The 65,900-nt window shown below is 53.4% G+C and overlaps 1 protein-coding gene across 1 annotated transcript; it reads right to left on the bottom strand.

Annotated features, from left to right (window-relative positions):
• Positions 1-11,733: 11,733 nt before the first annotated feature.
• Positions 11,734-63,688, bottom strand: LOC133351759 (prickle-like protein 2). The gene is made up of 8 exons (XM_061567245.1): positions 62,928-63,688; positions 47,431-47,596; positions 34,676-34,789; positions 31,932-32,069; positions 27,410-27,613; positions 18,641-18,827; positions 16,643-17,677; positions 11,734-14,616 (listed from the first exon to the last, which is right to left on the bottom strand). The coding sequence occupies exons 2-8, from the start codon at positions 47,548-47,550 to the stop codon at positions 13,487-13,489; spliced, it is 2,928 nt and encodes a 975-aa protein (XP_061423229.1). The 5' UTR covers positions 47,551-47,596; positions 62,928-63,688; the 3' UTR covers positions 11,734-13,486.
• Positions 63,689-65,900: the final 2,212 nt, after the last annotated feature.

The raw sequence follows: 65,900 nt of genomic DNA, 5'->3' as shown, positions 1-65,900 counted from the left end.
GAGAGAAGCAATGCTTGGAGTTGCATTGAGAGATAATGACACGTGGACTTGCAAATGTACACGGGTTGAAGGAAATTATTTTGACTCGAGGAATGAAGGTTGGCCTGAGCAAAATGGGCACGTTGCAAGGAGGGGGAAGGGGGGGGGTGGTTGGCTCGTGGTCAAGAATAATGATGGAGTTGCAGCCAAGGAGTGGAACGCATCCCAGCGAATGTTCGCCCAGGAGCGAGATCGGGCGATGGAATTGGATTGCGGGTAGATGCTCGGTGGATTACCACATGGCACGGCATGAGAGATGGTGGTGAATGGCTTTGGCGGCAGGCCTTCATCCAGCTGCGGACGGTGAGGAATATTTAATAACGTTGACCGGGGTTCTGGAATGGTTTCGGTGATTTTTGAGACTTGGCAATTGTGAGTTGTGTTGATGCAAAAAGCAACAAACTTTAATTTTGGAGCTTGCAGTGTTTGTTTTAAATGGTTGTTTGGGGTACATTTTCAATGTTGGCTACCTTTTTGGGTTTTTCTGGCCAGATGCTGGAGCTGTGTTATTTTGTTGTCGCTGCGTTTTTGGTGGAAAAACCCACCAAAAACTTTTTTTTTCATTAAGAAGAAAAAAAAAATCCTTGCATGGATTGCATCTGAATATTGTTGGATTAATTTCTGTTTATTCAATTTAAAAGTTGGGACACTCAATAGCATGGGAAATAAAAATGATGCATCCTTCCAGAAAAATATTGCACAAGCAAAAACATATTCGTGGATGTTGTGTGTTTATATATATTCCATTGCACATATATTATAGAACGTACATGAAAGAGAGTGGCTGTGAGCCACACACGGTGAATTCCATCTAATCACAAACGTCTCTAAACAGGAGGCTACTTTGAAAAATAATGCATTTGTTATCATCATCATCATCATCAGCCACTCATTACACACAAAATGCTCGCCACAAATGAACCACCGGTACCTTGCTGCTCTCGTCAAGTACCATAAAACCATCATCACGCAAACTCCGGTCTTCCTCGCAGCGTCTTTTGGCTATTCATCGAACAAAGAAGGTCACTGCGTCGCGTGCTTTCAGATGCCCTTCTGCGGCCGTCTGGAACGCTCTTCCCATATTAGGAATCCACTGGAGCTGTGCACTTTTAAATCATCGAGATTGAAAACTAATTGCTTTACAACTGGTTTTGTGTTTAATATGTTGTCCTTTCCCCGCACCTCTGATTAGCACGGTTGGCTACGTACGGTGCGAAAGAAGTTCAACATACATATAGCCGTGGTCAAACCATTGCTGTGTCACCTGCTGCGTCACCTGCTGTGTCACCTGCTGCGTCACCTGCCGCGTCACGTGCCGTGTCACCTGCTGTGTGACCTGCTGTGTCACGTGCCGTGTCACCTGCTGTGTCACCTGCTGTGTGACCTGCTGTGTCACCTGCTGTGTGACCTGCTGTGTCACCTGCTGTGTGACCTGCCGTGTCACCTGCTGTGTCACCTGCTGTGTCACGTGCTGTGTGACCTGCCGTGTCACCTGCCGTGACACCTGCTGTGTCACCTGCTGTGTCACCTACTGTGTCACGTGCTGTGTCACCTGCTGTGTCACTTGCCGCGTCACCTACCGCGTCACCTGCCGTGTCACCTGCCGTGTCACGTGCTGTGTCACCTGCTGCGGCACCTGCTGTGTCACCTGCCGTGTCACGTGCTGTGTCACCTGCTGTTAGCCTGCTGTGTGATTGCCAGTGGCCGGTTGCGTCAGGCTCAGTTCGCACTTCATCAAATTCACAACCAGGCTGCCAACCCCAATTCATCGTTTCAAACCGCGTGTGAAGGAAATAGCTGCACCTGCCCTGTGTCGTTCAAGTGTGGGTTCCACGCGTCGCACTGCCTCCTACGCAGGCTGTGAGCCAGGCGAGGTGATTCCTGCGTCGAGCCCCGGACGAGCCGCTCGTGCTGGACACGTCAGCCCGACCGAACCAACTAAAACCAAAGAATATTTTATGTTGTTAATTGTTTTTTTTACCCTTTTATCTGGCAACAAAACTGACACCTTTTTTTACAAGGAGTCATGTTTGCATTGACCACAATACCTGCAGTCGGAATGCAAACAAAAAACACAACTCTGATAATGTATGCACTGTCCTTGAAATTGATTGATCCACACCTGAGACAGCTCTCTTTAGAGCCTAGTCTCACATGGTGTTGGACCAGATGACGCCATGACTCCTCGTAAAAAAGGTGTCAGTTTTGTTGCCAGATAAAAGGGTAAAAAAACAATAGTTTTTTTACCCTTTTGGCAAATGAGGTTCCAATGAATGTTTTATGTTGCCAGGTATTGACCCACTGAGCTCCATAGCTCTTCTTGAGAAGCGAGCTGCCTGTCACAAATGGCCCCTCAACGAAGGGGCTTATCACGTGGAAATGCACAGCAGCCAGATACTCTAAACGCGTGACGTTGATTCTGAATGTGGGAGGGAAAAACCGGAGAACCCGAAAAAAAAATCCACAAGACCACGGGTAGAGAGAGAGAGACACGCAAACTACAAATATACAGCAGCAGGCGTCAGGGTCGAGGTCTAAGCCACGACCTCCTGCATACCAGGCGAGGTTGTTAACATCTCCTAGCCACCGTGATAATGATGAGAGAGAGAGACACGCAAACTCCAAATATACAGCAGCAGGCGTCAGGGTCGGGGTCGAATCCACGACCTCCTGCATACCAGGCGAGGTTGTTAACATCTCCCTGCCACCGTAATGATGATGAGAAAGAGACACGCAAACTCCAAATATACAGCAGCAGGCGTCAGGGTCGGGGTCGAATTCACGACCTCCTGCATACCAGGCGAGGTTGTTAACATCTCCCTGCGTTCCCTGACCTCCTTGGCAATCGGGAGCGTCTCACCGTTGACTCCGCAATCTCGCGAGACGTTTCCTTGTCAATCAATTTGGTTGTTGAATGCATTTGTCTGTCTGTCTGTCTTTTTACATTTATTGTGCGGAATTTACAGTGCACCAGTAGGCGTGCTTTATCCTGATTGTGGTCAACTCGTCCGGATCTAGTGGTTGTTGCCTAATAAAAAAAATGTTAAGTTAAAAAAAGATGTTCAGCTGGCTTTTAAGCGTTTAGTTCACACGAACGAACCACGCCGGTTCTTTTGTGCTTACGTTAACGCGTTGCGTGGCGATGGTGTTATGTCTACAGCCGTGTAGCATTTTCTATCGTGCTTTCTATTCCACAGAAGCCGGCCTTCTTAATTTGTGAGCAGGCATTTTCGCACGCGCCCGACCTCTTGTTAGATCCCAGAAGCTAAGCAGGTCCCGAACCTGGATAGTGCTTGGCTCTTTGACCAATATGCATCACAGGTGTGGACGATTTAAAAAATAACAGGAAGGGCGCACTGAGATGTTTGGCTCTTTTTGAGAAGCAACCTGGCCACAAATGTAGCTCAACAAAGTGGCTTGTCACGTGGAACATTAGCAGCTGTCAAATACTCGAAATTCCTACTGTTCATTCTAAATGTGGAGGGTAAAAAAAAATCCACGCGACCACAGGGAGAGCGAGACACGCAAACTCCAAATATACAACAGGCGTCATGGTTGAGGATCGAACCCGCGACCTCCTGTATTCAAGGCGAGGGAGTTCACATTTCGCCGCTGTGGTTTCGTCGGCTTCTCGGCTGTGGGGCTCCGTGGACAACGGAGCACAACGCAGCAACATCTAATGCCGTATTGAACGTCTACGCTTCCACATCGATGTATTTTCATTGACAGTTTGTCTAGCCACTGCTAGATACAGGCCATCCCCAACGCGATGTTAGCCATGTGGGTTGTTTGGCCAGACTTTATCTCACTGATCAGTGCGGGTGGGTGAATGGGGGCTAAGCAGCGGTTCAGATGTCAGTCCAGCTAATGTTAGTCCTGGCTGCTGGAGATGAATCTCAGGTCTGCGAGTTCATAGTGCCAGGGATCTCTGTGCAACTGGCTCCCCACGTGTTACTTGTGTACATATCCATAAAAAAGGACTGACGTTGCAGAAAGAATGTTACAGCTTTGCTCGTGATTAATTGCGATCATAAAACGCACCGGTTAAAACATATATTGGTCTCGGTTCAACACGCGCGTAATTTGGCTACATTCCAGCACTGAGAATTAAAAAAAGTATCGTATGATTCATATTCTTGGTTCTTTCGGTAAAGTCACGTAGAAGGGAAATAATAGAAAAAAAAAATAAAACACAATAAAATACATTTCTCACGACGTTTTATTATTATTTTTAATTATTATTTTCCCTTCTACGTGACTTTACCGCCTGGTACACAGGAGATCGTGGGTTCCATCCGGACCCTGACGCCTGCTGCTGTATATTTGGAGTTTGCGTGTCTCTCATCATCATCATCATCACGGTGGCTAGGAGATGTTAACTACCTCGCCTGGTATATACAGGAGGTCGTGGGTTCGCTCCCGACCCTGACGCCTGCTGCTGTATATTTGGAGTTTGCGTGTCTCTCTGCGCGTGGTCGCGTGGATTTTCCTCCGGGTTTTCCCCCCTCCACATTTAGAATCGACATCACGCGTTTCGAGTATTTTGGCTTCTATACCTGCCCACGTGACGATGGCAAGCCACTTTGGTTGAGCTATCACCATTCGTGGCAGCCCAATCCGCGGCTTCGTTCGTCGTCGGCGACTTCACGTTTAGTGCCAATCGTCCACCCCGGAATGGCTGCGAGAAAAAACAAAATCACCGGACCCATCGCTCTCGATCGCTCGCGAAACCGCGTCCGCCCGAGACTTCGTGCCGCAGCCGGCAAGCTCCCTCTGGACGCCAATCCTCAGAGCGCTCCGTCACCGGCAATGATGATGAAAAAATTGCCGGGTTCTGTAATAAGCGATAATCCCTTAAAGCGGTGAAACCGCCCCCCAATCAATCGCACAACAAAAACAAGGCATCTCACCCAGCCGCCCGCTACACAAATACGGTAACACTATCCTTTGATAACTTCCCTGCATAAGCACGCTAATGCCAAGCTCTATAACGCTTAGAAAAACAACGCTCGGAACATTCGGCCTTTCTATGGCAATGCCGAGTTAGTTGATTGTCATCCACTTAGCAACCCCACCCCCCCTCCCGACGAAATCATTTCAACATTATTCATTGCCTCTCAAATCACTAACGTCAACACGTGAAGGCAGTGGCGTGTTCTGCAGCGCGCTTTGCCATTGGCGCTGGTGGTGCAAGAAATTCGTGTGTTGCGGGGGTGACCCCCGGTACAATTTCACCTTATTCATAGCCCAGAGCCTTGGGGCTGCTCTGATTCACTGGGCCCAGGTTGCACGCTGGGTATCTAGCTAATGCTATTGCATCGTAAGATACCAAATATACAGGGCGCTTACATTTGTTTTAACACGTATATGGGACTATCGAGTTTTATTGGAAAAATAACGGATAATACACCGTAACATGATAACAAATCATCCTTATGGTTGTACCCCGGGGTACCGAATAATACAAAATGGGCCGAGGCAATTAAATATTTTATTTCTGGGACACTATTTTTTGTCCAGGGGTGTACTCAACTCCGCGACTGGGGTACCAATCAATCCGAAATCGGTGCCACACTCCGCGATGTCAAAACGCAGTGAGGACGATTGCGCCGAAACCTTGAACGCTCGCGGTATGCACCACTTGGTGCATCGTAGTGTACAGCTCGTCGAGATGAGTCGATTGCCGCATCGCCGACCATCGACAGACTAAAAATGATTGCATCACGGACATTATGCGAGAGCCAGGGTACTGTGGTTCCCTGGAGTACCGCCATAAGGTTCAAATGTAATGTTCATTACATTCAAAGAGTCTCCCACTCGTTCGCCATCGTTGTCAACACGTGGCCTGGAATCTTCTCCAGGTGGTCTCCAGAGCCCGGACGAGGCACATTTCTCGTGGGTTTTTGTTGCAAATTCTCAGAAGCGTTAAAAACTATTTTTGAAGCGCCCTGAATACAGAGGTATGGAATTTTCAAAGCTTTAGTGCGAGGTCCTTTCAATGGATTAAGTAACCTTGGCGTCCGAGAGACAACTTGGCCAAGCGTCTTACATGGTTCGACTCGAAACTCGCGTCTCGAGGACTCTCCAACCGGCAGAAGCTCGCAGCGTTGAAGGCGTCACCAGACCACCACGAGACGCGGCGAAAGCCTTCGCGGTCACGGATGCTGCTTGTCCACCGGCTCTCCGATGCCGTTTCTGGGTCGTACTGCGCTGGGAGCTCCTCCAGGAGCTGAATTCAGGAACGTGCAGTTCCCGATGAAGCTCTCCAGCACGTGGAGAATGTAACGTCGGATATCGTGAACCGGTTCTGGGCCTCCCCCAGGTAGACTCGGCCTTAAAATGAGTACCTGGTGCGGTGTGTAAACATCGCCACTTAGGGAGACAAAAGCGGTCGGGTGTGTTTCGATTTAAAGCTTTCGTGACTGCAGGGATTAATCTTCTTGGTTCTTTCGTTAAAGTCACGTAGAAGGGAAATAATAAAATAATAAAAATGATAATAAAGCATATTTTATTATGTTTTATTTGTATTATTTTATTATTTCCCTTCTACGTGACTTTACCGAAAGAACCAAGAAGACGGTCGGGTGTGATTCTGGCCACCCGTCCCCTGCTCTCGTGTGTCGTTCCGGCCTTCGAAAGTAAAAAAAAACACACACACACGCGCACAAGACGTGTACGTTTCGTGAAATCCACTGTTGATTGAAGGCCTCTCTCCACGCTGTTGGCCATGGAGGTTGTTTGACCAATCTTAATTTTGGAGCTTTCGTGACTGCAGGAATTATTCTTTGGTTCTTTCGGTAAAGTCACGTATAAAGATATCTTTATACGTGACTTTACTGAAAGAACCAAGGAATAATTGTTTGACCAATCTTCACGCCGGTCCGTGTGGGCTGGTGAAAACGGTTTGGGGTGGCAATGACCGTTTGAGCTTTCGCTCGTCACTGATGTTCGCTGCGGAGGGGAATGGAGCTGGGGGTCGGTGGGTCAAAAGCACAGCGCACAGACCACTGCGCCTCCGCTGTTGGTGGTGCTGCTGATGATGATCACGTAGATAAAAGTCGAATTTTTGGAGTTTGCTTTCGAAAACAAAGTGGGAGCCAGTGTGGGAGCAGCCAGAGCTGGGGACGTGAACACAATTAGCTCTGGCAGGCAACATTTTTGAACGACTTCGTAGCCAGCACCAAATCTTTGCAGAGATTCCAATAAAAAATTATTTTTTGCTTAAGATAGTGGTTCTTAACCTGGGGTGCACGCTCCCCCTGGGGGTGTGAGACATGGGCAGATTGTTTTTTTAGAAGGTGAATAATTGAAAACACAAATGTAGCACGGGTACGTCAGTACAACTTACTTTGTTTCATCAAACCCCTATGCATTTATTAACATTATAATTATTTTAACGATTGGCAATCAAATGGGTGCAAGGCTGCAGGAAAGGTTAAGAACCACCGGCTTAAGAGGTCCAGGGCCTGACATCTGCGACGTTGACTTGCGAGAGTATGAAACGTAACTCAATTTTTTGGTTGTGCGCTGTATGCTCCGCCGGTGGACGTTTAAGACCCTGCGAAAAAAAGTGTACCGGCAGATTTACTCAATTGGGAAAACACAGAGCACACACTCATTGCGCGCTATTGCAAAAAAAAAAACTTATCAGGGCCATCTGGAAAAAAAAATATTGTTAAGAGACTCGGTGAATATTTAGTTGGAATATTTAGTAGGAAACTAAATATTATAATAATAATAAATACGAATAATTAGAAAATGTGAGAAAGCCTGGTAACATTCCACACACTACCAAGAGGCAATGCTTCTGCAAAACACAAAACGCTGTATAACCAACCGAAGACTCTTGCCGTTGGTCTCACATCATCATGACTCGGCACGATCTATCCACGGTTGGATGAAGTCCATCGATGGTTCCGCGCGACCCATCGACGCATCTGGCTCATGCGCCAGGAGTCCGTGCCCCCCCCCCGCATCGCTCCCACCCACCCGAACGGTCCAACCGAGGCGGCGGTCCACACCCCCCCCCTGTTTGCCGCGGCGCTGCGTGTGTGCCCTCTTGTTTAAAAAATAAAATGCATCCTAAGTAATTGGCTGCTCCAAGAGGAGCGTGGGGGGGGAGGAGGTGGGGCTTTCATCTGCACCCTGTGTGCCGGGGATGAAGAGACAATGGTGGCTAAGTGGTTTCGCAACCCCTGCCCCCTCTCCACTCACCCGGGCCTCTGACGCCCCCATCTCATTGTGGGACCAGGGCCATCGCCAGCGACCGTGCGAACGAAAGACAAAGAAGGGGGCCTCCAGCAGGGCCTTTGTCTCGCGGCGCCGTGTGGCGAGATGACGCCATCGTTTCGAGGTGGCCAGGAGATGTTAACTACCTCGCCTGGTACACAGGAGGTCGTGGGTTCGATCCCGACCCTGACGCCTGCTGCTGTATATTTGGAGTTTGCGTGTCTCTCATCATCATCATCGTCACGGTGGCAAGGAGATGTTAACTACCTCGCCTGGTACACAGCAGGTCGTGGGTTCCATCCGGACCCTGACGCCTGCTGCTCTATATTTGGAGTTTGTGTGTCTCTCTCTCTCTCCCCGTGGCCACGTGGATTTTCCTCCGGGTCCTCCGGTATTTCCCCTCCACATTTAGAATCGACATCACGCGTTTAGAGTTATTTTGGCTGCTATACATTTACACGTGATGAAAAAGCCACTCCGTTGAGCTATCATTTGTGATAGCCAGATGGCTTATGAAAAAAAGAGCTCCATAAACTCGCCTGACCTGATCAAATAAAATTAGTTTAATTTCGACTGCCGGGGAAGACGACGAGACGACGATTCGTCGATGTGAATCGTCGATCCTCTTGAAGCCAAACCCCAACCAGACGAGCCAAGCAATTCTGAACGCGCTCATCCGTGTGCATTAGCTCAGAATCAGGAGGCACTCGCCCGGTTCGGGCACAGACCTGGGTTCGACTCCACGCCGCTGCTGTTGCGACTCGCCCGTGAGAGGCGGTGTTAGTGCCTTTCGCGCTGCGATACGAACCCGGCGTACCCGAGTTCGATTCCCGCTCACGGCCATCAACACGAGCGACGATTATATGAACCGGGTCTGGGCCTCCTCCCAGGTCGACTCAGCCTAAAAATGGGTACCAAGTGTAGAGTGCGAACATCGCCACGCAGGGAAACAAAAGCGGCCGGGCGTGGTGTTGGCCACTCACACCCTTTCGTGTGTCGTTCCGGCCTTTATTAGGTGCTCGTCGCGAACAGCACTTGCCCCCGACAGTCTGTCGAGGCTATACGGGGGATCTTTGTCTTTGCGCGTCTCTCACAGCGACCCTCGACAAACGAAGGGTCGGATCCCGGCTCCGTTCGACTGCGTTAAGTCTCTGCCTGGGACCAGGGATCGGCAGCCTGCCAACTACGGAGGTGCATGCGACCTTTTGAAGGACCGCTGCTTCGTGGCGTTATTCGCGTGGCATTGCGGCTCTTGAAATATCGAGGGGGAGTTTTTTTTCCTCCCGAAATGGGGGGGGGGGGGGGGGGTGGTGAAATGGCTCTTATTGTTACTTTGGTTGCAGACCCGTGGCCCTCGACCAAGAGAATTACTAAATACAAACTCCGCAAGTTGACTAAGACTATGCCCACATCAACTCAAACGTGGTGTTGGGGGTCACCGCATCTCAGAATATGAATCGGATTTTTTTTTATTGCATGGAGAAATCCGATGAGCCACGAAGCTCTTTAGGTTTTAACATAATGTCCAGTATTCGCAGACGATGTCCAGCACTGAACGGTGGAAATCTCGAGCACCGGCACTTCACCTCTGCCCATTCCACAGCAGTTGAAACAACGGAGCAAAAGTTGTGCACGTATGCACAGGATGCTGAACTTCTTTCACACCGTATGTAGCCAACCGCGCTGTCGCACTGTAAATGGGTTCACCGAGGTCTGATCGGGGCAGTTTGGTGCGAGTTTAAAGTTAATCGTGGGGTATTTCCACCTCTTGCGGAGGAGGAGGCCAAATGCCCTCTTCGTGAAGGTGGGCCCTCTCTTCGACTTGAAGAGTATGGGGGAGCCCCTGCAGGTGCCGTGTAGTCGTGGCGTGAGCAGGGCATTGCAGAGGCCTGCACCTTCACCCGCTGTTGTTGTCGTTGGTTGTCTCGTTGAGCAGCAACAGCAGAGCGCTGCTTGGGCTGAACGAGCAGAGACACCGAGACGAGAGACTGGGACCGAGACTAACCGCCCAGACAGAGAAATCGCTTCGAGATTTGAAGTTTTCGTGACTGCAAGGATCCATACTCTTTGGTTCTTTCGGTAAAGTCACGTAGGTGAAAAAAAATGAAGAGTAAAAAAAAAAGTAGAAATAACTAAATAGTGATTTAATTTAGTTATTTCTATTTTTTTATATTCTTATATTTTAATTTTTTCACCTACGTGACTTGACCGAAAGAACCAAAGAGTGGAGAGATCCCTCTCCAAGGCGTTCCGAGCCACGGACTTCGGCTCGGAGCTCGTCAACTTCTCAAAATCAAGAGGTGGCGGCGGTGTTTTTCCCGGTTAACTATTTCCAATACACCACTCTCCCGTTTATTATTTGTTTTTTTGCCTGCCTGCCTGCCTGGGCTGGCTTGGCTGGCGCATGTCGGAGTGTCGACATCGGCAAACTGCGAGCGGGCCACCCACCAAGGAATGTTGATTTTGTGTGACTTAACAAGTTTCTTTTTTTACACACACTCCGACCGACCGCCCTTCCTCCTCACCCTCCCGTACTTATCCATCTCCCCAGACCATTCCCCCTCCCACCCCCCACCCCGAGTCTTGCTATAACAGCTGAAACGAGAGGGGAGTCGGAGTCGAGGTAAGACGAATTGAAGGTTACATTCCCGTTAGCTTGAGTCTCTCTCGGCGACTGCAAAATAAAACACGGATGCAGCACTGCGACTTCACGGCACTGCTGGCGGAAAGGGCCTCCTCCTGTGAGAGCCACCCTGAGAGGGTGTTTGGCCTACTCTTCCACGCAGGTCAGATGTCGCGGGAGAGGTTGGAGCATCCACGCAGAGTTAGCCCCACCAAAAAATGGAATGTGAAAGGCAAGCCACAGTAGTAGTGCGATTGTGGACCTGCAACCCAAACTACGGAGCGGACGAGCGATAGGAAAACGACACGAACTCTCTCTCTCTCTCTCGGTCTGCTGAAGCCCTCTCGTCCTGGCCAGCAGACATTGGCATCGAAGCTCCTGAACAACGCATTGCTGCCATACTCTTAAGAGTTTAATAGAAACCTCCCCGCTGCATACGAGCTCTCGATTGCAAGTTGACTATTCCTGCTATTACACGTTTACACCGCAGCAGCAGCAGCAAAAGAAAGTCACCACCGCACGTGTGTGTGCGCGTGTGTGTGTATATATAAGAGTGAAAACAAAATAAATGAAATTGAGTTGGGCCAGGCACACCGAGCTCAGACATAGGAACAGCCTAAACAAGTGAACGGAGGAGGGAGGCGGAGGCCGATGGAGAGAGAGAGAGAGAGAGGAAAGTAGTGGGACGGAGCACGAGTCGGTGGGACAAAGATTTAGGAGATGTGTTGGGTGTGCAGCGAGTGACGGGCGGACATCTGAGTAACCGCGGGACGCGGACTTCAGCAAGGCAGGCAACTCGCCGAATCCCGCGTGCGAGAAAAAAACCGGCGGAGCGTTCGAGAGAAAGAAAAAAAAGATCATTTAATGTTTATTCAAAAAAATTGCATGTGCTCACCAGTTTACAAAGACATGTACATCATTTATTATTCTTGGTGTTGTTTACCTATCAATAATAACGGTAATAATTAATATTATTTCAAACAACAATGGCTTACAGAGTGAGTGCAGGTATGTGATATATATATAAAAAAACAATACTGATGAAATGCTCTTATAATAATAATTATTCTTTTTTGGTGAAACTGATGGCACGCGCTCCTCCTCCCTCTCCGGCCACCATCCCGACGCGCTTTCTTGTCGACACGGACGCCCGTGGACCGAAAGCGATCGAAGGCCGTCGAATTCTGATTTTTTTTGACCGTTGGAAACGGAACCCGCTAAACGAGCGATTCCCAGAAAAATTCCAGCACTTTCCGCGCAAACGGTGACAAACTCCCCACCCCACCCCCCTCCGTTACGACAAGAAGCGCGTTGAAGGCCGGTCAAACCTGAGGGGGGGGGGGGGGGGGAGGTCAAGTCGCAGAGGTGCTGCCGCTCGCGACGGGAAAGAAGGCGTCACAACTCTCGGAGGGGACGGCACCGCACCCCTAACGGCTCCTCTCGAGTTGGTGGTCTAGACAAGGCTGCCCGGAAGCATCGACCACTCGCGCTGCAACGCGGCAGGGGGGGGCTCGCGCGACGGGAGCGAGCGACGCACTGTCGCCGCACGGTCGTTTTACAAACCGCGGCGGCCTACTCCCCCGAAGCCCCCCCCCCGCTTTGAAGCCCTTTGGATTCGACAACTTTGCGCGCGACGTGAAGAACCGCGAGTGGACGTGCGGAGGCACCCCGGCACCGCACGCGCGCACACGCGCACGCGCTGCTGGTATTGTTATAAATACGTTACGCGACGAAATAGCGGCGACGCGTGACAAGCAAAAAAAAAAGGTTTTACATGTTGTAATACGCGAGTTAAGAAAGTCGAAGGAAGAATTAAAAAATAAAATACATATATAGGTGCACTTAAAACATTAAAGCTCTGTTACATTTACCGTTTGTACTTTTTTATAATCAGCTTTAGCGTTACTTACACGTTTTTTCTTTTTTACATTTGCCCTTGTTGTTTAGATGCAGAACGTGGAATTGTGTTTTGGTTCGAGGGTCAGGATACCTCCGAGGATCAACTCTTCCGCACGGCGCAAACCGAGAGCCTTGCGGCCTGCGGGCGCGCGCTTGCCGCGCTTTCGCGTGCAAAGTCGGCCAAATCACAGAATGATCGGTCTCAAAATGACGACGCGATGATAGATAGATACGATAATACAAAATCTACGCACGCCGACGATAGGTGCAACTTGAAAGGCGGATCGGCGAAACGCCATCGTCCCATCCGTTGCATGAATTTCGCCGTCAACGCACGCTCCAACCACCATCGCAGTCTCGTTCCCCCCCTTTCACTTAAATAACCGTTCTCGTCCTTGATATGCCGAGGCCGGCGCGATCGACGCTCAGAACCTTGGAAGCACGTCCTCTTAGCACCATGACATCTGAAAATGTGTGGACTTTACAAACGTAACAGACGGTTCGGTCCGTTCGCACGGTAAACGAAGTGGCGTTTCGTCTCATCATTTCCAATCCCGCCCTCTCCGTGTCTCTCTCCATCTTTCGCATGTGCGAGCGCTGCTGTCCCGATTTCGCGAAGCGATCATCGCCGTTGTCCGTCGGCTCGCTCCTTCGCGGCCGGACCCGGCGTTCCGGAGGTGGCCACCGATCCGGCGGCTACGAGATGATGCAGTTCTTATTCCTGCGCCGGCGCTGCTGCTTCCTCGACAGCGCTGGCATCGTGATGGAGTGTGGCGGCTGCCCGCCGTACCCCATCGTCCCCGCCATCGTCCCCGCCAGCGTCCCCGTCAGCGTCCCCGTCAGCGCCGCCGCGCCGCCACCGCCCTCGCGGTACTGACACCGCACCGGCACCACGGTGCGCGGGATCGGCTGCCCCAGGAAGAACCCGTCGTCGTCCGAGTCCGACGAGGAGGACGAGCAGGTGGAGCACCAGTCGTCCGAGCTGTCATCCCCCTCGTCGTCCAGGTCGAGCGCCAGGTCGGCCGGGTAGCGGTTGGGGAAGCGCTCCACCGTGATGTGGTTCTGCGGCGCGTAGATGGAGCGTGGCGCCTGCGGGTAGCCGCCGCGCGCCCCGCCGTCCCGCCCGGACTTGCGCTGCATCAGCTGCTCGTAGTCCTCGTGCGTGTGCACCTCCGGCTCGTCCTTGAAGCGGCACCGGCGCCGTTCCACCGCCGCCAGCTTGTGCAGCGCGTTCTCCGATCGCGAGCGCCGCGACTTGCGTGATCGGTGGTGCCCGTGGTGATGCCCGTGGTGGTGCTGCCCGCTGTGGTGCCGCTGCCGGCTGTGGTGGTGCTGCCCGCCGCCGCCGCTGCCGCTGGAGGCGCGCGAGCGTCCGTCGTCAAAGTCCATCGGTTTCCGGCGGGGGCGCTCGCTCAGGGGCGCTCGTGGGAACGGCATCGCCATCTGCGGCGCCGCCGCTGCCGCCGCCGCCGCCGCCGCCGCCGCCGCCACCGCCCCCCGCTCCGGTTCGAACTGGGCGAGGAAGCGCGGCTGCGACTGGGAGCGGCGCGCGCGGTCGGGCGGTCGGGGCACGGCGCCGCCGGCGCGGCCGCCGCCATCGCCGTGGAGGGGAGGCAGCTCGGAGGGGCGGCCCCGCTCGCGATCGGGGCGCTGGCTCGAGCAGAGGCCGGAGAGTGACTCGGCGCTGCGGCAGCGAGAGCTGGAGTTGAGGGTGCCCGCGGTGCTGAGCTTCTCCGCCGAGCCGAGGCCGCACTCGCTGCCGACGAACGGCAGCGAGAACTTGGACAGCTGGTCGGGCGACTTGCCGTCAATGTCCACCGAGAGGCCTGGTGATGTTTGAACAAAAGAAAAAGGGAAGGGGTTTAATTTTTTCGTGAAATCATTTACACGTATTAATCAAAGGAGAACTGGAAAACTGTCAGTTTCCTTGCATCGGCTGCGTACACTGCTGTGAATTTTCTGGACAATATTAATTTGAAATCGTCAGCGCCTTCTCTTCAGATGTTTGAGCACACTTCACCGCATCCTGTCAGTGCGGGTTGGTGAATGGGAGGCCCAGGACCGGTTCAGGTATCGCCTCGCCACCGGTGTTAACCGTGGCTGGGAATCAACGTCAGGTCACCAGGTAGGTACAAACAGCACGCTCGCCACTACGTTATTAACTCCACCAGCGGGCAGCGACAACAAAGTTATTTAAACAACACGTAAATACGAAAGGCATCTCAACGATGCCAGGCAGGACTACATAAACAATAACACAAGTTGGGCAGATTGGGCCACGTTGTGACACACCGCGTACGATGTTGCTACGTACTTAAATCACTAAACACATCAGCTGTCCTGACTTATGAGCATGTGTGTGTGTGTGTGTTTACATCGTGTCATCCATGCAAATCGCAGACAAAGTGGGAAAGGCAGCCAGAGCCGGAGTGGAATCATTGCCCAAGTTCTGTGGTTCTATATTGGGAGATATTTGGCCAACTCCATGTCATGAGCAGTCACCACAAACAAAACCAACATTTTTGTTCCATTGCTCATTAGTTGGACGATTCGGGATCGAGCGACGAGACGGCCGAAATGTTTACATTGGCAGCCTGGCTTCTCTTTTAATGTACTCACTGTCAAAATATATTTAAAAGTTAAGCTTTTAAAATCTTTTTTAAGGAGCCTAAAAGCTTACGTTGACCAGTTTCAAGCCGGAATGACCGTACACGCGGCAGCGCCCGTCTAGCCGCCCCCCCCCCCCCCACGCCCACCCCGTTCAACTTTAGGTTGCACAAACAAATAAAAACCGATCCGTCAGCGTCTCCCGTTCGAGACGCGTCGCTCCCGCCGAATGAGACGAATCGGCACGGCACGACGCGTCACTCACCTGATCCCGGGGACGCGGCGGCGACGGCGGCGTCTCTTGAAGCGCGAGAAAAATCGTCCAGAGCCAAAAAAAAAACGACGGCGTTCTGCTGCCGACAACCCATTTGCAATCGACCGAGCAGCCGACCGATCGATCGATCGATTATTCCAGGGCGCGGATAACGTGGGCGGCGAGAGACGTCTGAACCTTTCCCGGGGCACCCCCCCCTCCCTTCAACCAAGCCACGCTGAACAAACGCGGTGAAGTACGGTCAAACAACCTCCATGACCGGCACGTCGTGGAGACACCTTCGTTCGGTATTGGATCAATGAATGTATGTATGTATAAGAGGCTAAATGTCCAGCCCTTTTGTAAATCCACTGCTGGATGAAGGCCCCCCACCCCCCCTCCCCTGCCCCACCCCGCCTCGCCGTGCTGGTCATGGGGGCGACGTAAATCCGAATTGCAATGTAGCGTGTAACATGGATATTCATCTTTTCGCTGTCCCGAGCCGCTCTTGTGAAGCGTTCTTCTGTATCAAAACCACTCTCGTTCCTTGGCACGCGGTGATGCGTCGTACAAACGCACAAACGCACGCCCATCGAAAATCCACCCGCCCACCCAGACCCACCTTCCTACGCACACCTCCTGACCACGAAGCAATCGAACCCCCCTAGATATTCCTCTCCGCCCCGAGCCCAACCGCGTCGGGTTATTGCCGGTGACGATTGAGGCACGCGTGCGTTGTGTCACGTGTTGCGCTCGTCAAACGCGTCACGCGCTTTCTCTCGGCGGCTCTGTTGACCATCGCACGTTGCCCGCTGCTTATCTGACATCCGTGCCGACTTTGTACTCAACCCATCTCGACCCGAGTGTGACATGTGGCCCTATCTCACACGGCGGCCGTTACTTACAGCCGATAGGAAGAGGCAGTCTAGGCGGAGGAAGGGCGAAGAGAAAGAAAGAAAGAAAAAACAAAACCCCTCGTGAACGTCGCTCACCGGTGATGTTGGAGAGAGGCAGCGACTCGATGGAGTCATGCGGTGACGCCCGCCCCGATTCCATGTCCATCAACCCCCACACGGCCGCGCCGAGCCGCGAATGCTGCTGCAGCTCCCTGGCGCTGAAGGCCGCCGCCGCCCCCTCGCGATGTCCATCCTGGATCCACGGCCCCGGCGGCGGAGGCGGCAGGAAACTCATCTCGCCCGCTGCCTTGTAGGCGGCCTGCCGCACGCCGCCGCCACCCTGGGGGCCATCTTCCGTCCGCTGCCAGCTCTTCGACAGGCCGTACAGAGGGTTGTAGTCGACCAGCGGGTTGCCGTAGTCGCCCACGGCTTTCGGGTCCTGGAGTAACCGCTCTTTGGTGCCGCTCGCCTGGCTGCCGAGCGACTCGGCGGGGCTGCTGGCGCGCCGGCGGTATCCGGCTCCGCCGCCGGCGCCTCCCATCGCCGCCTCGGGGGAGCTTCTCCCGCCGCTCGACGCCACCGAGCGCTGCGTCAGGAAAGCCTGAGGCTTCTTCGGAGTCTGGTCCAGGCCGTACGCCGCCGCCGCCGCCGCGGCAGCCGCGCCGGCGGTGCCCTGCGGCGACTCGGCAAAGCCGCGGAATCCCGGCGCGCTCCCCAGCTTGTCGAGCGTGCTCTGCGCCGACGCCGCCTCCAGGCTGTAGCCGGACGACTTTGGCGCGAGCATCGGCTGAACGGCGAGGGCCGGTGCCGCCATCATCATCGCGGGCGGCGCCGTCATCCCCGACGCTTCGATGGCGAGCGGCTTTTGAGTGCCGGCGGTGGCGGCGGTGGCGGCGTTCGTGCGGAAGCTGCGGCGAGAGTCCCGCGAGCGCGCGCTCTGGAAGGCCGAGTCGGCCGAGTCGGAGGCGTTGCCGTCGTCGCCCAGGCTGCAGGCCTTGGAGCAGAAGACCTGGCTGCGCTGTGGCAGGAAGGGGAAGCCCAGCAGGGAGCTCTTGCAGCGCGCGCAGCTGAAGCAGCGGTCGCTCGCGTGCCAGAACTGCCCGCCGTACGTCACGCGCTCCTCCTCCAGGCCTGGCGCGTCGGAGACGGGAAAGGATGGCGGTTGAAAGACGGGGAGGGGGAAGAAAGGGAGATGTCGTGCGTGCGCGGCGCATTCGGTCACGCTCGGCGAGTCGCGTCGTCGTGTTTGCCGTTGGCGGAGAGGGGGGTGGGAGGGTGGGGGGGGCATTTGATTCACGCGAATTTGACGGCCGTGCTCGTGCCGAGCGAGCGCGGGAAACAGCGCAGTCCGGAGGCCGAGACCAAGGGGCCCGGATAGCGTCTCTGCTGAGTGGGGTGCGGGCAATGCTTTAATGACGAGTCCCAGGTGCAAAGTTTCAATCATAACGCAGCGTCTTAGCAAGAGTTATCGTGCTCGCCGCCACCTGCCCCCCCCCCTACCAATTATAGACACCCAGACAGGACAGAGCCAATGCATTGACACTGCAGTTCCAATGTGAAAGTCAACACGTCCGTAATGCACCCTCTACCCACGCCCCCCCCCCCCCAGCAGACATTTGAAACTTCAAAAGCACTTGAGTAGGGAGTGGACAGGACAGTGGAACAACTTCTCCCGAGACTCCGAGTCACTGCAGCGGGGATCGCGGCAGCCCCATAGCTACAAATCCTGTGTATTTATTCAACTGATGTCCATGGCCACAATCGACCGTGGCCATGCAACGCAAACTATGGACCGTATGAGCAAGCCTCACTGTGGGTCTGTGTGCTCGGAGGAGGAAGGAGGAGGAGGAACACCAAAACGACACAAACTCCCTCTCTCTGCTGAAGCCCTCTCGTTATGGCCAGCAGCACCATCAGGACCTCGACATTGGCATCGACCTCCCGAACAGATTGCCACCATCAAGGGCAAGCACGTCAGAGTCAAGCGGGGTCGGGGGGGGGCAACACGCGGCGGCGGGCTAGTGGCACGGCGGGCGAACGTGCCCACGGCGATGCCGCCTGCCCGGTTAAGCGCGGCAACTCCGGCCTCCTCACCGATGTGCTGGTGGCAGCTCTCGCACGCCACCGTGTGCCGCGCCTGGAAGCACGAGCAGCAGAAGGGGCGTCCGTCCTTCATGATGTAGCGCTGCCCGCCCAGCACCACGTGGCACTCGACGCAGCTGAAGTGCGAGATGTGCCAGTGGCGGCCCTCTGCCTCCGTGCACTCGTCCGCAAAAATTATCTGGGGTTCGGAGGGGTGGGGGACAGGGGACAGGGGACAGGGGACAGGGGGGCAGGTTCGGTGTTAACGCTCGAGACGCTACCGGAGTAAGACCAAGGCGCCCCCCCCCAAAGGTCTGTACGGCTCAGCGTTATTTGCAGAGGGTGTCAAATCCTGACCGAGTAGTTACGGTTGTTATTGCTCGCGGCTCAGGGAGCCGGACTTCAAGGCATCTTTAGCATTGACGCAATGGGACAGAGTGACCCATGGGAGAGAGAGAGAGAGAGCGCGACGGGGGGAGGGAGGGAGGTATTCTGGCTGGCAAACGAAAGGGAAATGGCAAACATCGTTGGCAACCATCGCCAGCGAGAAACTCTCAAAAGAATGTCTCCGGTGCGTGAGCCTCGTTTGTCCGTGGCATTCGACAACGAGCATTAACTTCGTCATTTTATTGGCAATTTCGGAAAGTCGTCATTTGGTGAAGTTGTTATTATCAGCGTTCTGTTTCGCTTCGATTGCATCGATACCTTTGAGTGTAGAGTTGTATTTTTACGTACAGCACTTTGAGACGCTTCAGTGTGAAGGAGGCTTTTAAAATAGAGGTTACGATTGATAACAATCCCTCAAGGCAGCACCCGCTTCACTAGTGGAGTGCATATAAAAGAAACAGAGAATATGGTTTTGTATTAAAAAAAAGAAGATAATCATTCAGCGCACCATATATATTCCACGTAGTTCACATTCACGGGGTGTGAGATGGATTGCAGCATCGCAAGACAAAGAACTACGACTATTTTTTTTTATTTCACCAGGTAAGGCCCACAGAGCTGTGTAGCTCTTTTTCAGAGGCAACCTGGCCACAAATGATAGCTCAACGAAGTGGCTTATCGTGTGGAAATTCACAGCAGCCAAACACTCTAAACGCGCGTTTAGAGTATTTGGCTGCTGCAAATTTGATAGCTCAACAAAGTGGCTGATCGTGTGAAAATTCACAGCAGCCAAATACTCTAAACGCGCGTCGACTCTAAATGCGGAGGGGAAAACCGGAGGGCCCAGAGAAAAATCCACGCGCGATGTCCGACGTTTCGATCCCAGGCACACACGCAAGCGAATCGCCGGGCATCGTTGCCGTGCGACACGATGCGGGGGAGAGCCGCGTGTCGCTTCGGCGAAAGCCTCCACAGTGACAGACGCTTTGGTGACCGTGAGCTGCCCCGCTACCGCTGCTGCAGCCGTAGGCAGAAAAGAAAAAGTTCCTCGAGCCTGCCAACTTCTGCGTCTTTCGCAGCGCACAACCGCTAAAAGGCCCAAACGCAAATAAATCAACGTCAGCAGCGTGCGTTGCGCGTCGCAGGTGTCTCGCGTGAAACAATAAATAAGCGCTGCCTTTTACAAACAGAGCGCGCGCCAGTTTCGTTTACACATCTGCGAACTGGACGAGAGCACGCTTGGAAACGTACGACTCGGAAGAAATGTGTCGAAAAAAAAGTGTTTTGCCCGATTAATGCGGCTACCGTATATAAAAAAAAAAACGAGTGTAAGTACATTTTCACAACAATAACTTGTGTGAGTTTTCCTAAAACGGTCCAGGTGGATGGGTTCGTGTGACTCTTGGCACAGAACCCCCGCGCGGTTTGCGTTTGTGATTTGCAAGTAAAAAAAAATGGAAATGAAAGGAACAAAAACACGACGTTGTGGAACAGTACTTCGACGCCGCAGACGTCTTTAAGCAAATTAATTAAAGCACAAAAAAGTCAACCGTGCCCGGCGCGCTCTTCCCCCCCCCCCTGCACCGCTCGGCAAAGAATTTTAGCGAAATTGACTTGTCAGCTTTTAGCGAACGTGGCAACAGATGCAATGTGTCACTGGGCCCTGAAAACTCGCCAACCCAAACCCCCCCCACCCCCCCCCCCCACTTACGGGAGGGTTGGTTGGTGGGGGTAACGACAAATGATATATTTTCGTTTACGGACAAGGGGAATAGGGGGCGGGGAACAAAAATTACGGAAGAAATAAAAAAAAACGGGAAAAGTAGCACTCATCACAGCCCTGGCTTTCGTGTGGCCACCAAATTTACTTTAGGGGGAGCGGCGCTAAAGGTGAGAATCTTACGGACGTGCGGATTTTATTCTATTACGTTCCCGCAGGTCTCACGCGGGTGGGCGGTGGGAGGCCGTGGTGGGAGGTGGGGGGGGGGGGCAGCGGCTACCACCACCACCGCCGCCACCGCCGCCAGCGCCGCAGCTGTAAATCTAGACGGTAACTCAATCAGGTGAAGCAGCCATCGGGGGTAGGAGTGGAAATCACGGTCAGCGGTGGTACTGGCCCCACTGGGCCACCCCCCCGCCCCACCTCCCATCACCGTTCAAATAATAAAATCCTAATGAGATGGACAGGAGGGGTATAATAGACACAACGGCAGAAAGAAAGTAAAAAAAACGGAGACATAGTTTATAGGATTCAGTGGGATGAGAAATGCTGATGGGGTGGACATCAGATAGATGACTTGGATTGTTGTGTTAATCGTCTTGTGTTGCGGATATCAGGATTTGAATATTGAGCTGATTATTAAATATATATATAATTTTACCGGGATAATTTCTTGAGACGGAACATTTCTTATGCAAGGGTGTCCAGTGAATTATACATATTCATTCTAGATTTGAAGCTTTCGTGACTGCAAGGATTCATACTCTTAGGTTTTTTCGGTAAAGTCACGTAGGTAAAAAATAAAATTAAAAGTTAATAAAAGTAATAATGGAAATAAAATAATAAATCACGACGTTTCGGAGGCAACACAAGTCTCCGTCATCAGGTGGGACCGTCACAGCTAAAATTACTGTGTTGCCTCCGAAACATCGTGATTTATTCTTTTATTTTTAATTTATTTCCATTATTCCTTTTATTCACATTTAATTTTATTTTTTACCTACGTGACTTTACCGAAAAAACCTAAGAGTATGAATTATACATATTTGATGCGCCGCCAATTTGTCCACAAATCCGGGCCCCCGCCTGAGCTGCTTGGCGCTCTGAGCTTTTGCCCGGCTTGCTTTACGCCCCGCGACGCCACTGGGAGTGAGGATTACATTCGAAGCCTGGCTCGTGCCGCCTGAAAGGGCTCGCTTGTCTGCTCAGGGACCTAAGTGGTGCTGACAGGTAGCGGTGGGGGCGGTGTGGGCGGTTTGGGGCCTGTGGGGGCCGGTGGGGAGGGAGGGAATTATGATGATGATGGTGGTGGGGGGTGGTGGGGGATGCAAATGAGGCGAGACAGAGGCCTTTAAAAATTCACGGTGGTGGTGGCGGCAGCAGCTCGAGTGATGGATGGAAGAAGATTGGAAACACAGGAGGGAAAAAGGTAAAAAATAAAGTACAGACAATCCCGCCCCCACCCCTCCTCTCACCTACGTCTCTGGTTAACCCATTGGTCCTGTCCGGCATCGCTGTGGGACACGCCAGTGACCTCCGCCTTCCATCAGAGGACACACGTAATCACAATCGTGGCCTTCGATCATGCGGGACAGAACCTGCCGAGTCCTCAGTGCTATTCTTCCATCTCTAAGCCCACCTCGCAGCGGCTCGCAACACTTAAAGCTCTGCATTAGACAGAATTAATACTCCGTTGCGACACCGTCATCTCCCACCTCGGGAAGCGTAAACACCTAAGCCTCCGCACAAATTAAATTCAAGAGTACACGACTGTGCCACCATCTGGCGGTCACCTCGCGTGCTCAAACCCAGGGTTGGTCTCCCATCCAAGTGCCTTCTTATCCAAATCGAGCACGAAAGCAGGGAAACCGGGAGTGCAAAAATTGCCAGGGGCTTGGCTTGTCCTTCCCCCGGCACCTCCGATTAGCGCGGTCGCACGCAGGCACGCACGTTGAACCTCTTTCGCGCCGTACGTCGCCAGACGCGCCAATCGGAGGCGGGCTACGGACGGTGCGAAGTAAGTTCAAACACACGGATCGTTTCGCTCTTTTGACGCTCGACCTTTGACGCGGCGGGCCGAGCGAAGCGCGCGCGCGACTGGCGGTCGGCTCGCACACGTCTCAGTCGGCCCAGCGATCGCGGCGAGGGCCGCTGCCGCTCATCTCGCCGAGGAGCGACGGGAGGGGGAGAAGGGGCGCACCGGGGTGGACGTCAAAGTGAAGCCCGAGATGGAAATTGGTGCGGATTTGTTGTTGTTGTTGTTGTTGTTGTCTCCATTAATGCGGAATCCCCCTACGGGGGCGAGCGAACGGGAGCGTGCGGTGCCGATTCGTTGACAACGGAGGAGGCGTGCGTGTCCGTAAAGCAACGTCGCTTCGACTCTCTGTGGCCCCGTCGCGTTTCTTTGGGTTTGTAATCCGGCAACGCCCCGATGAGTCGTCATGAGGCTCTCTCGCGACAAGAAGGGTCACGCATCGAGTTGGGCGAAGCGGCGCGTGCGTGGCGCTTCGCGAGCACCGCGCGGCGAACCCAGCGATCCGAGTTTCTATTCCTGGCCACGGACAACATCAGCGGGGCAAGCGACGTCCGAACCGGTCCCAAGCTTCACAGTCGCCGCCACTCACTGCCACCGCCGGCGTCGTGTCGCGACCCCGCACTGACCAGCGTGGTGAAGTATGGTCAAACAACCATCACAGCCGACACGGCATGGGTGGGGTATTGACACAGGGCTGCCAATTATTATTGAATCCCAATCGGTACTTGGGTTAAGAGAGACGACGGAAGGAGGCGGCCAGCAACAGAGAGCATTAATGACGGGGCAGAAGGTGTCCTATTTAGTTGTGTTCTGAGTCTGGCTCACTCGGCGCAATGCCGAGGGTAAGATCAGACGCAACACGCATCCCAACGAACGTGTCCGACCCTGCCCGGCACGCACGCCCCAGCAAAATCACAGCGTTCCTTCTGTGCGCGCATCCGCCCTCGTCCCGTCAGCAGCAATCGCGTCGTCGTCATCGTCCAATTTAAACACGTGGGTTTGCATCGTTGGCCGTTGGAAACGAACCTCCGGTTAAGCACGAAGGGCTACCTACGGCTGGCCACGTGAGCTTACGTTAGACGCATACAAACGAACGCGCTCTCGCGGGGGAGAGCGGCGGTGTTGTTTCAGGCGACGGGAAATGCGCGTGAAGATTGGAGGTGATGGGTGCGGGTGGGGGGGTGAGAGGGGGGAAGGGTGAGGGGCGGTGTTGGGGGGTTTGGTACGGGGGGGGGGGGCACGCACGAACATGGCTTGCAGATGTCTCCGTGAGAAGGCAGACACCCCCTTCCTGGTTTCACAGCTTCAGTTGCGACCAAGAAATCCGTCGGTACCATTCGGAATATAATAATAATGGAAAAAACTAAATACATAACACGGCCGTCAACTTCGCAGTGGCACGGCCAACATGACGCGAGTCGACGAGGGCGCAACGTTTAAACAAACGCAAACGCTGACGGACGCGCAGTTTATAAAGCCTTCTAGCACCCGAGGTCGGCCTCGATGACAGCTCGAGTTTAGAATGATTCCATAAAAATTGGATGGGACCGCTGATCGAGCATCGCGGGTGGGAGCCTGGCGACGCCGGCGAGCACGCAGCAGATTCCCCCCCTGACCGCTCCCAAGCTGCTCACGCTCTCAGCTCCACGAGGTTTGACGGCGGTAAGCCAGCCGGACAACACTGCGGTTAGGCCACCCGGTTAGGTCACCGGGTTAGGCCACCCAGTTAGGCCACCCGGTTAGGTCACCGGGTTAGGCCACCCGGTTAGGCCACTGGGTTAGGCCACCCAGTTAGGCCACTGGGTTAGGCCACCCGGTTAGGTCACCGGGTTAGGCCACCCAGTTAGGCCACTGGGTTAGGCCACGGGTTAGCCCACCCGGTTAGGCCACCCGGTTAGGCCACCCGGTTAGGCCACCCGGTTAGGCCACCCGGTTAGGTCACCCGGTTAGGCCACCCGGTTAGGCCACCGGGTTAGGCCACCGGGTTAGGTCACCCGGTTAGGCCACCCGGTTAGGCCACCCGGTTAGGCCACCCGGTTAGGTCACCCGGTTAGGTCACCCGGTTAGGTCACCCGGTTAGGCCACCGGGTTAGGCCACCCGGTTAGGCCACCGGGTTAGGCCATCCGGTTAGGCCACCGGGTTAGGCCACCGGGTTAGGTCACCCGGTTAGGTCACCCGGTTAGGCCACCCGGTTAGGCCACCCGGTTAGGTCACCCGGTTAGGCCACCCGGTTAGGTCACCCGGTTAGGTCACCCGGTTAGGCCACCGGGTTAGGCCACCCGGTTAGGCCACCGGGTTAGGCTACCCGGTTAGGCCAACGGGTAAGGCCACCCGGTTAGGCCACCCGGTTAGGCCACCCGGTTAGGCCACCCGGTTAGGCCACCCGGTTAGGTTAGGTCACCCGGTTAGGCCACCAACTTAGGCAACCCGTGCTAGACCCACGTTCGTCCGCGAGATCCATTCCCCATCGGCGGAGGGTCGACCTCTGCCCGGCATCCCTCCTGCACGGTTTCATAAAAATGTGGTACCGATTTGTGGGAAAGGCTCTGACCTAACCGCCTAGAATTGTGCTCGGTCGGCTTGAGCCTGGGGTAGTCCCTGGGAGGGGCGACTTGAAACGCGCGAAACGAAGGGCGCTGCGACGCCAAGCTGGCAATCAAAGGGTCGCGCGGCAGAAAATCCATCTCGCGCTGCGCTACGCCGCATCCTGCCACGTGTGCTCCCAACAGCTGGGCGTGATATCTCGCCGAGCGTTATCCGGGTCGCTGGTTGACTGGAGGAGGCGGCACGCGACGCTTATCGGCACATCCCATTGTTAGAGGTGCACGGGACGTGGCGTGCCGGGGTGCGAGAAAAAACTAATTTCAGGGTTGCCGACAAGGCGGGAAGGACCCGGCAGAAGTTAGGCCCCCCGGAAGCAATGAGCATGTTGGGGCCGGGGGCCCTCGACTGTCCGCAGCTCGCGGGCAACGTCCCGAGGGTGAGCGAGCGGGGCGAGCTCACCAAGCGAGAGAGGGGCGACTACGCGAGCAAGGGAACGAGCGAGGGGACAGAGGCGAGCGAGAGACAGCACTGCACCCCACGAGACTCGCGCCCTCTCCTGCACGATGAGACCGTCCCGGTGCAAAATCAGACACCCCCCACTCACGAGACCTGCCCCCCCCCCCCATCTCCTCCGCAGCGGCAGAGGATTAACTCCGCAGCTGAGGCCGTCAAGGATTTGTACAGAAATAGACGGCCCCCTCTGCCTGAAGCAGGTTAATAAATAAATATCGTGGGGGGGGGGGGGGGGGGGGAACCAAACAACCCCTCAGCGAGGAGGAAAAGCCATAAAGGGTTCAAATGTCAGCGCCGGGAAGAAAACGGCCAATAAACTCCACACTGGCTGGGGGCGAGAAAGAGAGCGGGAGAGAGACCCCGACGTGCATTCGGGGCGCACGCCGCTTACCCCGGGGCGACAGAACGTGCCGGTTAACGTGCGCAGGCCCTCTCTCCGAAAAGGAGACGAAAGAAAAAAATTAAAATGCCGGACATATTGCGACGACAACGTCTAAATAAAATAGACGCGGAACCGTGCGGCGGGATTGAATAGAGTGGCCAGCGTTATTAAAACTCCCGTTGCGTGCGTTTGTGTGTGTTTTTTTAAATTATCCCTCAAAGCCACGCAAGAGTCTTCGGATGGCAAATTGGATTTTTTAAAAATATATATATATAAAGTAATCTCCCTCTCTCCGCTCACCACGTCCCCCTTATAATCACCCAACGGTGGAGCGCCGCGGTTGAGTGCGGTGCCGCGGTGTGACCGGTTACCGAGCCGGCATTCTGCCATTCCGGCATGACGATCATTCCCACCGAGGCGTTACTGTTTGCCAACGCGTGCCACGTAACCGGACTCAACCTCCCGCGAATTAAAACGAGCAAGACGAACGACGAAACCGAAGACGTGAGGACGAATATAACGCGGGGGAGAGGGGTGCTGGCATTGGCCCTGGTGCAAGGAATTAATGGAGCCCCCCCCCCGTCCCAATTTCCCCCGCCCCCAGTGCAGTTGCACCGCCTGCACACTCGTTAGCTACTCCGACGACAGTCCGTGACGATCTTGGCTGAGAGTTGGTGTTCATACACAACGAGGGTACAAGGGTGCAGCCCTGCGCTATTGCTTCCTCATGCCAGTATTGTCAGGCGGAGATCTGGAGTGGCCCCTTGAGCGAGTATTTTGGGCCTACTGCTCTTCCACATGGGCCAGACCATCAGGAGAGGATCGGGCACAAGAGCGGAACACAACGTAAGCACGAAGATTGGGCGATCGCTGTGAAATCGCAACGGCGACCGACAACGTCGGCAGCGACAGCAATTCCGTTTTTCCCGACTGTTCGCTTTGTTGTCACGATCGCCATCATCACGATCACTATCGTCATCATCGTTGTCGTCATCATCACGATCGCCATCACCATCATCACGATCGTCCTCATCGTCGTCGCCATCGTCACGATCATTGTCGCCATCGTCACGATCGTCGTCATCGACGCCATCGTCACGATCGTCGTCATCGACGCCATCGTCACGATCGTCGTCAACGTCGCCATCGTCACGATCATCGCCAACGCGACCGCGATCGTCACCGCTGCTCCACCTCACCTCATCACACGCGGCGCAGCGCGGCTTGAGCCGCTCGGCGTGGTGCCGCCCGCAGTAGAGCTTCCCGTCCACGTAGAAGTAGATGAGGTCGACGAGGAGCTCCCGGCACGCGGCGCACACGAAGCAGGCGGGGTGCCAGCACGGGGTGTGCCCCGCGCGCGACGCAAAAACCGCCATCTCGCCTCCGCCGATGCCACCGCCGCACTGAGGAAGAGAGGGTGGCGGGGGGGGGATGGGCGCGGGGAGCGGAGGGGAACACGGAAAATTTGTTCGTTAGTATTGAGAACCGCTCTCGCTTGCTCGCTCGCTCTCTCCTCTCTCTTCCCCCCACGATGACCGGTCGCGTTCCTGTTTTCGCGGTTGCACTTGGTGCGGTTCTCCGCTGCGTTTTCCGGGTTGTACCCGGGAGCTGGGGGGTGGGGGGGGACAGGCTGTCAGTCGTAGGCAGAGGTAGAAGAGAAAGACGTCGAGCCTGCACTTGCAACAGGCAGAGCAGTCGACAGCACGGGCTGTAGGGGGGAGCTCCACCGAGGCTGCGAGGGCCAACGGAGGAGAATGCGCGACCTCCCACCGAGCGGAGGTTGACATGGCGGGGATCGACAGAGAGCCTTGGTTGATGGAGCGGAGAGCGCGCACGGAGGGGAGTAGAGTGAGCTCAGAGGGGGGGAGAGGTAAAGGGTGCAGGGGAGTAGCGTGAGAGGGGGGGGGGGCGAGTCCACGGAGGACGCGAATCTCTCTTCTCCGGCGCCGCTATCTCGCCCCCCCCCCCCCCCCCGTCACGGCGCAGCGGAGTAGAACGTGGCAGCAGCGTACGTTGCTGCCGAGTCAAACGGCATCGGGAGGGACCCAGGTGGCGGAGGGGGGGGGGGGGGGCAGAGGAAAACAACGCGGGGCCCCGGCAGGGTGCGTTTTGCGCTGCAAGCCAAAACACCAGCGGAAGTGGCGAGAGACGGGATTTTGTTTGCTCAGGGCACGCGGGGGGGGGGGGGGGGAGTCTCACGAAGGATGCCCTCGTGTTTTCATTAAATATCTGGTTACACGTCGAGCGTCCCTCGCCTCCCAGACTAATTTTCTCTCTTCCATCGGGGGGGCCAGCTGTGCGCCGAAACCGTTAACGAAATAATGAAAAGTAAATATATATATAAAGGTGGGTCGGACATGGGCCGGTCAAGAGATGCCCCCCCCTCCCACCCACCGGCCTGGGAATGGGCTAAGACACTGATGCGGTTGGGGTTCTCAAGCGGGCTGCCAGGCGATGGCCTCGGCCCGGTGTTTTTAACAATAGCTGCTCGCGCACACAATACAAAAAAACCCATCATGTTAAAAGTTCGTTTTTTACCTGATCCACCAACCCCTTCGTCACGACCATCCACAGCGCTCGATTACAGGCAGCCACAACGCAGCAGCAGCAGCAGTGGCAGGTAACCACCGCTGGTCCAATCAAGCTCGGATATGAACAGCAGCGCCACGTGCACAGAGTATCATAGCTTGCGCACGCACGCAGGCAGGCAGCGCGCACAGCATCTACCCTGCTAACATTTGCCTCTTTTCTTGTTTTGTTATTTCCTTCGGATTTATGTTTTTTTTTTAAAACCCGCCACCGCCAGGCCAGGCAGGTGCGTGCCAGAAACATGACATCGTCATCATCCCAAGGCTCATGGCAAAACATTTTAATATATTTAGCGCCTTGTAAGCCCACGACGTGCCCTGTAACGACGACTCGGACGCTGGCGGCTATTTGTTTGCTCCGGAGTCTTTCATTAACTCCGCCGTGGCGACTGGGGGCAAATTGCGGCGCATGGCATCGCTGTCGCGTAGTAAAGTCCACGCGGCCGCAAGTCGGGACATGGGGCCCTCAGAGGGGGGGGGGGGGGGGGGGAGAGAATGGGGGGGTGGGGGGCGAGGGCAGGGGTGGGGTGAGGAGGCAACGAAGGCTTGGGGATGGACGTGACGTGTGAGCTTCTACTCCTCCAAGGGGGGTGGGTCACGTGGCCGTTATCACTTTATATGTCACGCATTGTTGGCTCTCCTTGAAACGGATGGTGGCTCTGGGGGCACGCGCGGGGCAGTGATGTCATCCGGCCGCCTCCGTAGCCCGCAGCAGAATTGGCCCGTTCAGCGATGGCTTAATCGCTCGGCCAAATAAATGTCCTGGTGGTCGGCACGTTGGCTGGTTAGCCGCCGCGGCCGTAGCGAGGGGCACGGCGGGCGTGGTGTGCCGCACGGGTGCGCGTTCAATGTTTGCCGGGTAACTCTCTCCCCGGGGCTGCTCGGAGCTCGTGGTGGAGGCCGAATAAATGTCCTGGTGGTTGGCACGTTGGCTGGTTAGCCGCCGCGGCCGTAGCGAGGGGCACGGCGGGCGTGGTGTGCCGCACGGGTGCGCGTTCAATGTTTGCCGGGTAACTCTCTCCACGGGGCTGCTTGGAGCTCGTGGTGGAGGTTCCGCGTTTCCCATGGCGGGGACTGGTGTCACCCAAGGACGATTAATGTCAGCAGAAATAACATGCAATGGGGTGCTTCGGTAATCTGGTTTAAATAATTGTATATATTCTTTTTTGGTTATTCATGACGGGTGCCCATTCCAAGTCAATTTTGTTCGCGTAATTTGCCGTTATCCTCCTTTTGGTAATTTTAATCCTGACTAAAAGGTACGGCCCCTCTTAAGTTCTTCACGCTCGGCTGGTTATGTAGGACCCGGCTAATCCCTGGGCCAACTCTGGGCCAACTCAGCGGGGGATCTGGGTGGGGGGGGGGTGGGGTTGACATGGGGGCGGGGGAGTGGTGGTGTTGGTGGTGGGGGGGGAGTGGGATGGGAAACGTCACAAAGGCAATGGGTGGAAAGGTGACGCCCGCGACTTCGGGGGAGGCAAAATAAGCTTCACTTGAACACTGGGGGCTGGGCTGTACTTTAACCCATTCACAGCATTGATTAGAAAAATAAGAATAGTTTTTGCCCTTTCTGGCAATAAAACAGGAGGTGTTGCGATATTCGAACGCCAAATAGAAACCTTTTGTAAGGAATCGAGTGCTGCATTAACCACACACAGCGATTGTGGCTTGTGGTGGACATGCAAACAAACACGGCTCTGATAATTAAATACTTGTGTCGTCTTTTAAACGGATTGGCCTCCACCAGAGACGGCAGCCTTCTCCGTGGCCTCGTCTCACCACCAGTGTCAGACCAGAGGACGCCAAAAGGCGAACAGCACAAAGGCAGCGCCCCGCGTATCGGACCGTTGAAAGCTCGGGGGCGAGCAGCTACGTCATGGGACCTTTTTTTTGGGACCTGTTCTTATTTTTCACTCTTTGATGCTGGCAACAACACCACATTTTTTTTGGGGAGCCTTGGCATTCGCCGCGTGCGACGATACGTTTCGGAGGGCGAACGCGGGATGACGGATCAGAATGTGACGCCGAGAAACAGGGCAGCGCCCTCGCTTCCCAAGTTCCTGCGCCCGCCGCTGCTGCCACGACACCCTTGGCTGGCCGATCGGGCCGATCGATGTCGTCGCCACCGGTGCCGTCTTCAAAACGTGGCCCACGGTTTGTGTATACCGCTCATCGTTCAAATAAGCGTGCGTTCAGAGTGTTTGTCTGCGATTAACAATGTTGCACGCGATAAGCGCACTTCGTTGAATTTCCGTTTGCGATGGTCCAGGTCGCTTCTGAAAAAGAGCTACGTAGCTCGGCGGGGCCTTACCTGCCCAAATGAAAAGTAGTTTAATAGTTTGGATTCCTTCGTGGAATTACCCAAGCGCACCGTCTGCTGCCCCGAGTGGACGACCAAAAAAACCCCGAGAGATGGCTTGTCAACGACGCGGGCTAAACCCTTCGGCGCGTCCTGGAGGACCCAGCAAAGAAACCCCAGTGCCAGCGAGAGAAGGAAAATCATCATATTGTTGGGAGTATAAGACGCTTGAGGCAAGGCTTCGGTGGTACGGCCATGTGATGCGAAGTGAAGAGTCATCAGTGGCCAAGACTGCCGTGCGTATTGAGCCAGAGGGCCGCCGTCCACGCGGACGTCCGAAGAAGCGATGGATGGATCGAATAAAGGAAGACATGAAGACAGTCAACGCATCCCCCGAAGATGCCCTGGACCGAGCCAATGGAGAAGACAATGCCGAAAAGCGGGCCTTGCGCCAGAGCGGGAACAACGCTAGGAAGAAGAAGTTGGGAGTATAAGACACCCCCGAATGTAATACGTGCCCCCAAACTTGTGGGCCCGGCGTCAATAAAGTTATACAGATTAGGTCACACGCAGACACCTACCGGATTGAAAGATGCACCCCCAACTTTTGTACGACCGATCATATCTGGATTCGAATGGAATGCCGCCGGACTCGCATCTCATTCCAGACCCAAACATCCTGACCTTGATATTCCTCCTCCTCAAACACATTGGTGTAACCATTAACCACATCAGAACATCAGCTGGCCAATGTGCGCATGAAAATGGAAAATTAAATACAGGCCACGGCAGTGCGATTGTGGCAATGCAAATCGCGTGGCTTGGACACGTTACCTGCTCACACGTGGCGCCCAGGGCCGTGATGGGGAAGGTCTTGACGGTTCCCCGGCCGAGCGCCTCGCGCTTGCGCTGAGCGCTGAACTGCTTCAGCTCCTTCTTCTCCTCCTCGCCCAGAGAGCTGCAGTACCGCACCTGCGCCGCCGTCGCCACCGCCGTTTAATGTCGACAACAAGGCCATCGATGGGCACCATCAACAATGTAAATGCCCTTAGTTCTTTCGGTAAAGTCACGTAGGTAAAAAAATTTAATTAAAATTAATGAAATTTCATTTTTTACCTACGTGACTTTACCGAAAGAACTAAGAGTATGAATCACGAAAGATTCAAATCTAGAATTAATGTCACCGCCACCACCATCACGTCCATCTGTGACACCATCAACAACACCAAAAGCATGAACGCCATCGATAACTATGACACCACCACCACCGCCGACAATGAGCTACCCAATGACAACCCCACGACGACTCGCTATGTACGATGCGACAGAAGTTCAACATCACCATCCAAAGCACGGCCAACAAAATTCACGCGCCAAATACGGGCAGACGTGGCATCTCAGTCAGACCCTCCGCACAGACGGATTCAAGGATCCGTCTATTAACCGCCATTTTTTGTCACTCTACAACCCTGACGTTGATGCCACTTAAATACACGCCATGCCCTAATTTCTCCACATTACAAACCAATTAAATAACACACGTCCCCCATTACGGGGGTAAATCCTCAGGTGGCACTTAGAAAACTCAATTACACCACGGGCGATTTGCGTAAGGGGGCCACGTGGGCCACTTATAACCACGCCCAGCCCAGCGAATATCATCAAGGAGGCATCCACCAGCCACACGCAAGGACAAGCCGTCCCCGTGAGGCCTACACAGGCTGCTGGGGCAAAGTGCACCTGCACCCATTACGTGGAGGTGGTGTGGCCAAGAAGCATCACGCCCGAGTCACCTTCGTCTCCCCAGCGGAGATGTTAACACATTGAAAGGTCGGCTACGATTACGTACGATTGGCACGGTTGGCCACATACGGTGCGAACGAAGTTCAACATACACGCCAACAAGGTACGTATTCGAGACCGAGTCGACCGGTTCAGATGATCGCCACCGCTGTTGGTCAAAGTGCGCTAACCACTGGATCCCCCGCATCCACCACACGCGCACACACCACACATACATACGCACGAACGCACACACATATACACACCAAAGACAAAGAACCCCTGTATAACCTTAACAGACTGTAGGGGCAAGTGCTATGAGTGAGTAGCACCTATGAAGGCCGGAACGGCACACGAGGGGGTGGGTGGCCAGCACCACGCCCGACCGCCTTTGTCTCCCCAGTGGCGATGTTTACACACCATACCAGGTACTCATTTGAGACCGAGTCAACCTAGGGGAGGCCCAGGACCAGTTCAGATAATCGTCACCAGTGTTGGCCGTGAGCAGGAATCGAACCCAGGTTGCCGGGTTCATAGCGCAGCGTGCTAACTGCTACACTACAGCTCACTGTATACGCACCACCCACACACACGCAAACATACGCACGCACACACACCACCAACGCAGGCACGCGGCCTGGCAATCGGCCGGATTGCAGATCTCCCACCCGCATGAAGCGACACACCCTTCGTGTGAGGCATCTGGATTAGTCATCATCATCATCAGCAGCAGCTCAGAAATGTACTTTCGCTGAAGAAAAATCATTTGTCTAAGACTGCAGGAATGGCATTCCACGTTAAAATTGGGGGTTCCAGACTGGCTGTGTTAGTTCGTTCCATCGCTGAGGATGCTTAGGGTGGTTGGTGGTGGCGGTAGGAGCGGTGATGGTGGTTGTGGTGTGGTGTGGTGGTTGGTGTGGTCGATTCTGTTGGGTCGGGCTGATCGTGAACTGCACTGGGTCACTGGCGCATCAGCCCATCTTGTGAATCGGGACTTTTCCTGGAGTTTCGAAGGCATTTAGATAAGTCGTGGATGTTCTGGTCTTGAAGGCGAGTTGCAATGTAATCGGTACAACTCAGAATCGATGCACGCATATTTGACGTCCCTTATTTATAACCCGTTAAGTGCCCGGTGAGATCAGAAGTCTCTTTCTTTTTCAACGTGTATGAATTATACAAACCACACAGCCAACTTGGTAGAACAAAATATGCTTTTAAAACAATGACCCATTACAAATGTGCACGAACATCCACACTCGGCTGCGACCAGTGAATGAACAGCGACCCCGAAAGTTTTTAATCCGCTGTTCATAGGTGTCAATCTTTGCACCAGGGTCTCATGCCAACTGTACTACACCGGGAAAGCCTCACGGAGCCCCATGCCTCTTTTTCAGGAGGCTGCTGCCAAGATTTCGCAGTAAGGGGGGCGATAATGATCACCAAGTACAATCCCATTTGTGTGACGTGCGGCGTCACGTTTCAAAATTTGACAAATATGTGGAACTCCCGACGCTGGCACGAGGCCGCCAGCCCCCTCGCGAATGGCATCGCGGGACCTTTTTAAACCTCCGCTCGCAAAGCGGGCGGGCCGTGTACGATTATGACTACAGTCGATACGCACGCCGCAGCATTGATCAGGTCGGCCACTCGAATTCGAACCGAGCCGTGGACCTCTGCAACGCCGCTGGGCCACGTCTCCGGCACGGCACGAACAAGCGGGCGTGCGAGAGAGCGCCGTGCGTGTGGTGCCACGGGCGACATCGCGACCCCCATCCCGACTCCCGGGGTGTCCTCACCTCGTTGTCGTGGGGCGGCAGCTGCCGCAGCAGTTGCTCGATGCGGTGTTTCTCTCCGGAGCTGTTCACGTACGGCACGCGGTCCTCCGGCAGGCAGCAGAAATACCGGTGGACCTGCGACAGTCATCGTCGTTGCGGAAACAGAAAAGGGTTGTTTAGTTTACATATCGAGATTTTTTTCTGTTAGATGCAGCCAAACGAACAAGTTGGCGTGGGAGCAGATTCCAGGGGTGGATTCTAGTAGCCGTGCATATCCGCACAAGTTTGTCCGCTCAAAGGTTTGCGACCAAGCACAGTGTTATTCCGATACATGTGTATGCATACAAAGGGCTTGATATCTCACGGAGTATTCTCCGGCTCTCTGGCAGACTGGAGTAGGCTCGTGCCTCGTGGTCACAGCTGCAGGTGACAAGCGTGGCGGATGTGGTGTGCCGAGCGCGGAAATGTTTCGCCGACTTGGGACACGTCTGGCTGAAATGAAGCCTTGTATATGACCCGCGTGGTGAAGTATAATCAAACCATCCCCCCCCCCCCTTCCCCGTTACCGCCATGGAGTTGGGAAGCCTTCATCCATTGGTGGAACGAGATAGGCGGAGTTTATTTATTTCTTCTATATAAACTATATATTGAAATCACCAGAGGGGCCTTAAAAGGTGTTTCTCAGAGGGGAGAAGCATATTAGGCCTAAGTTAAAGGCATACCATTAAAGCGTTGTTCATTTTAAGAGCTGGCTAAGTTTACATATTGGGGCGGCTTGAAGAAAAAAAAAAAGATTTCCCCCCTCCCAAAAAATTCCAAATTGTGCACAGCGCGTGCCGAATATAAATTACCTGCAACGTCTACACAGGGCGCACGGTCATAGCTCAAGTCAATAAGCATTTACATAGTCTCCAGTTATTTTGGCGGAAATAAGTCACATGGCTTGCAGGAGCAGCAGCAGCCAGCAGCAGCGAGCAGCCATCCAAGCCAACCGGCGGAAGACGGTGGCGATATATATTTTTAAACGCAAGCGTGCGACGTTTACAATGCCCACCTGCGCTCTGCTTACCGCTATCGACAGGCAGACGATAACAACGTCCATCAGCAAACAGAGACAAAGATCCCCCCCCGTACAGCCTTAACAGACTGCTTGGGGCGGCAAGTGCTGTTAGCGAGCACCTATAAAAGCCGACACCGGCGCAAGCGGGGGTGGGTTGCCAGCATCACGCAGGGCGGTCTTTGTCTCCCCAGTGGCGATGTTTACACACCGCACCAGGCGCTCATTTCAGGTTGAGTCGACCTAGGGGAGGCCCAGGACCAGTGCAGATAATCGTCACCGGTGTTGGCCGTGAGCCGGGTTTGTGGCACAGTTCGCTAACCACTATGCCACTATACACAGACTGTCGGAGCAAGTGTTGTTAGCGATTACCTATTAAAGGTCAGCACGGCGCATGAGGGGGGCACGAGGGGGAGGGGGGGGTGGTGGCCCAAACCACATCTCCCTGGTGCTGATGTTGTACACACTGATACAAAGGTATTCATTTAAGGCCGAGTCGACCTATTGGAGGCCCGGGACCGGTACTGAAAATCCTTATTTGTTGTTGGCCGTGAGCGGGAATCGAACTGGGATCGCCCGGCTCGTAGCGCGTCGTGCTAACCGCTGCACCACCGCTCCACCCACGTCGGTGCTCACGCACGCTGGCACGCACGCACGGAGTCACGTCCGCGAGTCGCATCCACAGCGCACAGCAGCACGAACCCAATACACGCCCCATATTTGAACACAGGAACGCATTAAGAAACACACAGAGGGGGGCCGCTGTTTGAATTTTTTGTGTTTTTGTGCCGCGGTTGTTTGTGTTGACGCAACGCCAGCAGGCCCCGAATGCCAAGGGCAACATCCCCACCGCCCGCGAGAGAACCACAGTGCGATCCGTTCAAGGCGGTGTTTGCTTTAAAGCGCGAGTTGCCTTTTCTGAACCGACCGAGCGGACGAGGAGGTTTTTAAAACACGCGCGGGCACGGGCGGGCGGGCGGGCGCGGGCGGGCGGGCGTATAGGCACTCGCGAGGGCACTCGGTGTGACGCTTGGGAGGCCGGTCTGATGCGCGGCGAACGCACACGGATGGCACGTAGCCTCGGTGGCGATTCTTCGACCCAAAGCTGCGATCCGATTCGAGAATGGAGGCATTATTTTGTTCTCGCGTTTGCCGTCTCGCTCATGTCGTTTCTAACCGTCGTTATTTCTGGTCTCGTTTCTCTCCGTCGGCGTGCGTGCGACGTTCGCACACGTTTTGCATGACATTTGCAAGAAGTGAAAACACATTTTGGGGCACTTAGTCGTCGCTGAACTTTGTGACGTTATCTGCAGACGCCACTGCGCGTGTTACGTCTCGAGTAATGTGCAGTGGTGTCCGCCCTGCGCTTATGAAAACATCGATTCCTTGTCACGTGATTTCACGAGTGTCCTGCAATCTACAGTGCCAATGACTCGACGCATCATTGCACCCTCGATCACTGCCTTCTCCTCACCTCCTTTTACGTCTTACAAATTGGTAATAAAATCTCCGCTGGAAGCAGAAGCCGTTTGATTGGATCTCAGCGGTAGCTCTGTGGCGTCCGCTTCTGTGAGCCATGCTTCACTTGAAGGGTCGCAATGCTCTGCTAGAGATCCGAACTAATTCTTCGTCCCGTGGCACGATGCCGATGGACGGAAATGACAAAAAAAACGAGACAAAAATCTCCACTGTAAACATTAGTCACAATTTCAGCTTGAAAAAATTATTTTGCAATAAGTTTGCGAGGGTCTGTTTCGCGTCTGTATCTGCTCTCGTAACCCACCCAGGTCTCCCTTGCGCTCTCAACGGCCTCTCAACTGGTTCTTAAATACCGGCTTTTGGAGTGAGAGACATTCACAATCCTGTTCACCAGCAACAGCGATGAAGGGCACGAGTTTATTGTGCGCCAGACTTATGTAAGGAGGCTTGCTTAGCAGAGACCCGCCGTGGATTTATTTCCCGACTTAGCCACGTCTGCTCTCCGCCCGCCCCCCGCCACCGCCACCAAGTGTCCACCTTCAAAAATTGTGTGTTTTGTTAAACTCTCCAGCCTTGTGTTTTCACAGCCCTGTGCGCGCGTCCCCCCCCCCCCCCTCCACGTGTTGGCGAGCACCGTTTGATGTGCTAGAACCGCTGCCGGGTTGTGAGGGCTTTCCTCCGCTTGCAGAGAGAGACGTGGAAACTTGCCGGAGCAGGGTGTTGTGTGATAACGCGTAAAGGCGCAGCCCTGCAATTGATCGCGGACGACACCGCTGGCGGAAGGGGCCGCCACTTCTAGAGAGCTCTGGAAAGCCCCTTGTATTGGGGACTTTTGGCCTACTCTTTCACGCCAGCCAGACGTCTTGGAAGGGGTGGGAGTGACCCACAATGTTGCCCCCACCGAGCGTGAAGCCGCCCACCGGCGAACCGTGGGTAAATATCATCATGGGACCTCCTTTGCCAGTACCAAAATATACTAACAGGGTTTGTCCCCTTTGTTTCTGGCAACAAAACTGACACCTTTTGCAAGGAATCATGCTTACATTAACCACAATACTTGCAGTTTTTTTTTTGCATTTGACTGCAAGTATTGTGGTTAATGTAAACATGATTCCTTGCAAAAGGTGTCAGTTTTGTTGCCAGAAAAAAGGGGAAAAACCCGTGGGTAAATAATCGAGGCTTTTTTTTCAATTTATTTTTACATTACTTTTTTTCCGTTTCCCCCACGGGAAAATTCCAAGCGCCGTGCACTTCTCTTCGTTACGTGCGAAGTTGACAAACGAAATCCCCGTATCAAAATGTGAAGATTCATAGTAGGATAATCTCGATTTGTTTTTACGTCTCTCTCTCAGCATTAATTCTCCTGCCTCTCTCTCCTCAGCTTCTCTTTCATGCCTTCTTTAGATTCATTTTCTCACACCAGACATGGCGATCGCTCGTATCCTGGTTCCGTGTTTTTTCTCTGTTTGCATTTTTGAAAATATTACTGCAATTAAAAAAATCTTAAATAATTATTGAATTTGCGTTAAAGCTCGGCCGTTGGCCACCGCCAGATTTTTCTTAACAAGCATTTCTGTGAAATACTTTCATGCCACATAAATGATGACGTTTAGGTATAAGATAAAAATGAAATGTTTCTTTGACTAAAGCAGCAACGATTTATCATTACTATGTTTTAATAATGGAACCCCCCTCCCCCCCAACAAGATTTCACTGCATTCGAATAAAAAAGCAGTGCATGTTCACAACAATATCAAACTTGCCGTGTTACGTTCCAGGAACTAACCCCGTTAATTGTTTGCAGGGGGGCTTGATAAGCCGCTAAACGCTTACTTGAAAGTTTTTTGCCCGCTGAAGAAACAACCACAAACACCGCGCAAGTACTTAGAAACACGCGCACATACAAGTTAGGTGACTTCTCTGTAGAGAGAGGCAACGCATTACATTACACTACAGGGGGCGGAGCGGTGGTGCAGTGGTTAGCGCACTGCACAATGACACGGACGAACGAGAGTTGGATTCGCAACCACGGCTGACATCGGTGACGAGCGATGCCTGAACAGGTCCTGCGGTGAAATATGTTCAAACAACCCGCCGACGACGATCAACAGACAAATGGCTATAATTTACGATTCATTATGAATGAGATTTTAAATAAAATAAATTACGAATACAAACTTTGGGACTGCACTGGCGATGGCGTGCAGGCAAAACAAAAAAAGGACTAAAATCCACGTGCACGCATGGATTCCGTCACGCTTTCCAACGTGCGTCTGTCCTCGACATCATTTAGTCAGCCTGATGGGGTAGCAGTCCAGGCAATCGTCCGATACATTTTTGCCAATTTTACAAACACAACTTTATATTAAAAGTTCTGTTCATATTGGATCGTGGTGATGAGAGTTACGTTACAGGCGGACAGACAGAGCCATGGCGTGAACGCTTCCAACCTTGGCTGGAAAGCGTTAAAGAATCGCTCGCCAAACCTCTACAGTAAAATAAAAAAAAACGCATCGGTGAACGGTCGCATTCCTTGCCGCAATTTTCACCCGATGCCCACCGTTCCAACCGGTGACGAACGGCTGCGGTCGTGGCCGGCATAGTTCGGCATGTTCGCCGGGCCGGCCGGCCGGACGGCCGTAGACTGCGGCGCAATGATGATAACAGCAATATTAATAATAAATATTAAAAAGGAAACTGCGGGCTTGGGGTCTGCGTCGCTCGCGGGCGTACTGACCACATTAGGGCCGGCACGCGTTGTCATAACACAACGGCGAGGCTTGTCGAACCTCACCGCGCCCCGACGGAGCAAAGCCAGACGTTTAACCCCCTTTGATGCTAAACCTCCCGCGATCGAGGGCTACAAATGCCACGGCTGCCTCTTGACTTTTTTTTCTTACTCCCAGCACAGCTAACCAACCAACCTCCCCCCCACCCACCCGCCCGCCCCATCAGCCCCCAACTATTCCCCCCACCAACCCCAACAACCACGATACTTTCCACCAACTACTAAGAAAAATATTGTGAGAAACCCGACTGCTTCTTCTCCTCGTGGGCCAGCTGCTCGGCAACGCTTGTATGATTATTGTCGCGGTTGGCGAGATTCAGACGGGTGGACGGCTTCAGGAGTAGCCCGAGAAAAGGTTTACAACAAAATAACAAAGGGAAAGGTGCAGCTCTGTAATTTCTTGTTCAGGTCCCTGTTGGTGAAAGGGCCTCCGTCAGCCAGAGCTCTAGAGAGCCACTCTGTAGAAGGCCGGCCAGTTTTCTTGGAAGTTTACCCAAACTTTACCCTACCACAACGTGACCTACCTACCGATCAACTAAACTGAGGTGTACCCATTTTTCGATTTAAAGCTTTCGTGACTGCAGGGATTCATCTTCTTGGTTCTTTCGGTAAAGTCACGTAGAAGGGAAGTAATAAAATAATAAAAATAAAACATAATATTATTTTATTACTTCCCTTCTACGTGACTTTACCGAAAGAACCAAGAAGATGAGGTGTACCCATTATTAATTTTGTTTTATTTTAGCAGGTAAGGCCCACTGAGCTATATAGCTCTTTTTCAGAACAGACCTAGCCACAAATAAAGTGGCTTGTCATATGGAAATTTATAGCAGCCAAATACTCTAAACGCATGATTATAAATGTGGAGGGAAAAACCACAAGACCCGGCGAAAAATCCACGTAACCACGGGGATAACATACAAACTCCGAATATACACCAGGCGTCAGGGTCAGGATCGAGCGCACGACCTCCTGTGTACTAGGCGAGGTAGTCAACATCTCGCCACCGTGGCGCCCACACGTTTGCGGAGGCTGGACTCTTATCCCAAGGTATTGAAGCCAGCTTGTAAAGTCCAAGTGGGGGTCAGGGCAGTAAAAGCAACAACAACAACAACAAAAACCACAGAAAAACGAAAGTAGCGTTAAAGCTCTGTGCTCATTACCTTGTTGGAAAAGACCTTTAATCTGTCTCACCCACCCCCCCTAAGCCCTCTGTCTAATTGAAACCAGGGCAGAGGCTATTATATGGGCTTCTCTCTCTCTCTCTCCCCCTCGCTCCGCATCTCGGCTGTGCCTGCTAATAGGATTTGGTGGATTTTAGTGGCGACTCTGTCATGTTCTCCTACAACCACCCCGTCCCCCGCTCCACAACCCCCACAAAGCCCCCTTATGCCGCCATCCTCTCCGCCACTCCTTCCCCTACCGCTTATCCTCATTAGTTCCATTCTGCCACTCGCAGCCCCTGTCCGCCATGCCTCTCCAACACAACACCCGCAACTCCCGGTTTCCCCAGGAACAGCCGCTGGGCCCACTGCCCTCCCCCATCCACACGTCCGTCCACTTTCACCCAACCGAGTGGCGGAGGATCGCGCGAAACTTGTGCTTGGTGCACGGTCTCGCACGAGCGGAAGCCGCGGTTTAAAGATGTCGACTCCCTCGCCTGGTATGCAGGAGGGTCTTGAGTTCGATCCCGACCCTGACGCCTGCTGCTGTACATTTGGAGTTTGCGCGTCTCTCTCCCCGTGGTCGCGTGGATTTTTCTCCGGGCCCTCCGGTTTTTCCCTCCCCATCTAGACTCAAAATTGCTTAAAGAGTATTTGGCCGCACGATGAAAATCCACTTTCTTGAGCTATTATTTGTGACCAGGTCGCTGCTGAAAAAGAGCTACATAGCTCAGTGGGCCTTACTTGATAAAATAAAATATAGTTTAGTTTTATCTTAGGGAGAAGGGTGGCCGCTGCGGAAAAGGGCGATCGTGGATTGCGAGCCGGTTCCCGCGCGCAAGACGGACGAATGGTCGGATACGGCAACGCTTCCCATCCTCGTGTCTCAAACAATTTAGCGTCGCTGCACAGCTGGCCAGCCGCGGCAGCCAAAGAGGACGCCACTCGCGCAGGAGGAAGGGGAGGAGGACTGCCAACGAAATCCTCGGGGTCCTCCCCTACTTGCCCACATGTGTTGTTTCATCTGGAAGTCAGCTCATGCGCCCAGACTGAAAACCAAGACTCTTGACCTCTATCTTGCTCGGCGATCGGCGTGTCTGCAGTGCCAGAAGGCTTTGCCCCAATTCCGATCGCCCTACCTCTGGGTCAATTCATGTCAAGCCGGGGAGGGCCCTGGCGTTGTCGACGGGTGAAAAACAGCATCATTATATTCAGGTGGGCCCCCAAAGTGTATCCATATGCCTTGCCGCGGCAAAACAAATGCTATTAGGCTGATGCATTGCGGAAGAACTTTAAACAAATTCCTTTTCGGAGGAGGGGTAAGGAAAAAAAGAGAACCCCTGTTCGGGCAAAAGGAGCTGGAATCTATTTTGGTTGCGAGGTCACATGAGTTTGATACGTGATGAATTGCCGATTTAATGGGCTGGAGTCAGGAGCGAGGATTGTACAGAGGACCCATCGAGGTTGCAAATGAGCTCTCCCTCCCTCCCCTCTGCCCCTGCCTCTTTCTCTCTCCCGGCGTTTACATTTTTGTGAAATGAGCTTCCCTCCATAACCTCTAATTATTCCTGCAGCCCGAGGCAAACCTGTGCCACTTTCTCGCCATAAAACAAGGAACTCCAGTTTCCCAGAAACGCAGAATGCAAACGTGTACAGAGCGCGTTTCTTCGTGTTGCTGACATGAGACCAACCCATTTACATTATCATTCCAACACACACACACACCCCATACGTGCACGGCGCGCACACGCACACTACATCTAGATATTCCAACGAGCGAAAACTTACAAGACCGCACGAGGAAATCGCAGTGCAAAAAATGAATCTTGCATTCTTGTCGTTTTGGTAATTTTTTTGCGAGAAACAAACATTGCACCGTGACCCGGCGACCTGACTTTAATTTATGGCCACGGCTAACATCAGTGGCGAGCGGCCCCTGGGCTCCCAACTTCACGAACCTGCACTGACCAGCCGTGGTGAAGTAAAGGTTAAAGCAACACCAACGACTTGATACCGTACAATTTTACAGCAACAACCCTTTTTCGCACGCAAAAAATAAAAAAAACACATTACACATCAGAGAGCACGGCGGTGGGTGTGGATATACGTTACAGCCTGACCCCAGCAAGCAGTGACCTTTCCGTGAACCACGGCTAATTTTGGGGCTGGTGACCCAATCCTGAGCTGCCATCATCCAATCCAACCCAGCTGTCTGCTCACCGTCAAATGCTATAGCCTTCACTGTCAGGCCCTATTAGAGACGATAAGAGGTTCCTCTCTCTCCCTGCCTTTTAACTTTGTTCCCTCTCCTGTCGCTGTTGTTGTTGTTGGTGGCAGTGTTTTCTTGGGTTGGGGTAGGGGGCATCTGATAGGGAGCGAGAGGAGGACGGAGCAAGAGCAGGAGGAGCAGCGCACGTAACACGCGGCTACAGAAAGGGGGGCAGAGGGCGAGAGGGTTGGAGGGTTGGAGGGTTGGCAGAACGGATGGGGCGACCGACCGGCAGTGGCTGATAAGGCGGAAAGCTTTATCTCCAAAATTGCCCTGAACCAATCGAGTCGCCACGCTCTGACCCTTTTATTTTTCTGTAAACTCCCAATTAAGCCGCCCTTCAAGAAATGAGAAAGAACAGGCCTGGAATCTTTTCTTCATCGCTGATAAGGCACAACTATCGTTACCCAAGACATCGCTTGCTTTTGTTGTACTAATCAGATTTTAAAAAGGGGGTGGGAGGGGGCAAGGGGAGGAGAGTGTCGAATTTTTTTATGACTTTATGACCGACCATCCACTTTTTAACCAAACTGTCCGCTGCTTTTTTTTTTGCTTAAACAACTGCCGCTGGGTAAAATTGGTCTGGAGAGCCAAAAGGTTGATGGGCGAAAATAAATGTGTGTGCGTGTTCTGGTCTCCCAATCTGAAGCCACTGGTGTTAAAGCTACCGCTGCTTTTTTCATACGTATCTTCAAGCATGTGTGAAAAACGTTTGCCGCTGTTGATAATTGAGCTTAAGGGCTGGAGGGGAGGGGAGGGGTGGTTCTCACTCCAAGAAGAGGCAGCATGAGGAGGAAGAGTGCGAGAGATTAGGACGGCATTGGAGAGCTAATGTTTGGCTTGCTGGCTTTAGCTGAACCCTTATCTGCGGATTATGGATCAGTGTCGCCATCCACGCAGCAACTAAGACGTAATCCATGCCTCATTGGGTAAGGCGCTATGCACGTATGCACGTGCGTATTTAGGCATGATGTCCAACGTTTCACTCCACATCCTACGGGAGCTTCTACGATTCAGTCTTTGTAGAAGCGCCCAGAATGTGTTTGCGAAATGTCTGCACGTGGTGCCGAACAGGGAGACTTCGTTACTCACGAGAGCCATAGCGACGTGGAATTTCCACCACTATCTCAGGAATACCTTTTGTAATCCTTGAGCCCGCTAGGGTTTGGGAGTTTCGCAAATCTCGGGTGTGACCCTACCAACCCGCGGCGTCCCAAAGTGCCGGACCGCGCAGGCGTGTGCCAACGCGCCCGGCCGCGTCTGGACTCGTTGAGCTGTCCCTGGGACCCCTCTGGGGAATCGAGGTGGGTCGAGGTTAATCGCCGTGGACCCGAGGCTATTTGTGAACGACCGTGTCACCGTTTACCGATTTCAATTGTACGCTGCGCCTGCAGGCATGCATGGTATACAGGTGACGACCACACACGCACACCAGAAAGGTAGAGGGACAGCCCCACAATTCATTTCTTGCTCACGTCACCCCCGGGACTGAAGGCCCTACACCCGAGAGGGAGCAGTGAAAAGTCTACCCGCCCCCCACCCTCTGCTCTTCCACATTGGCCAGAAGACGTGCAAGTACCCGCACTTCACCCCACCACACGTGACCTGCCGCTCGACTAACCGCGGTGAACCCGTTCATAACCGCTGGGTGGGACAGAGGTGGAGGGGAAACCGAGAAACTTGCCCCATCGGTTCAACTGCCGCGCCGGAAGATCTAATCGAACTGGCGACCTCTGTCTTGCAAGTCGAGTGCGTGCTGTCCGTTAAACCACGGCAGCCAATCCACCACCCTCCCCCCCCACCACCACCACCACCCCCTCAATCGCCGGGTACAAAAGTCTATTTGCGAATGAAAGTACGAGTCCTGTAAAATAATGTAAAACGGGGTTAACTCTCTGGGTTTTGACGCTGCTTCACTCGCGCGCGGTCGGTCACGAGAGAGCTTTCATGTCAAAGTCGTCTCCGTCTCCAGCGAAACCCCCCCAAAAAAACGTGCAACGACCGCAGAGTTTTGTGCCTTTGGAAGAAAATGAGAAAAAAATCCCCACGACGACGACGAATCTGGGGCATTTCACAGCCCTACTTCAAACGCAGAGCGGTGGCGGCGTCGGTGGCACATGACGGCGCCGCTGCCGCTGCAAGCCAAAGTCGTGCCGTGGGGAAAGAGCTGCGCGCGACCGAATTTTCCACCGCACTGTACATCCGAGGGGGGGCAATTTTTTGGGTCACGTGAGCTGCCTCCCGTCGTTGGCCGTGAAGGTTACGTGGGCCACTGGTAAAGCGACGCTCGTTTTGTGTTTCCCCCCCTGTTGCTGTCCCGCTCGCCAAGGACTGAGATAGTAGCAAAACAAGCGCTCGCCAACTTCGTCAACAGCAACTGCGTGGCGGCCTTCAGGAGGGGCGGCGGGCGGGGGGGGGGGAATGCGACAGGAGGGCGACGTCTTGGGCAAAGACCATTCGCCGTCATTCATAGCACAATGCACAGAGAGACCACAGAGATAGAGTGGATAATAAGGGTTGGACTGCACTGAACACACCCATGGGGGGCCTTATGGAAAATTAAGTTGAAGAATTTTTCCACATGCGAGAGAGAAAGAGTAAGCCGACGACGATGTGTGCGCGCACACACGTGCACGGCCTATTTGGCGCTCCACTGCTGGATGTGCACGGCCCGTTCCATGCAGTGTGGGTCACACGGGTCAGTTGGTGAAGCCGCAGAGGAATGGACGTGGGAGCAGAGAAGTGCAGCACAACAATGGAGTTGTGACTGACGACGAAGTCGCCCAACGTGATCACATTTTATTTATTTTATTTATTTTGTATCATTTGTCATAAGAAGTCATTCGCCCCTTTGTCAATGCACTGCTGGATGAGGGCTTCCCGAAGCCGTGCAGGTCCTGTATGTTATTTGACCATTCTTCACGGCACCGGTCAATAAAAAAAAAAATGGTATTAAGCATGATATTGGCCGTGGCCTGAAATAAAGCTCGGCTCGCTGGCTTCACAGCCACAGTGAGCCAACCGCTGCGCCACCACTCCAAAATGACAGAGCGGTAAGTTCCAAATGGCGGCGGAGGTGGTAGCATCTGCGTGGCCGCACGCGCGGAAGCCGCGGCGATTGGAATCGTCCCGACGGCGTTTGCGAGGGCCGGCACGGGGTTCGGGCCGTGTGATGCTGGGAGGGGGGGGGGGGGCGGGGAAGTTGGAGGGCCGAGACGGGAAGACGACTGGCGGACTTAGGGTACGGCGGCGGCAGCGGTCAGCCCCCGTTTACGCTCGTCAAGAGACAGGTTTACGGCTACGCGGATTATTACCGATCGCCGACGCGTCCAGCTTGCATTCGTCAAACCCAACGGAAGCGCGCCATAAATATATAACGCTCGCTCCCAAGAGCCAGCAAAAAAACTCAAACTTGGGAAGAAACTATTAGGCAGCGACGAGGGTGGGGGGGGGGGGGGGGGGGGCTTTCCGCCGTCGTTATCTTTCCCGTCGCCAACTGTGAGGTGGATGAAGAAACTTCCTAATTCGGAGCTCTTGCCGTAGTGAGCGGTGCACCAACCTGTGTCGGAAGTCACTTCAGGAGGCCCCCTCTTTAAATCAAACACTCGATGTTCACCGCCGGGGAATTGTATCATTGTTATCGTGCTGTTTTAACCAGGAAAGCCTCACCGATCACGAAATACTCTTTTCAGGAGCATCCTGCCAAGTTTTCACCATAAAACATTATCCCGATTCAGTAATTTGCAGGTAATATTTCAACACTGGGACATTCAGCCAATTCCAGTTACGATTTTTTTTTTGCGCGGCTTCGGGAGGAAACTGGAGATCCCCGGAGGAATCCCGCGCTGAACATGAGAAGAACATGCGAACCCCACGTGGAAAGGTGAATCGAGTCGGGAAAGGAACCCAATAAACCCTTGGTCGCTGCGAGGCACGAATGTTACCGCTGCACCGTGCAAGCCAGGCTGGACAGTAGCGAGAACGCGACAATGAAGGGCGGCCGCGGAAGGAGGAAGCTACCTGCTCGGGCTTGAGTCCTGGCGGGACCCACGTGTACTCCTCGAGGGCACAGCCCGAGTCGTCGTCGGAGATGGAGTTGCGCTGCATCTCGTACGCGAGCTTGCCCACCGCCTTCTCCATCGTTGCGCCACCCGCAGCGTCGCCGCCCTCGTCGACGGCCACCTCCCTACGCGGGCGACAGCGGACGCACACGGGGGTTTAGCTTCGACGGTCGCACGTGGCTCGGCACGCCGGTCGCACGTGGCTCGGCACGCCGGTCACACGCGAGCTTATGCAAGGAGGCGGCGGTGAACCTGTGGGTCCCCCTGGCCCCCGCAGCTTCATCTCGCACGGCCCCTATGGCCACGTGTGGCCTGCCACTCTTGGGAAGGCCCGCAAAACGATATTTATCCATCACTGCTGCGGTTAAAATCGGGTGCTGCAGGGGAATTTTTCCACTGCAAAGGGCACATTTTCCGGTGGCATAAACGATCGGGGTGCGTGCGTGCGTGCGTTGTTTGCCATGCCAGGCGAGTTCCCCTTGAAAAAGAGCTTCTTAGCTAAACGGGCTTGATTCGGTTAATGTGTGGCCCTCCAATGGTATATGTCATATATGTAGAAAGCCCCAGTCGATCCCCGAGTAATGAAAAGGGTTCCCCGCCCCTGGTTCGTTGTCCTTCCCCTGCACCTCCGATTAGCATGGTTGGTAACGTAGGGTGTGAAAGAAGTTCAACATACAGCACATACAAGACCACCGCACATATGGGTTTCGTATTCTGATCACGTGGGTTTAACAAGTAGATCTCATCGGTGTCGCACACACCAATCATATGGTGTTAAGACCACCGGTTGTTTAACACAAAGATTCCAAAGGCTTGAATTATCAACGAGATGGGTTCAACAAACCCATCACTTGGGTTTAGTATCACGATCAGGTGGACTTAAACCAACAGTCGCTTGTGTTTTACCCAACCGGCAACGTCATTATAAAACAATAATTTATTCGTGGGTGTGAGCGTGGAGTGGTTCCTTCCATTATACATTCCATTCATGTGCAATGCATCCACTCATTCACTTTTTATCTCTGTAATTACTATAATTTTTTTCTTGCGTAATTCATGAACACATTTGGGCCGTGAGGATTTGCAGGGGTTAGTGTTAGGCCCCAGATTATGAACCAAAAACTATTTCTTTTATTTTACCAGGTAAGGCCCACAGAGCTATACAGCTCTTTTTCAGAAACGACCTGGCCACAAATGATAGCTCAACAAACTGGCTTATGATCATGTGGAAATGTACAGCAGCCAAATACTTTAAATGCATGTTTCTAAATATGGAGGGGAAAAACCGGAGGAGCCGGAAAAAAATCCACGTGACCACGGGGAGAGAGAGAGAGAGACATGCAAACTCCAAATATACAGCAAGTGTCAGGATCGGGATCGAATCCAGGACATCCTGCACAACAGGCGAGGGAGTTAACATCTCTCGACACGACCAGGATGCCTCGGGTCACCTCGCCTACCTACGTCGACTCTCGTTGGCACCGCGCGCGACTTTCGCGAAACCGTCGCGGGCGCGCCTAAAAAAAAAAAAAGAAACCCCTCGAAATCGGAATTGCAAATGCGCATTGACGATCGACGCGGGGCCACAGAACCCCGTGTCAGGTTGAGTGAGCTGTGGACAGTGTTCATCAGACAAGAGGCGAGCCGGCCTCCTGGATTATCCATTAATCCCTGGCACAACTCCCAGCCACACGGGGGGGGGGGGGGGGGCGGGGGGTCTTCGGCGTTAGGTCTTCACTACAGCTGGCCATGAAGAGCCAGAGGTTGGACAAAGGTGGCAGGGCGGGGTGTCGCTGGTGATACGATAGCTGCTGGGGGGGTGGGGGGGGGTCAGAGGCTGTGTAAGCACAGGGAGAGAGGATGCACGGGGGAGAGAGAAAGTACAGGGAGGATAGATGGAGAGACAGAGAGGATGCACGTGGAGAGAGCATACAGGGGGAGAGGACGCATGGAGTGAGAGAGGGGATACATGGGGAGAAAGTATACACGGGGAGAGGATGCATGGGGGGGGGGGGGGTAGAGAAGATAGATGGGAGCGAGCGAGTAGATGCACGGGGAGAGAGCAAACATGGGGGAAAGGATACGTGGGGAGAGAGAAAGGACGGGAGAGAGCGGGGATAAACAGAGAGTGAATGTCTCATTCGCATGATGTGGGTGGGCAGGGCCCAACAAAGTTATTCTGGCTTGAGGCCCAGTGCAGCCTTAATCGGGCCCCACTCTGACAACAGTAATCCACTTAATAGTATTAACGATCTGTGTTTTGACCCGCAGACCTTACTGCGGGATAAGCCACAAATAAATATGCGCGTGTATTGTATATCAGAAGTTAAGCAGCCGTTGAGCCTGGTTCGTTCTCGGATGTTGGCGACCTCCAGGGCTTGTAGGCACCGGGATGCGAGGTGTGGCGAGGCCAAATGCATGTGCTGGGTTCTCGCACACCGTTCACGATCTCCTCCACAAATACTGCTGGGAAGGAGACTGTGGTGGATCAATCAGCTCTAGGAGTGAATCTATCTGTACGGAGCTTATCAAGTGCCCATCGCGTCGCGTACACGTGGGTTTTCTCCGCGTGTACCGGTCCATCCTCCCCCGCCTTCACAAACCCGCACTGACCAGCATGGTCAAATATGGGCATGGGGGGGGGGGTGGGGACTTCATCCAGCAGTGGATTGACGCACGTTGTTATTCAATGTACACAAGACGGCTCTTCGTGGAGGAGCGCGGAGGTACACCCAACTCGCCTGCGTATACTAAGCAGGCCCCCGCGGGTCAGCTTTTGTGTTCCAATTTGCCCCACATTTGAATACATTACGCAGAGCGAGCAGATGCTGCCTTCAAGCATCTGACGGGCGAGCTTTGGATTTAAATCGGTCCGGACCTCCTTAAATAGGCATCTGCATCCGGGCGCGAGCGGTCACCTGTCAAACCCCCACTCATTTAGATTCCCTTGCGAACGTCACGGCGCCACGGAGCTGCGCGGGGACCCCGTTGCGGCTGTGCCGTCCCGGCCGGCTCTCTCCGATCGGATTGTCGCGTCGCATCCCGAGGTCGGGTTGGCGCAAGAGGTCACAAACGGGTTTTGATTCCTTACCCGTACCCGTACCCGGCCGCACCAGGGTCGCAAACGGGTACCCGTACCCGGCCGTACCCGTACCCTACTCGTACCCGGCCGGGTACGGGTAGGGTATCGGGTACCTGATTGCGACCTCTGGGATGAAGCCATGTTGCAGGCGCGGCTGGGTTGATTCTAGGAACTTGAATTGTGAGAAGAGACAAGACGTTGGGAAATGAGTGACAAACAGTTACTCACCAGTGACTCACGGTCTACCCGTACCCGTACCCGGCCGAACAGGGGTCGCAAACGGGTACCCGGGTACGGGTAGCCGGGTATCGGGTAGGGTACGGGTATCGGGTACCCGGTTGCGACCTCTGGTTTGCGCCGTGCGACGGGGGGTACGGTGTTGCAGCGACGAACGCACACGGGAGAGCCGTGAATGTTTACGTGATTTATATCCATCCGAGCCACCGGCATAAACCGCTTTGTCGGCGTGTGTGATCGCACACGCCGACCCCGGCGACCGTTTCAAAACATAACGACCGATTCTTTCACTTGAGCGGACATTCGGATGTTAACTCGTTTGATGGTGACACGTGCTTTAAAAGCATTGTGGTAACAATCTGTTAATTTACACCGATGGTTAAGAGCCGTGGTAAGGGTTTCTCTATATTTCACGTGGTAATGTCGTGATAGGTGCCAGATTGTGATTAAAAATTGTATCTGAGCCTTTGATATTCCTATTTGTCCTGCACTCACATATTGGTTGTTATTTTATTTTTACTTAGACCAACATGTATATACAGTGTGTGCAGACACGTGCCATGCTTTAATTCATTCAAATGTGAAATTGATTTTGTTTAACTAGCTGAGAACTTGAGAGACCTATATGATACTCATTTACCAGAGTGGCCTGGGGCGAGATGTTAACTACCTCGCCTGGTATACAGGAGGTCCTGGGTTCGATTCCGAACCTTGAAGCCTGCTGTATATTTTGGAGTTTGCGTGTTCTCCCCGTGGAATTTCTCCTGGTCCTCTGGGTTTTCCCCTCCACATTTAGAAACAACATCACGCGGCCGCTGTACATTTCCACGTGATAAGCCCACTTTGTTGAGCAAACCATTTGTGGCCAGATCGCTTCTGAAAGAAAGCTACGTAGTTCAGTGGACCTTACCTGGCAAAATAGAGTAGTGGTTTAGTTGGTTTAATCTGGCATGCTCAGGAAACAGGATCTCGCATTTGAACTCAAACTCAGCCGAGACTTTGAGCAATGCTTTCATGTTCCCCCGCTACCCTGCTGCAGAAAGATGCCGGCGAGAAGAGGAGAAAAAAACCCCAAGGAAAATGAACGGCACATTAGCTTAAGTGGCGAGAGAGGTAAAGTTACGGATTTTTTTTTAAACGGCACTAAAAACCCACCGCTAATGGCAAAAATTTCGCTTTTCTGTCTTTTTGTCAAACAGAGGAGACATGGCGCCGCAGGACGCCGTGCCCGAGTGGCGGCACATGTAAACTAGAAAGGGCCTACGGGATGAGGCTATGTAATTACCGCAATAACAATAATCATTATACTGACGTAAAAATTATAATAGCGACGTTGTGCCCTGAATCAATCTCCTTATGGATGGAGGCCACCCCCATTCGGTCTGTTGTAGGTCAAGGGATTTTTTTGCACCATACGACGGTCAGTGTGGGCTGAACGGTTTGAACGTCGCTCAGCATGCACTGACGTTAACTGTGCCTGGGATTCGAACTCAGGTGGGCGGTTTAGCAGCGCAGTTAGCGTCCTATGCAGCTCAAATAAACTGTTGTCACCACAATGATGCCGCTTATTAAAATAAATGTCTTAAAATCCTAATTGTACATGTCTATTTTTGTTGTTATATACCAAAAAAACCACCTAAACGCTCTACACAATCTAAATATAGTTCTTCACATTGTGTCACAGGAGAAAAAAAACCACACAATGATGTCGAGGTTTGTTTTGTATTCTTTTTCAAACCGAAATGTTTGCTGGGAAAGTTATAATTACAAAAGCAGAATGTTTGCTCCGAGCGTTTGCGTCAACGTTGGCTCTGAAGTTTGGCATTCGTGAAACTTGATATCTCGTCTTCTGATCGCGTGGACCCAGTGATGTATACATCCCACAACAACACCGACTGCCCTTTTGCCACCCATTACAGCCAACACAGCCCACCATCCCCCTAACCCCCTCAACTCCTACACACCCACACTTAACAACCCGTCAGACACACACACACACGTCAGCGCATACACCATACCAGAGCCTGCATCATAAAAAGAGACAAAGATCCCCCATATAGCCTTCACAGACAGTAGGAGCAAGTGCTGTTAACGAGCACCTATGAAGGCCGGAACGGTACATTAGGGGGGTGGGTGGCCAGCACCACCCCTGGCCGCCTTTGTCTCCCCAGTGGCGATGTTCACACACTGCAACCGTTTAAGGCCGAGTCGATCCTAGAGGCCTGGAGAGGCTCGGATATCGCTTCGCCGCCGATGTCAGCCGTGGCTGGGAATCAGACTCAAGTTGTGGCGCTTCTGTAGCGCAGTGCGCTAACCACTGCGCCACTGTTCCCCACGACACACACGCGTGCACATGTGCACACGCACGAATAAAACACGTGTTCCCTCCTTCCTCCCTCCCTCCCTGCAGCCAGCACATGAGCAAACATGATCAATGTGCCAGGCTTTCAAACAAGTTAACCTGAACGGAGAAAGCGGAGGAGGAGAAAAGAGGGGGCCAGGATAAAGAAGACGCCACGGCGTGCGACGGCGGCTATTAAGAGAACAAGACGAAGGCGAGAGGACATCACGGCGATGGTCGAGGACAGCGAAGTGGGCTTGGGGGGCAGGACGCGTCGCCGGGAAGGACGTCGTCCCCGTGGTGGAGATGAACGAGGGCAGAGCGGCAGCCAAAGGGGAGAGAGATCGGCTCTGCGCGCAAGCGGACCAGCAAGGGCCGTCGCGCCGCGTGGCCGTGAGAGATGACGACGGCTTTGGGGAGGAGGCCCTCATCGCAGCGGTGGACAAGATCGCCGGTTGATGACAGAGGTCGCAACCGGGTACCCGATACCCGTACCTTACTCGATACCCGGCTACCCGGGCCGGGTACGGGTACCCATTTGCGACCCTGGTGCGGCCGGGTACCCGGTACGGGTAGGCCGTGAGTCACTGGTGAGTAACCGTTTGTCACTCATTTCGGGTAGCGTACGGGTACGGGTAGGGAATGGGTACCCGGCCGGGAACGGGTACGGGTAAGGAATCAAAACCCGTTTGCGACCTCTGGATGATGATGATGGCGATGGCTGTAGCCGGCCTGCGTGTGTTTGCGTCTCTTGTGACTTGTGCCTATGCTCCTGCTGCACGATCCCAAATGTGGCGAGGTGTGTGTATCGCGTGTATCGCGTCCATCGGTGCAGACAACTGCGGCGATTCCTCCAAATGTATTTGATGTCCATTGAATTTCTCATGAGATCATGATCTGCTGGACGGAGGCCTGCCCAAGTCGTTGCCAACTCCTACGGTGTCCTGCGATGCACCAATCCAACGCTCACACGCTCAATGTGTACCGTACATCTCAGTTGGACACCGGGTTACTCGAGTCTAAATAAAGATTCTGATGCTGGCCCCGTTAGTACTCATTGATGGAATCGTGTTCATGACAATTTGTTTTTTGTCTTTGGGCATGTTGTATGGTACATATATAGAGTATTTACAAAATAGCAATTGAACAGTGCCTACGCCACATTTTGCTATGAACCCGATGAACCTAATTTCAATTCCTTGGCCACGGCCAACATCTAAACCGGCCGTCTTGGTTTCCATCCCACGTCACCAATATGTAGTAACGAGCAAGGTGATTTATGCTCAAGCAAAACCCACGACTGACACAACATGTGGAGGCCCTGATTCAATTGTGGGTCTGACAAAAGGTTGCCGAATAACATTATTATTAAACGAACGGTGCTGCGCGCTTTGAATTAAACGACCACTGCCACTCCAGAATAATACCCGAGACGCTTCCAGGAGACATCGGATACATAATAGATTCCCTGCTTGAAAGTGGATTAGCGCAGAGGCGTGCGGTCCAAGCAAATGTAAAACAAAAATAGATGATTAATGTCTACTCTACTATTCAACTCCCCACGGGGGAAAAAAATATATACATATTTTAAAAGATACCTGCGCTCGCGTCGGACTGTCGCCGTAAATTAGGCGATCGTGGAAAACGTTTCACGAACAAAGCCTTTGCATTCAAAGTGAACGAGCGGTGTGGGTGAGCGGGGCGAGCCATCGGACGAGTGAGCGAGTGAGCGAACGGGGCTGGCGAGCGGAGAGAGCGAGCGCGCAGAAACCTCTCGCAATCACGGTCGTAGGGGTTTTCTGAACATTCGCACCCTGAAGAAGCTCCCTGCACAACGTGGAGTAACGCAAACGAAGCGTCGGAGCTGGACGTCACGCTGTGGGCAACCCCCCCTCCCTCCCTCCCTCCCCCGGACGAGCGCGGCAAGGGTCATACGGCACCACCGTGAATAAAAGCCCACGCGGTTGTGTGTAACACTACGGTGGCTTTCTTTTTCTACCCCCCTTTAAAAAATGTGGTTCCATTTTATTCTGCACACTCAGCAAACATGTGGCACCCCTTGACCCAGCCACCCAACCACCCCACCCACCCACTCACCCAGCCACCCACCACCAAAGCCACCAGCCCCCCCTCCCCGAGCACGTAGCAAAAATCTCGCGCGGCAGATAACTTGTGGTGGGGGGCGGGGGGGGGGTCACGTGGCGTTAACGCCAACCGCTCGTCGCACGCCCGGGGGAAGCGGGGGGGGGGGGCTGCCCGGAACGAAAGGGGAGCGAGCCTCAGATCCGAAACGAGCCGTCATTTCAGCGGCTCAGCAGCTGCACTACATCACTCCCCTTGTCACCTGTTTATGAGCCAATTTAGCCACAATGGCCCGCGAGGACGAGGAAGAAGAAGACGTTGAGAGGGGTGGGGTGGTGGGGGGGTAAGAACGCAATGGCGAGCGAACTACAAAGCATCGCTGCACCAAAACCCATGAGCCCAGAGCCTCTCGGGGGGGCGGAAGCGGTGGGGGGTCAAGAAAAAATGTGAGATCCCCCCCCCCCTCCTCCTTCCTCCTTCTCCACTCGGTACGGACAAGAACCCCAGCCTTCCTCGCTCGTCGAGAAAAAGTCCAACCCATCGTGAACGTCCACCCCGTTGCCCAATCGTCCACCACCACCACCTCCTCCCCACCGCTCACAACCCCCATGCCTTAACCCCCTGCCAGCCGCCACCACCCCCCCCCCGTGCCACCCAGCACGATTGATCATCCAGCGGCGCACAAGCAACGTGGCCACGCAGGCAAGGCCGTGAACGCATCAAAAGGAGACGGACGGCCGTGGCGAGAGGCTGGGGGGGTTGGGGGTGGCGTAGCGGGGAGTGGGGGCTGTGCATTCGGCAGGGATGGGGGTTGGATGGATGAGGGATTGGGGGCGATGGGGTAGGAGGGTTGTTGGGCTGGAGAGAACACTGCCACTAGGAAGCCATCCCTGCTCCAAGGCAAACAGATCACGAACAATGGCTGAGCGGTCAGGGGGCTTGCCCCTAACAATACGCGACCACCAATTCTCTCTGCCCCCCCCCTCTCTGCCTCCCGCTGTGCGCATGCGTGAGTGTGCGTGCGTCTGTGCGTGTGTGTATGAGAGTGCATGTGTGTGCGAGCGCGCGTGTGTGAATGTGTGCATGATGTAGCTATCCGATTATAGGTATCGTCTTGATAGGTGCTCGCTAACAGCACTTGCCCCAACAGTCTCTGTAGGCCATATGGTGATGATTGTCGTTGTAGATGCCGCTTTCACATGCCACCATTCGTCAATTAAGAATAGCCCAGTGTGTGACGGTGGTCACCAATCTCAAAGCGTGGCGCGCACAGTGACATCCCTCCTTCGAAGATTCACCGGCAGGATCTCGGGTTTTGACCAGGCTACTCCTGAATCCATCCCACTGGCTCATCCACCAAACCTCGACATGAACGCAAGAAGAAGAAGACGACGTGTGTATGTGTATGTGCGGTATTAGGTGCTCGCTAACAGCACTTGCCCCAACGGTCTGTTACAAGCTCCGCGGGGGATCTGCGTCTTTGTGCGAGCGTACGCTTCTCTGGCCTGGCTGCGCAAGAAAGCCGATTATTAAAACGTACACATGAATTACTAAAAGGGTCGCAATTCCAGGGACGAAATGAGACCTTTATAATTGGACGGCAGCTTTTATGAAAAAAAAACGAGGTGGGAGTGGAGGGGTGGGGTACAGATGGGGGAGAAGTCGAAAGTCAGGTCAGGTTTTTGTTTTTTGCCACTGCTGTACCGTGCGTACTTCTTGTCTGTTAGCAGCCAGCGTTTCGTCGCCGGTGCATCGAGACAATTGGTTTCCGTCGGAGGCACGAAGGGACAGGGAATCGGCTCCGGTGCATTTCCCCCGAGCGAGAATGTAACTCAAAGCCATCGGCTGAACCTCCCCCCCCCCCCCTCCACATATCCAAGCCGCACTTTGGAAGCAAAGCGGCACTCGTGCCCACGTGGCTCGGCCTGCAGCGATTCCCAAACAAGCGTCGCGCGACACAAAAAACCCGCCGCATGTACACAAACGCCACCCATTAATTTTGTTCCAGATTAAAATTTTCCTAAACAAATACACAATTTATGTTACGGCAAGCAGTTGCGTAAACACACGCAAAGCCCTCGCCGGTTTTGTCGCGTTTTAAGCAAGATTGTTTGTTGTGCATTACATGTAAAACAATGTGGTTGACGCAACGCGCAGTACCGTGTAATGCACAACAAGAAAGGCCCAGCATGCAATGCAAAAAAGGGCACCCTTATTCTGACAGCCTAAGCATGCTCTTGCATTACACGCTTTAGGGTGTAAGTGTTGTTGCAGTGTTCTGATAAAAGGGTGTGTGTGTGTATGCGAGCTTGTTATGTTAAGCACACAGAACCAATTTAGCTCTGTCTGAAAGGGTGGGGGGTGGGGGGTCAAGGGTTCAACCGAAATCAATGGGAATACGGAGCCATTAAAAATCCAGCCCCAGGAGGATCGGTCGTTATTTACCAAGGACGCGCGCACGGTGACAAAGACAAAGATCCCCCGTGTAGCCTTAACAGGCCGTTAAGGGCAAGTGCTGTTAGCGAGCACCTATGGAGGCCGACACGGCAACACGAGGGGGTGGGTGGTCAACACCACGCAAGGCCGCCTTTGTCTCCCTTGGTGGCGATGTTTACACACCGGCACGAGGCACTCGTTTGAGGCCGAGTTGGCCTTGGGGAGGAGCGGGACCGGTTCATATAATCATCACCTGAGTTGGCCGTGAGCTGAGCTGGAATCGAACTCGGGTCGCCGAGTTCGTAGTTGAGCGCGCTAACCGCTCGACTACCGCTCCCCCCACCCACACACGCACAAATATATACGATACACACACATGCAAAAGAAAACACACGCGCATGCACACGCAGAGCAACGTAGCCAGCCTGGCCAAACACATCACAGCAAGCAGAGCTGTCGCGTGTCACTACGACGCAACCAACCCCCCCTCCCCCCCCCGAGCAAAAACTCGGATAGAAATAAATTCACGAAACGCGCGTTGGCAGCAGTGTCAAATCTCACCACAGTTGTCGCAAACACTGCCTGTCAACTCAAACGTGTATTAGTGCGCCGACGTTTGTGGGCAGAGACTCCTGTTTCATGCCTGTATTGCACTGGCAAAAGCGGTCCGTTCCTTTATTTTGTCTCTGCAAAAAAAAATATATAGACGGGTTCGTTGCCTGAAACGTCAGCCAGTTCCAATTTGTTGTACTTCTGTTGTAACGCAGGCGTTAGCCACGAAAGCGGTGAGGTTTTTGTTGTCGTTGAGAATAACACGGGAAATGCGTGTCAGACCCGGTGGTTAAAGTGTAATTACAAATACAGCAAATATTAGTTAGATATGGGCAGCTTAGCAGGCTTGAGCCTGGATAGTGCTTGGATGGGCAACCACAACGCACAAACAGGGCAGCCACAGAGCTGTGGGGCTACTCAGCGTGAGCAGCAGAGGGCAGTGCAGCCAACTCCATTGTTGTACTCTACTCCCGACGCCCCCCTGGTCTACTATGATCCCCGCCTGTACCAACCAGTATCGGGACCGTCGGTGTGGAGGAGGCCCTTATCCTCATCAAGCAGTGGATTGACAAACGGAATGCACGTGTGAATGTTGGCCTAAAACAAACAATTGCACCGTTAGGTTAACTATGAATTACACGCTTAAATGTGTTAGTTACCCAAGGTATGATGTTTTTTTTGTACGCGTTCACATGAGCAGACATCAATGAAATTCCTCCCTCTGAAGTGCCAGCAATGAACACGAAGCCACAATCTAAAGTCACAACACAAACGACCCTTCGTGCTGTCACCGAATCCCGACAGCTAGCCAATGACCCAACAACTGCATTCCATACGGCCCGTGGGGCCTAAGCCACATCGAAACGGCCCGCATGCAACATTTGTCCATCCACTACAAAGCATCGTAAAAGCTGCACTAATCGGGGCCTAGAGGTGAATATTTTCCAACCTGGGCTAAAATAAATAATTCGAGCACCGGTCGTTTCTGTCACTGCGAAAAAAGCGACCGGGTTTGTGCGTTGTGGCCCTCCATTAGGGGGTATCTCAAAGTCCTATTTGACCCCCCCACCACCACAACTCCCCCAAGTACTAGCCAAAACCAAAAAGCAACATCGCCACCCACTGGCAGACGATACCCGTCTGTGAAACGTGGCACCTTCGCGATAGCCTTGCGCGCATTAAACTACGTTGCGAAGATTCAAATGTGACGACACTGGAGTAATTACCAAGAAAAAAGGGGGCTTTGCGAACCACCCCTCCTGACTGCCCGAAGCTTAACGCCAAACTGCCTCTCCGCTCTCCCTCTGGGTGCCGTGTGGAGGGGGCGAAGGCTGCTGCTGCTGGTGGTGGTGGGGGGCACGGGAGGTGTGAACGGATGTATCGTTTTGCTTCGCCAGGAGGACAATAAAAAGCCAAAGACGAAGCCACCTGCTTCGGGACCTCGACCTGCCGGGCCCACTTGGAGCAGCTGAATTGGGGGGGGGTGGGGGGGGGGTTAAGGCACGGGCGTTGGGGGGGGGGACGTCGGTGTGACGTTAAAAAAAACCAAAACAGCCGCGGGCAGCCCCGGCGGTCGGTGCAGTCAGGCCGGGTTCAGGAGCATGCGACCGCGTCCGTTTCAAAATAAAGTAGCGGTTAAGGAGCCCGGTGAAAATTAGCCACGACTGAACGATGCAACGACAAGGAGATGGATGATGAGGTTGACGAACGGTGTGGCAGGACAGAAGAGGAAGTAGAGAGGCAGGAGACCGAGGGTGGTGGAACGAGACGTGACGAGGATAGTGTGGACGTGGCTGACTCGAGAAAGAGTTGCACGATGGAATCACACGGGGAAAGAAAATAGAATCCCCCATGCAACAGTGGGACGTGTGGCTTAGAAGATGACCTCTTGACTAAAATGTCACGATGCAACTACGATTATCCCGTCTTAAAGGGTGAGCGCTCACACGCGCACACATCATCTGCCACGATCTATCCATTGTTGATGCCTTCCCAAAAACATCATCTCTCATGGTCCCGCGATGCAACGTCTCCTGCACGTGAGCTGACCGGTGATGAAGACTCATGGCAGAGTTACAACCAAAGGACGCAACAATGCACGCATGTATATAAAAGACAAGAACCCCCCCCCGCCCTCCCAGTGCTGCTAATCGATATAATCTACAGCACTATATTCAATACACAAATGCAATATAAAACAATGGCACACACACACACACCACTCCCGAGACGAAAACTAGACGAACATTAAAATGCAGGCCTCTCCTGAAAACGGACCCTGAGACTTGGCAGTTCGCATAAATGACATCATTATTTGGTTATACAAAGAGAGAAAAAAAAACCCAGAATGAATCCCAATGGGCTGTGGTGTCACCTGATTAAGGGACACTCAGACCGTGAAACGGGATCTGGGGCTGACCCACACAAAGCGGGGTTTGGGCACCGTCAATAAACCCAATACGTCGACGAATTACACCACCGTCGTCGACATCAAAAGCCCTTCTTCTGGCAACCACATCGTCTCTCTGATACGCGTATTACATCGCCATGTCCTCGTGTGTGTTGTGGTTAGGTGCCCGCTGACAGCACTTGCCCCGACAATATGTGAAGGCTATACGGGGGATCTTTGTCTTTGTAGTTGTTAACGCGCTGCGCTACGATACCCGGATAACCGATTCGATTCCCGCTCACGTCCAACGCCGGTGACGATTATTTGAACCGGTCCTGTGCCTCTCCAAGGTCGACTCGGCCTCAAATTTGAAGCTGGTGCGGTATGTAAACATTTCCACTAGGGAGACAAAGGCGGCCGGACGTGGTGTTGACCAACCCACCCCCTCGTGTGCCGTGCCAGCCTTCATAGGTGCTCGCTAACAACACTTGCCCCAACAGTCTGTTAAAGGTTTACATAACTACAGCTGGCGAGCGAAAACGTCGTGCTAGGCGCGTTGCGTTGTGAATTAAGCGGCGAGGCCCGAACGATCAATTCCCGGCCATGGCTCGACAGTAGGTGGCGATTATTCCCAATACATTCTGGGACCTCCCCCTCTAGGTCCACTCAGCCTTAAATGTGCACCTGGCGCGGTGTGTAAACAACATCGGCAATGGGTGGTGAGACAAAGGCGGCCGGGCATGGTTTTGCTGGTCCACACGTGCACCTCGTGCGCTGTAACCGGCCTGAATTGGTGTTGCTACTCGCCAACATCGCTCGCACCAACGGGTTGTGGTGGGTGCGTGGAGAGGCCTTCGTCCAGCAGTGGATTGAACATGGCTATACGATAACGAAGTGCAGCGGCGTCTTACGCGTACGCGGGTGACAAAACACTCCTCGGACGTGATTGCGTATTTGAGCAAAAACGCCCATGGTCAGCCGTGATCATGATCCACTGCTGGATGAAGGCCACCATCATCCCTCACGACCTCGCTGTGCATTAAACCCAACCCTGAGAATCTACAGATTTAATCATGTAACGCGTAGATTCAAAATAATATATAACACCTAAAAGTACTCTTGTAAGTGCTTTAGTAGTTTTTTTTTGGTCTGCAATACATATACAACGAGAGGTGTCCGTCGCTAGGGTTTGAACTTTCAAAGAGTTAAAATTTCAAAGTGCGGTTACATTTATAATTTAAACAAAAGTCTGCCCCCGTCACATCACGGCCACTCAGTGGCAGTACACATCACACGATCAATTTACATGCAAATTGAGCTCAGGCGAGACGGCTACTTTGTACCAGGTTCAGAAGCAAGGCAGAAACACCAAATAACACCCCCCCGCCGCCCCTCCACAAAACACAGGGGCCCAAATAAATAACACAATTTTAATTAATTTCCCCACTCTAGAATGTTTTAGATGCGTGTTTGTGCGAAAAAAAATATTGGAGTGTGTGAGACGGGGCTGTCTGTGTGTGTGTGGGGGGAGCGGTGGTGTAGTGGTTAGCGCGCCGCGCTACGAACCTGGCGACCCAAGGTTCGATTCTCGCTCACGGCCAACACCAGTGGCGATTATTTGAACCAGTCCTGGACCTCCCCTAGGTCGACTCAGCCTCAAACGAGTACCTGGTGCGGTATCTAAAAGGATCACCACCGCGGGAGACAAAGGCGGCCGGGCGTGGTGCTGGCCACCCACCCCCTCGTGTGCCGTGCCGGCCTTCATATGTGCTCGCTTACAGCACTCGCCCCAACAGTCTGTTAAAGGCTATACGGGGGATCTTTGTCTTTGTGCGAGGTCGTATGTGTGTAAGTGTATTGAGAAACTGCGTGTGATATAGTAGAAAGAAGCTGCATTGAACTCTGCTCATTGCTGTGTGCGTGTGTGTGCGTTCGATACTGAGTGTGTGTGCGATAAAACTGTGTGCGTGCGAGTCGGGGGGGGCTAAAACTTGTGGCGCATGCCTCTGTGTGTGACTGTTCACGTGCAAGAGACAGACTGTGCGAGTGAGCAAGGCAGACTGTGTGTGTGAGAGCCAGACCGAGTGAGACTGTGAGCCAGATTGTGCGTGTGCTTGTGCGAGCATGAAAGCGAAACTGTGTGAGCCGGACCGAGTGTGTGTGTATGAGAGCGCCTGCCCGAGTGTGTGGACACAGGCGCGAGACCGTGTGTGCATGCACAAGCGCACAAGATAGCAATTAAAATACCACTCGCAACAACCGAAACATAAATCCCCTAAACAAAAAAAACACCCCTTACGCGGCTGCACTGCGCGAGCCGACTAAGTGACTCCTCACCTGAGAAACGGAGTTGAAGGAGAATAACCACGAACTCTCTCCTCTCAATCTCCCTCCCTCCTCCTTCTCCTCCTCGGTGGTCACCGCGAGGAGCGGACGCAGCGCATTGGACGGCGAGTCACGTAAGTCTCCGGGCCGATGCCTCTTCTCGCAACGCCGATGCGCTGCTGCTGCTGCTGCGGCTGCTTGCTTCTTCTTCTGCTGCTGCTGCTCCCAGCACACGATGAGGAAGGAGGAGGAGCAGACGTTGGGGGGTGGTGGTGGGGGGGAGAGGAAGATCTCTCCCCTCTCTCACTCAGAAACTATCTCGCTGAACCTCCCCCCCCATCCACCGCCGAACCCCACAAAGCTCCCTCCTCGTTGTAACTGCTGCGGTGGCGGTGATGCTTGGCGGACTTCTCTCGCAGTTTAAAGCGATCGCGACATTCCACGGGATGAGGAGGTGAGGGTGGTGGGGTGGGGGGGCCCTCGCTCCCTGATCCTGCGCCGACAGTTCCAGGACGCACACAGAGCGAGGTTGTGGTGGTGGTGGTGGCCCCTTGACCGTACACACACACACACGTCGTGTGAGCTTCTGTGTCACGCTGGGGGGATGGGGGAGTCACACGTCAGACGGGACTCAGCGAGCGCCTCTCTCTCTCTCCACGTCGTCAGCCGCGGCACCGTGCAGCACCGCACGACGCCTCGCTCCTGCCCCCTCCTCTGCGTCTTCCCTTATCCCGTCTGCGGCGAGCGCGCTCAGCTTTGGCCAGCGGGAGCATCTCCGCGAGCGCTCTTATAGCGGGGGGGGGGGGTGTTTAAATAACCCCGATGGGGCCCGTGACTCGAGCCGCTGGCTTCCCATTGGCCTTCGACGAGGCCAAATGCTCCGCCTGTAGCGTTGGTGAAGAAAAAAGCCTCCCTCCCCCACCTCTCTCGTTCACCCTCACCCACCCACCCACCGCCGGCTTCCCCTCCCCTCCCTCCCTCCCTCCTCCTCCTGCTCCTCCTTCCCTCTCCGTCGCCTCCCTCTGGGTGTCCTCCACACACCAGCTGGCAACTCAGCTGTGCCTGCTGCTGCTGCTGCTGCTCTTGTGGATTGGCCTGAATGGCATGGATTCGGTCGAGTAGGCCACGCCCAGAACGCATATGCATAACACTGCTCTCATCATCTCTCTCGTCTCGCTGGCCCTTCCTCTCTCTGTGTGTGTGCCCTCCTCCACTTTCCACCATCAACAATACCTCCCCCACCACCACCACCTCCTCCTCCCTGCCCTGAACCCTATTCAAAGCCACGTACTGGCCAGTCTGTCAGTGTCTAGACTCTGATTTGCAAAAACACAATGACCACGGTGCCAAATATGTATATTGCACAGTGCCCACGTTTTTGTAAATTGTGGTTTGAGACAATGGGCTCCACTCTCCGCGCGTGTTACCTCTTTCTCTCCTGCCAAGTAGAAATAAACATCGCACACAAAACGGACACTGTCTAAAATCCACGCCTCCTCCTCGTCTTGGGTGACGGAATACACGCGATTGTTAGATGTTCTACTTTTTTTAAAAGCACACGTTGTCATAGAAACAGTAATCTTAAAAAAACAAATAGGAATATTTAGAGTAAGTTTTGCACAAACTTGCTGCTGAAATATTTTAGAAAATACATCCCCCCCCACTAATAACTAACCATAAATGCACCCGGAAATAGTTGGATTACGGACACTAAGATGACTTTAAGCCTGGTTAGGATTTGTATAATACCTGGTGTTGAGGTTGCAAAGGTCGCCAGAGATGCTAGTACTGTATAACAATGGATTAATGAATCCATCTATGTGGAACGCTGAGCGTTACCCCGTCATACCGCGGCAGTTTCCTCCGGGCTCTCTCCGGCTTCCACCCACACGAAGCCAAGCTCTCATTCACAGAATTGGGCCAAATATCCCATTGCGAGACACTCCTTAAAAAACGAGTCCTGAGACTATGTGAGGCTTTCCTGGGTAAAACCATCATCATTAATCCACTACGCGATGAAAGTTAAAATAAAGGGCAATTTTTTTTCAAATCTATTATTTTCATTCCTATTAGATGTTTAGTTATAATATGAATTGCACAGGTTATAAAAAAAAACGTGGCACAGCTTTTGATGTGGAGCTCTGGCAGATGGGACAAAAAAAAGAAACGAAGTGAGATGCGTGCCAGTGCATGTGGATGGAAATTAATTAAAAGGCTCGCCCGAGTTGCACAGAAAAAAATAATTGGCACCAAGGTTTGAAGTCTGTGATGGCGAATTTTATATTTTTTTATTTGCGTCTCTCAAACTGGCCTCGGTGTCATATCAATTATGATGCCATTATAGTCTTGGTTCTTTCGGTAAAGTCACGTAGAAGGGAAATAATAAAATAATATAAATATAAAACAAAAATTCTCACGACGTTTCGACTGCAACACAAGCAATCATCATCAGGTGTGAAATCCACAGCAAGAAAATCATAAAATAATATAAATATAAAACAATAAAAATTCTCACGATGTTTCGACTGCAACACAAGCAATCATCATCAGGTGTGAAATCCACAGCAAGAATTTTTTTAATTGTTTTATATTTATATTATTTCCCTTCTACGTGACTTTCCCGAAATAACCAAGAATACGAATCCCTGCATTCACGAAAGCTTTAAATAAAAATTTGTGAAGCCATTGTCAACATTATCGCCACGTGCCATCGTCATAATCTTCAGCCATGATCTACCCACTGCTGCATAAATGCCTCTGCGTGCTTGCTGTGCAACACTCTACATCAATCTGTCCCATCTAGCTCACCGCACACGAGCCGAGATTCATCGCCCAGTCTATCGCGACCCTCCACCGACAAACCGAGAGACCATTTAGATAGCAGAACTATTTCGATAGACAATAAAAAAAAACATCTCAACACGTTCATTCACAACACGGGCCTGAAACGATAAGCAATATATACGATAGGCAACGTTTCAGGCA

This window comes from Lethenteron reissneri, chromosome 38, assembly GCF_015708825.2.
Source record: "Lethenteron reissneri isolate LAM-NWPU_2019-01 chromosome 38, ASM1570882v1, whole genome shotgun sequence".
NCBI lineage: Eukaryota > Metazoa > Chordata > Hyperoartia > Petromyzontiformes > Petromyzontidae > Lethenteron > Lethenteron reissneri.
Note: the sequence above shows the minus strand (reverse complement) of the source record. Positions and strands in the feature narration are given on the sequence as shown.

What these genes read in the sequence shown, in the direction of transcription:
- LOC133351759 (XM_061567245.1), bottom strand. Translation starts at nt 47,550, where the DNA reads ATGGAGAAGGCGGTGGGCAAGCTCGCGTACGAGATGCAGCGCAACTCC. An exon ending in CAGGACTCAAGCCCGAGCAG is followed by an intron (nt 34,790 to 47,430) that starts GTAGCTTCCTCC and finishes TGACTGTCGCAG; the next exon opens with GTCCACCGGTATTTCTGCTG. An exon ending in GAGCTGCCACCAGCACATCG is followed by an intron (nt 17,678 to 18,640) that starts GTGAGGAGGCCG and finishes CCGACGCGCCAG; the next exon opens with GCCTGGAGGAGGAGCGCGTG.